The 72,089-nt window shown below is 35.4% G+C and overlaps 5 protein-coding genes and 1 pseudogene across 6 annotated transcripts; all 6 read left to right on the top strand.

Moving 5' to 3' along the window:
• The first annotated feature begins 11,311 nt into the window (after positions 1 to 11,311).
• Positions 11,312 to 13,561, top strand: LOC113768009 (scarecrow-like protein 30). The gene has a single exon (XM_027312224.1). It carries the CDS (start codon positions 11,312 to 11,314, stop codon positions 13,559 to 13,561), a length of 2,250 nt encoding a protein of 749 aa, XP_027168025.1.
• Positions 13,562 to 17,887: 4,326 nt separating this feature from the next.
• Positions 17,888 to 22,481, top strand: LOC113778557 (scarecrow-like protein 14). Of its 2 annotated transcripts, none has more exons than XM_027324033.1 (4): positions 17,888 to 18,142; positions 18,703 to 21,416; positions 21,553 to 21,838; positions 21,934 to 22,481. In XM_027324033.1, the coding sequence occupies exon 2, from the start codon at positions 18,724 to 18,726 to the stop codon at positions 20,941 to 20,943; it is 2,220 nt and encodes a 739-aa protein (XP_027179834.1). In that variant the 5' UTR covers positions 17,888 to 18,142; positions 18,703 to 18,723; the 3' UTR covers positions 20,944 to 21,416; positions 21,553 to 21,838; positions 21,934 to 22,481. The 2 variants fall into 2 exon arrangements, with proteins under 2 accessions (XP_027179834.1, XP_027179912.1); XM_027324111.1 differs by having other exon boundaries at positions 18,820 to 21,416.
• Positions 22,482 to 28,440: 5,959 nt separating this feature from the next.
• Positions 28,441 to 32,148, top strand: LOC113751955 (scarecrow-like protein 14). Its single transcript, XM_027296102.1, has 2 exons — positions 28,441 to 28,644; positions 29,045 to 32,148. The coding sequence occupies exons 1-2, from the start codon at positions 28,632 to 28,634 to the stop codon at positions 31,300 to 31,302; spliced, it is 2,271 nt and encodes a 756-aa protein (XP_027151903.1). The 5' UTR covers positions 28,441 to 28,631; the 3' UTR covers positions 31,303 to 32,148.
• A 19,028-nt stretch (positions 32,149 to 51,176) lies between these two features.
• Positions 51,177 to 56,057, top strand: LOC113768018 (annotated as a pseudogene).
• Positions 56,058 to 58,025: 1,968 nt separating this feature from the next.
• On the top strand, positions 58,026 to 60,778 carry LOC113755078 (scarecrow-like protein 30). Its single transcript, XM_027299176.1, has 2 exons — positions 58,026 to 58,577; positions 58,925 to 60,778. The coding sequence occupies exons 1-2, from the start codon at positions 58,328 to 58,330 to the stop codon at positions 60,385 to 60,387; spliced, it is 1,713 nt and encodes a 570-aa protein (XP_027154977.1). The 5' UTR covers positions 58,026 to 58,327; the 3' UTR covers positions 60,388 to 60,778.
• An 8,733-nt stretch (positions 60,779 to 69,511) lies between these two features.
• On the top strand, positions 69,512 to 71,376 carry LOC113768026. Its single transcript, XM_027312249.1, has 2 exons — positions 69,512 to 70,655; positions 70,751 to 71,376. Exons 1-2 carry the CDS (start codon positions 69,512 to 69,514, stop codon positions 71,374 to 71,376), a joined length of 1,770 nt encoding a protein of 589 aa, XP_027168050.1.
• The last annotated feature ends 713 nt before the right edge of the window (positions 71,377 to 72,089 follow it).

A 72,089-nucleotide genomic window follows, 5' to 3' on the forward strand; every position in this document is an offset into this window, starting at 1 on the left:
ACATGAACCATAATAATTTAGACAGTTCTACACCCAAAAGATTAGTAAGCCTTACACAACCTAATCTTTAAATTCATCACTAATTATGACTTAATCAATGATATCTAACCATACTGTATAGTGATAATAATAGAAATGAATAGCCTCGATTAAAGGATAGGTTGAAATAGAGTATAAATAATCAAAATTCTGGTATCAGCATGTCCTCATTGTCATGAGCCAAATGATTTGACAACAACTTGAGAAATGAAATGCCAATCTTGCCAAACAAGAATAAACCCCATCCCAAGACGAATTAAAATTATACTTCTAAGTTGATAAGTATAACAACTCCATTCACTTTAAATATATAGCACATCTATTATATTAAAAATTGAAATAATAACTAAAATCCACATAGTTCGCATTTCACTAAGCATAATTGATCGCGATGGATGAATGAATGCTACTACTTTAGGACTAGAAGTAGAAAGACTAATGTCTACCACTGAACACCAGCTTCAAGAAGCTGATAATAAGATATCTTTCATATTTCAATACACCATACCTGTGGATGCTCCAATCTACTTATACTTTCTTACACCACTTAAACAACACATGAATCTGTTGTATCACATAACTCAAGTTGTTTAGGGAAAGACACTCTTCTGCCATGTGAAGAAATCATACCCACAAGTTAAAGTAATCAGAAAAGCAAGTCATGCTATAGTGACAAGTTATCCTGCTAAAGAGGTCGCAAATGTCCATAATACTTGAAATATATTTCCTACATATTGAAGACTACAGAAGTAAACAAAAAGTGAACAAACCAAGTTGAATGACAATCAATTTTAGCATTTCAAATAAACAGCCTCTTTTGTCAAACAGTTTAAGATTGTGATGCTTAATTTGTCAAGTACTTCAATACCAATTATGGCTACAAGCTGTTCAACTAGCCATGCAATCAACTTCAGAAATAATTGAATGATCCAGCTATAGAATATGTGTACTGCCTAAACACTACATATCACTTGACAATTTGACTTGTAATGAATTATTTAATTATGCTTATATACAGCTTTTAAATATGTATTCAACCGTATGCACTCATTTGATGGTTTATATTTTCAAACAAGTATGCATCAATATATAAACCTATATATTGTGGGCAATGGTTGTGCCTTACACGGTTAGCACCATCTAGTTCTATTTATAAATTTCAATTCTTCTCATTTCTATATTCCTTGTTCTCCAACTTTTTTTTGACACCATTTGTTTAACTATATTCCTTGTTCTTCAACTTTCGTTTGATAGCTTTTTTTAGCGACCAAAGTCTGTGGTTAGTTTTCTAATACAAAAATATTATAGAATGGTTTTTAAATCATGGAAACTTTTGCTCAACTTATATCTCTTTGTCCTTCTTTTCCCTTTTTTCCCCACTTCTTTCATATTCTATTATTGTTTCTTAATTTTATTTATTTTTATACATGATAGTTTGTTTCTTTATCTATATACTTTCCCCCGAAACAATTTTAGTTGATCTTTTATGTATTTTTCTAGTAAGTGTTCGGTGAAAACTTGCAAATACTTCTAAATTATACCTAATTTACTAGGTGATCAATAGAAAATCTCTTCTTAACTAGAACCAATGACAGCCATTAACCTAACATTTTTTATGATATTTCCAATTTGATTAGAATTAGGATTTTAGTTGGACCTAAGAAATAGTGAAGAGAGAGAAAGAGATGAGACGTGGCTATTTAAATTTTGAATGAAAAAGATAATAAAAAAGAAGGGTGCCTTTGGTTCACGAATTGGATGAGAGGGGATTACTTATCTTTGGACTACTTATCTTGAATTAAGTCATTCTCAAATGAGTACTCTTCTTATCAATTGTTTTGTTAGTTTTGCATTAGATGGGATGTCCTATACATATATAAAAACACTTTACAGCTAACTTTTGGGAAAATTTCATCTGACAATTAGAGGGGTAAATATGGAAGAGGAAAAGTGTAATAGAAATGTTTAACCGCAAATTACAGCATGGTCATGGGTGTTTTAGAACATTGTTCCCATAATGCCCTTTTAAATGTGGGTGTGGTAGATAGGGATAGAAATGTGGGCCACCCGCCCGCGAGGGGCTAATGGGGCGGGGGGGGGAATTTTTTCCCCCCATTTAGAAATGGGGCGAGGGGGGGAGTATACCCCCCACCCCATCCCCCGCCCTCCACCTATTAAAATATAGATATGTATATAATTATATATTTAATATTTAATTTAATTAGTTACAAACTTATGATAATGATATTATTAGTTATATGTATTATATAATGTATATTAGTTTATGTAATATAATTGATATTATCAATTATACTAATAATTATATATGTCTACTAATAGAAATTATTAATTAGTTATATTAAATTTACTAATATATTTATATTATATTCCTAATTACGCTTAATACAATAACACTTTTTTTTCAAAAAAAAAAACACAAGCACAATAATGAATTAGTGATTGTATTTGTGCCAAAAGTGAAAACTTGACTAATTTAGTTGTATTTATTTCATCATGTTGGATTGTATTCAAATAACTTTTGTTTGATTATTTTTATGAGTTTTAATTGTGAAATTACAATGAATAATATCTTGGTGATATGTTGATATTTTAGTACTTAATTATTTGCTAAAATTTAACTATAATAAAATTATATAACAATTTTTTATTAGCCCCGCGGAGGGTGGGGTAGGGCGGGGCACAGGGCGGGGGTGGGGGGAATTAGGACCCCTCCCCTGCTCCCCGCCCCACTGTCGTCCTTAGTGGTAGACTGTTGGAGACTTGTCGGAAGAGAGTGTAATTAATACAAATAGAAAAATGCCATTGAGATAGAGCAAAAATGCTATTAACGGCTTAAATGCTGCTTATGTATAGGAAGTGATCAATTTACACTCTAAACTATCCATTATCCAAACAGAAAGGTTGTTTATCCGATTGCAAACTAAAGGAAACCTTGATTAAAATCAGTAATTGAGGCATGTTTGAGATGGTATTAATGTGTGGGAGCTATTAAGTATTATTATCTCATGGAACTTACTCTATTGCCCATAAAGTTTTTTTTTTTACTATGATAATACTAATAGAGTTACTGGAAATTATTTTTCTAATAGGAAAATTATATTGTATCTAGACGTCTTTGAGTATTGATATTGAAAAAGTTCGATTTGATATTGCAAAAGATCCTGGTAGGAAGACAATTGATGGCTTAGGCTTGGGTGGATTACAAGCACTCTAGGATTACCCTCACCATTTCTAAGTCAGCAAATACAATTGAAGGACAGAAAGTGTTGATCAACTGGTATCCGGAATCATTAGCAAAATAAAGGATGATGATTTTTTTGTTGTTATGAAGGTTGTAAACAAGATAAATAGGGAATTGGTCTCTTTAGATTTATTGATAATACAAATGTACCTATTTATTACTACTCGTGATGAGTGGATTATCTCTTTTTATTTTCTTTTACTTTTTTGCACTTTTTTCTCAATTAAATGTTCAAAATTGTTAAGCATTACTTCAATAGCTCTTTCACGAGTGGATTACCTCCTTGTATACTCTTTTGTTTTGCTTTCTTCAACTTTCTTCTTAGAAATTTGTTAATTGCAACCTTAATAACTCTTTCACCATTGAGGTACTAACCACACAGGTACTAATTCCCACGCATTACACGAGAGCTCCCCCTAGTATTATGAAATAACGTCCTCCTATGTTTGGTTAGAGATAAGATGAGATGAGATTACGTAATCATAGACCAAAATACCCTTTTATCAAACCAACAATTTGGAGTGTTAATGGGGTTTGACAAACGCAAACTCGCTTTGTTAAAAGTAGAAAGTTTGGATTTTGGGTTCGGGCTAACACTATCAGTCCATACTCGGATCATAAATATATTGGGTTTTCAAGCTAAGTTCAGATTTGGACCAAACTCACAATTCTCAATTGATATATATAATCTTTTATGAACTAGGACCAAGCAAATATGGTTTTTCTTTTTGTAGAGGCAAATTGGTCTAAAATTTTTAGTAAGGGCAAATTAGTTAAAATATTATTAATAGTAGGGTAAACAACAAAAAAGCCCCCTGTGATTAAGCAATCATACATAAAAGCCCCCCGTGGTTTCATATCATATCAGTCGATACCCCGTAGTTTGAATTAACCTGAAAAGTGGACGGAAATCGTCAAAACAGACGGAGCTGAGTGAATAAACGAAAATACCCTTTTGATATAAGCGAAAATTGCAGACAAAGACTTCAAAAACTAATCAAGTTTAGATAAAGTCTGTCTTATCCCAAAACCCATCCCAACCCATACCCCCAAGGGCCCTGTCTGGACTTACCCCAAATAACTAAGAAGTTCAGTTGATGCAGATGGCTGAACAGCAGAGTCAAACAAAAGAAACAGAAAGCAGCACGAACTCTATTTCCACAAAAATGTTTTAGAACAAACAGAAATATGCAATTTTAGATTGCAGAATACCAGAGACAAGGTACTAAAACCTTCATGCAAAATCAAAGAAATTATTTAAGTAGTGCCCACATTTTGCAAACTGGGAAAGAAAAACATAAGATGTATAATATCTTCCCTTTCACTACATAAAATTGTATTTCCAATATAGTGCATGTCAGTGGCAACTACATACCCAAGAAAGAGCAAATAATCATATGGAAGAGGTCAAGTTCACCTTACCCTATTTAATTGCAAGCAAGATCCATGCAATCTAATTGTTAGAGTAGAAATAAAGAAACCTTTAATGATTCTCATGCTACTCCAAAAAATTCACGTGTAGCTGCCAAACAAATAAATCACAAGTTACATAAGTTGCACCAGGAATCAAATCCTCAGTCCTGATAGGAGGCATGTCACTCTTCCTAACGGGTCTTGTTCGCTTAGATCGAGCTGTAGTGGAGCTTCCATCTGATTTAGCAGAGGAATCTTCGTTTGTTTCAATAGCATCTAATGGACTTTCAGAGACTTCACCAGTATCTTTATCAGCTCCAGGTAAATCAGTCTCTTCTACTGCTACATCAGTCTTGGTTGCCAATACTATATGGCCCCTCAATTTAGGTTGTAAAGCACATCCCATCCTAAAATGTGGAAATAACCTGAAAGATGTGGACATAGGTAATGTATATCTTTGTGAAAGCAAACCTTGTTTCCTTGATTTCCGTAAGAAACTGCATCTGGTATGAAACGTGTCCTTCCTGATAAGTAAGGCATTTCCCGGACGAACTAAATTATTGCTCGGTGAACTTGGAAGCACACTAAATTATTACCTGATTCTCAACAATCTTTAGCTTTGCCTTCCTTCGACAATTACATGCCTTCTACTGGTATTGAAGACCTCTGCCTCCATTTCCCCCGCTTGTTGGTCGAGAGCTTGAGGAAGACATCTTGGGGTACTTTCTGCACTTTTCCTTCAGAATTTGCAGACCGAATATATACAGATACAGTTCACATTTTTACCTTAAGGCTTTGTTTCCTGCAATTCCTTTGCTAGCCTGCAAGCTCTGCTTGATTGATTACTTGCACAGGCTTCGAATGCTGCCTTCAATCTTCAATTTTGGCCGAACATGAAGACTCGGAAGACTTGGAAGCTGGTCTCTTATTATTAAAGAGTGAAGGGTAAAGTAGGCATATCAGGTGAAAGTTTGTGGTGGAAATCTGTTTTTCGCATATGCACGCGCCTTTGCAGTTCGTTTAAGACACATGCCGAATATTTGACGATTTCCGCCCACTTTTCACGTTAATTCAAATCACGGGGTATCGACTGGTATGATATGAAATCATAGGGGGCTTTTATGTATGATTGCTTAACCACAGGGGGTTTTTTTGTTGTTTACCCTTAATAGTATGGGTAAATTAGTCCAAAATTTAGTTATTTCATTAACATGACCAAATTAGTTCAAAACATAAATTTTTTATTACTAGGAACATATTTATCCAAAATTTTAATTATCTCATTAATTTTTTTTGTGTAAATGGGAGGTTTCGAATTGAGGACCTTTCACTTATATTTCCTCCCCTTGTACCACCTAATCCATCCCTCTCCCAAGTTATTTCATTAAGGGTTAAAAACAGAAAAACCCCATGTGGTACACCTAATACACAAAAGTTTTTCGTGGTTTCAAAACATACAAAACGATACCTCATAGTTTGAACTAAATTGTAAACTAACAGAATTCGTTAAACTTAACGGAATCTGGTAAACTTACCGAAAAATTTAACGGAATCTGGTAAACTTAACGGAATCCGATAAGTTTAAAAGTTTACCAGCCAAGACCGTCATTTTTGTTAAGTTTAATGAATTCTGTTAGTTTACAATTTAGTTCAAAACATGAGGTATCGTTTTGTATGTTTTGAAACTACGGGAGGCTTTTCTGTGTATTAGGTGTACCACTGGGGTTTTTTTTTGTTTTTAACCCTTTCATTAATATGGACAAATGAATAAAAAAATAGTTTTGTTAATAGTATAGGCAAATCAGTCCAACATTAAGTTATTTTATTAATGTGAGTAAATTAGTCCAAGATTTAATTTTTTATAAGTAGAGCAAATTTGTACAAAACTTATTATGTCATTAATAGGGACAAATTAGTCCAAAATTTAGATTATATTATAGCAAAGAAGTACGGTTATATAAATTTTAGAATAAAGTATTATGCTATTGGTAAGGATAAATAAGTCCAAATTGGTATTGTCCTACCTCTTCTTCATCCTAGAATAAGTTATACCATCTCCTCACATGAGCTTGTTTTATCCCCCATATGAGGGATTAATTCGGTTAAGTGGGATGTATTATCCCATACAAAAAAAAGCAACCAAATATCGGATGATACAGGATTAGTGATTTAATCCTGTATTATCCCATGAACCAAGTGGACTTGAAGAGTGAGCAGGGATTTATTTTTATTTCATGGGACATAGGCACCAAACGGCTAGTAAAATTTGCATTTCAACATTTCAGATAAAAAGAAATTGACTTTTTTTTTTTGTTTAGGAAAACATTTTAACAATACTTGTTGTCAAAGCTTAGTCGATAGAATCAATAAACAAATAAGACATTATCGAAAATAAAACTCCTTTGGAAATTGGAATTACATACTACCATATTCCTTTTTCTTCTCCTGTGTTTAAGTTTGATTTTATGTACAACAAAGAAAGGAAAAAGGAAAGTATTATTATCACTTTATCCCCTTAAACTATATCACTACTATCAATTTACCTCATAACGTTATCTTTTAATCATTTCACCCTTATAAGTAATTCAATTCATCATGTTAACAAATTTTGGACAAAAATGCCCTTTATTTTATAGTATTACTACATTATTATTATCACTTTATTCCTTTAAATTATAGTAAGATAGTGGTTTACCCCATTGTTAACCTAACTAGTATGTTCAAAAAAATTTAAATGTATTTACCCTTTTATATATAATTATTATTAAAAAGTTGGAATTCTTCTTTTTATTCACTTTAAGAGTTCCAAAAACATAAAAATAAAAGGGTTTTCTCAAATTTCTTTTTGCACACTTATTAATACTAGGAAAAGAAAAGAGATAGAAAAGAAAGAGACAAAAATTAGATTTTACAAAGAAAGAAAATAAGAAAGAATCCAACATTATCATATTTACTTTAACGTCATCGGGATTAGGATTGGAATTGGGTGATAGACGAAAAAGTGAAGTAATTTTAAATTAATAAAAATATTGAATTATTTCTTATTTGTATTTAAAAAAAAAAAAGAATTGACCTCTCTCTCTTTCCCTCCTTACCTTCTATTCTTTTTTTAATATTCATAAGATTGCCAAGAGAAAAGAGATTAATACTTTGACTTTTTTCTTGATATTGAAAAAGGAGAACAGCCACTTTAAATTTTTTATTATTTTTATTATTTTTATTATACAAAGAGGAGGGTACTTTCTTTTGACATTTTTTTAACTTACTAAATTCGTTTAATGGTGGAATAAATCACCTAAAACATAACTCTAGCGGTAAATTGATAATAAGGTTATAGTTTATGGGAGGTAAAGTGATAATAATTTTAAGAGATAAACATATCTTTTCACTTGAATTAACAAACTTTATTATGTTTGACTGTTAGTTTTATGGGTAAAGTGACTAAAAAATAATGTTAAGGGAGAAATTGATAGTGATACCAAACGCCAAGAAGGTAAAGTGACAATAACCCAAAAGGAAAAGCTCTGAAAGTTTACAAGTTGAATTATCATATACTTCATAGTTTAAGGCAAGAAGTGTAAATTTAAAAAAGTATTATGCATATATTAGATGTTGAAAAACAGGAAAAGTAATAAATAAATAATTACTAGATAGATATTATTTATATAAACAAACACAACGTTGTTTGAATTGCGAGTTTTCAAAGAAAATTTCCTTTAAAATTTTTTCATTTAACTTTTTACTTCATATATGTTATATCACTACAGTATATATATATATATATATATATATATAGATACAAAAAATTTAAAAACTTACAATCCAAAATGCTGCGTATGGCTTCTTTCTTTTTTCCTTATTACAGTGTCGGGTGCAAATGGTTTGATTCCTGTTCGTCACTCTCACTTAGGGCTGCAAACGAGTCGAGCCGAGTCAAGTTTTGAGCTAATTGAGCCGAGTCTCGACTGAATTTTACCAAGCTCGAGCTCGACGAGCCGGCAATTTTCAAGCTCGAGCTCGACTCGAATCAAGTCGAGCCAAGCTCGAGCTCAAAAAAAAATAAAAAATAATTATTTTATTTTTTAAAAAATAAATAAAATAATATTTTTTTCTTAATAAATAATAAAATATTAAGGATATATACGTAATTTTACTATGAAAATAAAAAATAAAAATAATATACGTAATTTTATTATTAAATAAAAATAAAAAAAAAATAAAAATATATATATATATATATATACTCAAGCTTGCGAGCCGGCTCGCGAGCTAACGAGCTTAATATTCTGAACTCGAGTTCGAACTCGAATTTGACTCGAGCCGCTCACGAGTCGCTCGCGAGCGACTCGATTCGTTTGCAACCCTACTCTCACTATTAGACTCTATAGCCCAAAGTAGCTTTAGAGAAAATTCTATAGGTATCATAATTTGCCATTGCAGTCTTAGTCGCAGTCACAAATACAATTGATTCACATAGGTCGGAATATCGATCGTGCATCAAGTGATATGATATCTTCACATATAAAGATTTTAAAAATTTTACAAGACTATTAAAATAGAAAATACACTGATAAGTAAAATGAACAGATTAAATTTGTTAACTATCTACATATATCCACCTAAATATGGATAATAACTAATTTTATGAAAACAGTAATACTGTTTTAGACGAACTTGGACCAAAACATGGAACTTCATTTGGGCCAAAATTACATTCTCATAGGCTATATCCATACAGCCTGCTTATTCAGGGACTTTCTTGTTATCTACCGAAAAAGGACTTTCTTTTTGGATTCAAATGGGCTAACTCTTTTGTTTCTTAAACAAATTTAGCCCATAACTCGGTTCCCTCCACCACCAAATTCATCGTTCTCCTTCCCCGACCAGTCTTCCATTCCCTTTTCCTTTTCCTCCTTAGCCATTCCCCTCTCCTCTGTGTGTAATTTGAACAGAAACACTTCTGAAAACTCAATTATTTAATGATTGAAGCTTCCTCTTTCGTCTCTAATTTGAATAGAAACACTTCTGAAAACTCAATCATTCAATGATTAGAGCTTCCTCTTTTGTCTCACAAATTACATCCTCAATCCACGCAAGTGTTGTATTATTAAGTGGGCAGATGTGAGCTGGATTGCTTGATTAATATCTTTCCAAGTTGTGTGTTTCCATTTTCTAAATCTGCGTCATCTTGTCTGCTTCCGGATTGTGCCATGGTACTTTGTCGCGAAGTTTTTTTTTTTTTTTTTTTTAAAGTTTCAAATTCGGATAACCGAGTTGACTCAGTGAGACTCGCCCGAGATCACTGATTTCCGTTGCAACAGAGCAAATCGAGGCATATCGGCTGAGTTCTCGGTGTCATGATTTTTTATCTGTGAATTGAATCAATGCATCAGGTGTCGTTTTCGTACCGGCATAAACTGTTCCGGCTACAGTCCCTCGGACGAGTTGCAAACCGTACTCCGTCGATGCTAATTTGTTTATTATGTTTAGGAAACTCTTTAAGAATAATGGACTGTTTGGCAAATGAGTGTTTTTGGTATTTATTTAAAACTTTACTGTAACTTAATTGATGATTAAAGTTGGAGGAAAAAATTTTAAAGTATGTAAATTTTTGAATATTTTAAAATATATAATTTAAAAATTTTTAAAAATTAATATAGTTAAAATTATAGCAGATAAATTTGACTAAAAATTTGTTTGCCAAACAGGTCATATAGTTTGATTGTAATATGTATATATTTTTTTTCAATCTTACTCTTATAATTTTAAAATTTGAGTTTGATTAATAACATGTATATGATTAAAGAAAAAAAGGAAAGAGTAGAAGGTGCTTTGATTTTGTTAATATAAAAATATTTTGAAATATTGTAAAATAAAAAGTATGATATTTTAATGGGACGAGAGAGTATTATGGATTAAAATTACTCAAACGGAGGGGCTACTCAACCATAATATTATTGTAGCAAACCATCGCTTTCTTTCTTTTTATTTTATTGGTTAGCCGTTCTAAGTCAGTTTGAATATTATCTGGGACAAAATCTGGTACCAAAAATTGGTCCGGAGTTGTATCCGTTTCTTCATGCCAGTTCAGTGAACCATTTACTAATTTATATTCACTTTTTGACCAGACTGAATAGTGTGACTTTTTGTTTTATCTAATGACCTGGTTGATTTGAGAAATGTGCCCCTATGTAGTAGCTAACAAATATGATAATACTAGGCTCTATATTTAAAACAGGGGATAATGATTGACCTCTTGATCCCACTTGTACAGGAGACAAATATATGCAATTCCCAGAGATGATAGTTGCTTCCTCAAGGAAAGCAGAGGAATCACATTCACTAGCATGAAGAAGAGAACATGATTTTGCCTGTAAGTTTCGCGTACAGACTCTTTTTGCATACCAGCTCCAGTGACTTTTTTTTTCCCTTCATAAAATTATTGCAAGTTGGGATTATGATTGATGATAACTTTGATTATTTTGTGGAGTTTAGTCTATAGATATGAAAAGTTTATCATTTCAGGTCGTGTTATTCGAGGTCAATGACTCCATTGTTGAACTTTGACAATAGGTTGTATGAAAAGCAAAGATAGTTATGGATCACCAGTTCCTGAATTTGAATGGCTCTGGATCTGATGGGACTGTAGTATCCTCTTTGGAGCAATCTGAGTTAAATTTCCAATTACAGAAAGTGTGGGATCCTGTAAAGCGCTTTGGTTTCAATGATGGTATTGTTTTTGGAAGTCTTGATCCGGAACCTCTGGATCCTAGCAGTTTTGCTCCCTTTTTTAACGTGAGCACTGAGGTTGACTTTCCTGATGAACATGAGTGCTATCCTGTGCTCAAACACATTAACCAGATGCTCATGGAGGAGAATCTGGAAGAGCAACAAAGCATGTCCACTGATCCATTAGCTCTCCAAGCTGCCGAGAAATCCTTGTACGAAATTCTTGGCAAGAACTATCCTCATTCGCCTCGTGCAACATTTGTAACAGCCCTTGAAAATAATGCACATACCCCAGATTGCTTCAGCGAAAGTTCAAGTAACCATGTCGCAAACTGCAGCGATAGTGGTAGCAATTCTGCTGCCTCATGGCCAATTCCTGAGCTCAGTGAGTTATCTGGGAAACAAGGTCATCATCTGGTTAACTCTTGCAAGTCATCCTTCCACACCAATTCAGTCCAGTGCCTTCATATGCTGAAGAATTCGACTATCTGTGGAAATGGGCAGGTGGCATCTCTCACAGATGAAAATCTTATTCCGAGTTTCTACAGTAATCATGAAACCATGATGCTATTTAAGAGAGGGCTAGAGGAAGGTAAAAAATTCCTTCCTTCAGGGAATCAATTAGTTGTTGATTTAGACAAGCATACGCTATCATTAAAACTGGAGCTTCTGGCCGAAAAAAAGAAAGATGAGGTGGAAAAATTGGCTGAAATATCAGGAGGAAGGAAGCATCAAAATCAGGACGATGATGATTCACTCAGGGGAAGAAGCAACAAGCAATCCGCAACCAGTGAGGAAGAGGTGGAATTATCAGAACTACTTGACAGAGTACTGCTTCATGCTGATTCCAAAGGCCTAGAAGCGTATTCTGATGTTGATGTCGAACAACCAAATGGATCATTCAAGACCTTGTCTAGGAGTAAATTTCTTCATAGATCTCGTGTCGGAATGAGTCCAGAGAAAAGGCTGGGCGCTGAGGGTGAAGCTCTTGATCTCTTTGGATTGTTAATTAGTTGTGCACAGTTTGTTGCTGCTGATGATCATAGGACTGCAACTGAGAAACTGAAGCAAATTAGGCAGCATGCTTCTTGTCTTGGCGACCCACACCAGAGGCTAGCTTTTATACTTGTCAATGCTCTCGAGGCAAGGTTGGCAGGCACTGGAAGAGACCTGCATGTTGCCTTAACTTCCAAGCGAATTTCAACTGCTGACCAGTTGAAAGCCTACAGGGTGTATCTTTGTTCTCCATTACGGCCGACATTTTCTTTCTTTGCAAATGAAATGATTCTGGAAGCAGCATCAAGAGCCACAATACTTCATATAGTTGATTTTGGCATCACATTTGGCTTCCAGTGGCCTACTCTCATTCAACAGTTATCTAACAGAGATGGCGGGCCTCCCAAGCTCCGCATTACAGGAATAGACTTCCCCCAACCAGGTTTTAGGCCAGCAGAAAGCATGCAGCAGACAGGTCACCGCTTGGCAAAATACTGTGAAAGGTTTAATGTACCGTTCGAGTACCAAGCAATAGCAACAAGAAATTGGGACAAAATCACAATTGAGGAGTTGAAACTTACAAGAAATGAAGTACTTGCAGTGGCCTGTCAGTTTGGCTTAAAGAACATATCTGATGACATGGTGGAGGGTGAATGTCCAAGGGATGCAGTTTTAAGCTTAATCAGGGCGATGAATCCAGATATTCTTGTAACAGATGTTCTTAGTGCACAACTCTCTGGTCCTTTCTTTCTCACTCGATTCCGGGATGCCCTTTCCTTTTTCCTCACCATGTTTGACGCTATTGATAACAATCTACCACGAAAAGATGCACAGCGGATGAAATTTGAACAAGAATTTCTAGGAACTCAATTGTTGAACATCGTTGCATGTGAGGGCTTAGCGCGGGTTGAGAGGTGCGAGACTTACAGAAAGTGGCATGCTCGTTATAACAGGGCTGGCTTCAGGCAACTTCCCTTGAATCAGGATCTGTTGAAGGAACTAAGAGGCAAAGTTAAAAAAGCCTACCACAAAGATTTCATGTTGGATGAAGACGGTTGTTGGATGCTTCAGGGATGGAAAGGGAAGATTATCAGTGCTTGCTCTTGCTGGATTCCTGCATAGAGTATCTGTTCCATGAACTTCCAGGTGCTTCTCTGGATATATGATAAAAACTTGAGTGGTAAAGGCTCTTAAGGTGTTTAGTGGTACAGGCCTGAGACTACCCTGTGATAATGAAATTTAGTTTTTTATTGTGACTTTTTCTTGATGAACTTGTCAATTGTAAATGTAAATGCCATGGAGCCACTGCTTAGTACTTTTAGAGGGCCTATTGTGGACAGGATGTACAAGTGCATCATCTCACAATCACAAGCATGTTGTAAAAATTAAGAATATTTTGGCAAGAAAAATATTGTAAAGAAGAATAAGGAAAGAAATCTCCTTGCAAAGACAAAATTTCTATGGAAAAGAAATAGTATTTAGTATTTTCTTTTTCAAATAAGAAATATTTTGTTTTTTGTTCATCTTTACCCATTCACCTACACAATATTTCCTTAAGGGTTTTGTCTTGACTCTTTTTTTTTTTGGTAGTTTTTTTTCTTGGTTTTTATGAAATGTAAATCCAGTTATTTTCTTGTTAAAGTACTTCTATTATTTTTTCAAACGGCTCAAAAACACAAGGATTGTTTGTGCTACTAACTTTTTCTAAGAATTTCTTTCTATTTTTAGAAAGAATAGAACACTGATGTTTCACTTCTTATGTGGATGTACATGTAGGCTGTTTTTACAGACTCGGACCGGACCGGCCAGTGGAACCGAGAACCGGCCAGGCATCCGGTCCGAGCTAGATAAGAAACTCGGATATTAAAAACTCGGTCAAACCCGGTCATAAACCGGTGAACCGGAAAATTTGACCGGTGAACCGGAAAATTAGATCAACCCCTGTTTTTTTTTTGTTGCCTTTTTTGGCCTTTTTTTTCAGTCAAAAATTTGACTGACCGACACTCAGACGAAATGAACAAAACTCTTGGTCGCTCCTCTGCTTCTCTTTCCGAAGTTTTCTTTCTTTCTTCTTCAGCCCAATAACCCTAAATCTAAAAGCCTCCACCGTTGTCGCTTGAGATTCACCTGCGGAGTGAAAGGCCTGTTGAGGAAGAGAGACCACCTTCAGTGGCAGCCAGTGAATTAGTTCAGTTGAGGCAAAGACACACAGTTTCTGGTTTGCGATTTTGATGTGGGTAGTCCTTGTTCATCAGCCCAATTAACCTGTTTCCATCTATTTCTAACGCTGTCAGCGCTTCTAAATTCATGTAATAGTAGCATACATCGAATAATTTTTCTAGCTTTGATCATGTCAATTGTCGTGAACACTTTATCCTAATCATGAAAGTCTTCGTTTTTTGCTGAAAAGGGGACTACCTGCAGAAAATTTACCTTTACCTAGCTTTTTTTTAGAGTATGGATGGGGTGAATCCGGACACTTTAAATCCGAATGCCTTTGGTGTATCAATGTCTTGTTCTATTGACTTTCACACTTTCCGGATGTTTGCTAAGTTTCCATGGGCTTCTATAGAACTTGTGCTGCCATTTTGGATTGGTTTTACTTCTGGGTCTGCCTTTTTACAGTATTGTATCTTTCCCTATTTTAGCTTTGTTGACTTAGTTATAATGGCGTGCTAAGGGTGAGGACTTGAACACTGGGCTATTGAGAATGGAAAAAGTTTATACGTAATCAGTAGGATATCATTGTTCTCAGCATAATCTAAGGCTGTCATATTCGTTTGGTTGGAAAATTCAATACAATGTAGTTGTAAAGCATTTACTTAGCAATGGTCAGAGTCTTTAATCCACAAAAAGGACACCTCTAAGGAAATTGTCATTAGCTCTCACAAAAAAAAAGCACTCTTGATCTGGCTTATCATCAAGATGATTGATACCATGAAGACTCAGAATTATCATGGATGCATCTGATTGAGAGATGCTACTGTAAAGGCAGTTAATTTTCTTCATTACTTCTTTTCCTGCTTGCCAAAAATCTCCGATCCCATGGTAGTCTCCTAGGTTTGATGTACTTGATTTCTTGGGCTCCATTGCTTTGACTTCTCTAAGGTACACTTCACATACAGTGTAGGGGGCAAAGAGTAGCTGGCCCTTGTATGTTTCAAATACTATATTGCTGATGAGATCTGAAAACCAATAAAATATGTAGAATAATTGCTGTATATTTTCATTTATGTAAAATATGTAAAATACTTTACAATTTATTTTCATGTGTAATAATTGCTGTAGATTTTCATTTATAGGATATTTTTTAAATTATCTAATATTTTCAACGTTCTTTGGATTGCTATTTGTTAAGGATTAAACATGTATGGGATTTCTATTTTATAAATTTTGTGAGTTTGAATGAATTTGGTGAATTGTTTGATGAATTGGATATAAATTTAGATGATAATTGGGTTCTTTGGTTATATTTTATAAATTTGATTTGCAGGTATATATATATATATATATATATATATATATATATATATGACGTATATATGACGTCATCCGGGTCGACTCCCTATCGACCCCGGTCGAACCCATTGACCCCTGACCTCTGACCTCGACCGAGTCGAGTCCCGGTCCGAGTCTGAAAACATAGCATGTAGGACATGCCACACGAAAATAATCTTTTTTTTTTTCAAGTTTTGAGAATGCAATTATTAATTCTAAATTTTGAACTTAGGAAAATTTCTATCTCGATAAATTTCCTTATGCACATATGGAATGTGCCTGTAAAAGAAGATTTACACTCCTATAATATTTTATTTATTCACGTATATTCCCTCAAAAATGTTTAGTCTCTGCAACTCCATCTTGTTCCTTGAATTCCAGCTACGACTTTGACAATTTCAATTAAAATTTTGCAAGTTATGGTATATTGTTTTTGCAAAATAAATGGAAATCACTCGGAACTCTTTTTGGAGATAAAAGATTGGGAATTGAGGAACATTCTTTGGTGAAAATTAAAGCTTCGCAAGCAATGTCATTGGCTTAGAAAAATGGAGAAGGGAAAAAAATATGGACTTGACTTCTTGTAGAAGGACTTGGAGATTCTTTGTCAATGGCTTCGAGAGTTAGAAATGGATATCAAACTAATGATATGCTAATGATTCTGACCTTGATTTCCATTTGTATTCTAGAATGTCAACCTAAAACATCCTCGGAAAAATAATACCCTCATGAACACAATTCACTTCTAGCACATAAAAAATAATTAAATGGACGAAAAATTGGGTTATGAACGTTTGTATGTTATGGACTCTATAGGGTGTAGAAAAGCCGAAGTACATTGCATTTATATCGTTGATTAGTCCATTCGAGTTTTGTTTTGTTGTATTAAATTATGGGTATAATGAACTTTGACTCTGCAGCAATGTTATTGTGTTGGATTTAGAAACTTGCTATAAAAAATTGTGGAGTTGTTAGAGTAGAGCATTTTAGCCTACATAGGATTTTGAATTAGTCGGTTTGGTGTCAATTTGGGATAGTAAATTATTTGTGACAATTTTGTGAAAAAATACTATAATATTTTTTTTATGTGATGTATATGAGATAAAAAAAAGTAATTAAAAAATATATTGATGATACAAGCAAATCAGTGTATGTAAATAAGATGAAAATAATATTATTATGTAATTCAAACATAACATTTTTTTCGAGTGTATTTTGTCTTTTGTGAGACAAGCTTTCAGTTCAAACTTTATGAAAACTTATCTAAGTCAAGTTAGTGTGAAAGCATTAAATTAGTCATTGGCAAATGTCAAATCTTAGTCGAATTTTCATGGTAAATTTTTTTTTTTTTTTTGAGAAATCTTGAAAATTATATAAAATGTATAGACATAATATGATTGGGCATTTTGAAATAACTTTCCGCCTTCACGGTTCACCTCGACAGCCAATTTTGTAGGCAATGTACTGATTATGGAATGTTGTGGAAGTCTTCATGCCGTACCTTACTTTTATTGGAAACTCATTGAATGACAGCATAAAATAAAGTCCACCACTGGGCCACCAAAAGATGTGCCCTTTTAAGTGGAAAGTTCAAATTACATCTACTTTAAAATAAATTTAAAGAAGTTGTTAAAACATATTTTAATATAATCATATTTATTTATCTGTTGATTCTTTATATAATTTCTATAGTTTTAATTTTATCGGATTTGTTTATCCGCCGATCCCTTATACAGTCTCTTTAATCTTAATTTAGTTAGATCTATTTATCTGTTAATCCATTACACGTCTTCTTTAATATATCATTTCTTGTAGAATAGCATAAATCACATATTATCGTTAGATAAAAAACATAAAATAATTGTGTACCATAGACATAAACTAAGGGCGGCTTTTGCCCTCACAAGGCAGTGTCGGAACGAAACCGTCAGTCATACCAACGGCGTTAGTCTTCTGAGGATGTTCTATGAAACTTCCTCGAATTGGGTTATCTTTCAGAATTTTAAGAGTATATTTATGCACTTGCTCGTGACGATGATAGTTTAAACCGATCGATTTTGTTAGAAAGTCGACTTTATGATAATAACTCCGTTTAGAACTGAAATTCTCTGAAGTTAGAAAATAATTGTTTGCCGTCCAAATGAAATGAAACCAGTGGAGTCAAAGACTAGTCTGAATTCTGAAGGAGAAAACATGACTTCACCTGTAAGGCTTATGTGCTTTGCTTGATTTCCTTCCAAAGCTTACATTTTATTTATTGTTTTAACTGTCGCATAAATAGCTTCTTTTTTTGTTGCAATTTTTCTGAATTTTTTTGGGTAGTTTTTACTGTTCTTAAAATAATAAAAGATTCTTCTGGGATTCTTCACAGGAACTATTGTTTCAAAAAATTGCCTCTCATACAGCAGTGGTTTTTTTTTTTTTTTTTTTGTAATTTAGGGGAAAAATTGAATAAAAAATTCCCAATAAACACATACATCTTGTATCTTTTGGAATGGTTGAAACTTGGAACTTATGTGTGTGACAAGAATCAAAAGAAAGTGTCCACTTAGGAGGTTGCTAGTATCTTTTGGAATGGTTGAAACTTGGAACTTATGTGTGTGACAAGAATCAAAAGAAAGTGTCCACTTAGGAGGTTGCTAGTTTGGGATTATGATGTAAACCAGCTTGATTGTTTCGTTGGTTTAGGGAATATGTGGGAAAAGTTGATTGTTACAGGTCTTGTTTTACGAGGGTAATGACTCGATTCTTGAACTCTGATCTAGGTTATAAAAGCTTAGATAATTATGGACCACCAGTTTCCTGATGTGAATGGCTCTGGAATTGACGAAGGGAATGTTTTTTCAAGATTGAAGCAGTCTAATTTTAATTTGCAATTCCAGGAATCGTTGGATCCCGTAAATGGCTTTGGATTCGATGGTGATACTGTTTATGCAAGTCTTCGTTCGGAGGATCCTAGTACTTATTCTCCTTTTTATAACATGAGCTCGGAATTTGACTTTCCTGATGAGCATCAGTTCTACCCTGTGCTCAAATACATTAACCAGATGCTCATGGAGGAGAATGTGGATGAGCAGCCAAGTATGTCCCATGATCCATTAGCTATCCAAGCTGCAGAAAAATCTTTCTACGAAATTCTTGGCGAGAACTACTCTCCTTCACCTCTTGAAACATCTGTTGCAGCCCTTGAAAGAAATGCACAAACCCCAGAGGGCTTTAGTGAAAGTTCCACTAAGGATTCTAGGAACAGCAGCAGAAGTAGCATTTCTGCTGCCCCCTCGCCAGTTCTTGATCCTAATGAGTGGCCTGCAAAACAGCATTGTCCTCTGGGTAACTCTTTGGAGTCATCTTTCCAGACAAATTCAATCGAGTCTCCTCCTCAGCTGAAGAATTTGACTATCTGTGGAGATGGGCAGGTCGGATCTCTAACTGATAAGAATCTTGTTTCCAGTTTCTACAGTGATAGTAGAACCATGTTGCAATTCGAGAAAGGGTTGGAGGAAGGCAACAAATTTCTTCCAACTGGGAATCAATTGGTTATTGATTTAGACAAGTACACATTCCCATCAGAAATGAAGAATGCGGAGCTTGTGGCCAAGGGAAATAAAGATAAGGAGGAGAAATTGAATAATGGATTGCGAGGAAGGAAGCATCAATACCTGGATGATAGTGATTCATACATTAGAAGAAGCAACAAGCAGTCTACACTCTATGAGGAAGACGTTGAATTGTCAGAAACAATTGAAAGAGCACTGCTTTATGGTGATGTCAAACCGTCCCATGGATTCTCTGAGACCTTGCACAATGATCAATTGCTTCACAGATCTCATGTTGGAAAGAGTCAAACTGAAAGGCAGGTTACTGATGGTGGACCTTTTGATCTCATTGCAATGTTAATTAGTTGTGCACAGTTTGTTGCCAGTGATGATCATAGCACTGCAAATGAACAACTTAAGCTGCTTAGGCAGCATGCTTCCAGTAGTGGCGACCCACATCAGAGGCTGGCCTTCATATTTGTCAATGCTCTTGAGGCACGGCTGGCAGGCAATGGACATGACCTGCATGCTGCCTTGACTTCCAAGCCAATTGCAACTTCTGAGGAGTTGAAAGCCTTAAGGGTTTTTTTTTGTGCTCCATTCAGGCAGATTTATGCTTTCTTTGCAAACAAAATGATTCTGGAAGCAGCATCAAATGCTACAACACTTCACATTGTTGATTTTGGAATCACATTTGGCTTCCAGTGGCCTAATCTCATCCAACGGCTATCTAACAAAGATGGTGGGCCTCCCAAGTTACGCATTACAGGAATAAACTTTCCCCAACCTGGACTTAGGCCAGCAGCAAAAATAGAGCAGACAGGTCACCGCTTGGCAAAATACTGCAAAAGGTTTAATGTGCCGTTTGAGTACCAAGCAATAGCAACAAGAAACTGGGAGAAAATCACAATTGAGGAGCTGAAACTTAAAAGGAATGAAGTGCTTGCAGTGGCCTTTCAGTTTGATTCAAAGAACATTTTGGATGAGTTAGTGGGGAATGAATGTCCGAGGGATGCAATTTTAAGCTTGATCAGGACTATGAATCCCGATATTCTTGTAACTGAAGTTCTTAGTGCACAACTTTCTGGTCCTTTCTTTCTCTCCCGTTTCCGAGAAGCCCTTTTCTTCTTTTCCACTATTTTTGATGTTCTTGATAACAATTTACCGAGAAAAGATGGGCAGAGGATGAAATTTGAACAAGAATTTCTAGGAACTGAAATTTTCAATATTGTTGCATGTGAGGGCTTGGCTAGGGTTGAGAGGTGTGAGACATACAAACAGTGGCAAGCTCGTTATAAGAGGGCTGGCTTCAGGCAACTTCCCTTAAATCAAGATCTTATGAAGGAACTAAGAAGCAAAGTTAAAGAAGGCTACCACAAAGATTTCATGTTTGATGAGGATGGTTGTTGGTTGCTTCAGGGATGGAAAGGGAAGGTCATATGCGCTTGCTCTCCCTGGGTGCCTGCATAGACCTCTCTCTCTCTACCCCCCATTAACTTGCAGGTGCATCTCTGGTGGATGTGTGAGAACATGAGACCAATAGTTCAAGCTCTGCAAGTTTTTTTTTTTTTTTGGTACTGGCCTGAAACTACATTGTGATCATGAAATTTACTATGCACATATATCCTTTTGTTGGTGAAATTGTTAATATGTTGATGCAATTTTCCATAGAGCTGGCTTGTGTATGTTGGATGGTTAATATGGTTTATTTTTGTGACTTTTACGAGGCTACTGTGTTTTGTTCTTTCAAGTATCTGTCTCTGGAATTTATCGAGGTTACGGGGTCCAACAGTTGTTCTTGCTGTATATTGATTTTATACTTGATAGAGATTATGCAAGAGTCTGCAGAAGATGCTAAAAGAGATTTTTGAGTGGACCAAGACAAAAAAGTGGGCTGGCTTCAGGCAACTCAATGACAAACATAAACACAGGAGACTAAATAGGTATAGTTGTTGAATTCCCTTGTGCTTTAGTATTCTGTCATCGAAAATGTAGCATTTTGCTCCATTCACACTACAGAATCCAGAAATTTTTCTTGTATTATTAACTGAAGTACTATTTAACGCAACTGCTAATCAGATTCACTTGGGAATTGGGGAACATCACCTGTAGACGCGGATATAATGATCTGATTGCAAGTTCAGATTAACATTAATTCAGCGAGGTCCCGAATAGGTCAATGTTTACCATGGCAAATCAGAAAAGATGTCAAGGAAGAAATATCAAGCGAAAAATCCTTGTTCCGACATGAATTTTACCAGAAGTTCATGGCAACTTATCCTTGAACAGAATCTGGCAATTCTCGGAGCATTTCTTGAAGGATAATATCCTATTGCAAACTTATTGTTGGGGCTCTGAAGGTTTTGTAAGTCCACCAAGAGTCATTTTCTTTAAGCATTTCACATTCTGCAAAAGCTACTCTATCACCTTGAATTCATATTCCTCATTGTTGATTTTTAGGATTAAAATCTGCTTGAGATGTTCAGTGGAGTGTAATGGGATAGCGTCAGGCATTAGATCCACAAATTCCTTATCGTCACAGAAGTCCTTCCTAAATACCTGCCCATCTGACCAAAATTAAGGGCAGAAACACATAAATGACTGAATCAGGATCTTATAAAGGAACTAAGAAGCAAAGCTAAAGAAGACTACCACAAGAGTTTCATGTTTGATGAAGATGGTTTTTGGATGCTTCAGCGATGGAAAGGGAAGATTATCTGTGCTCCCTCTTGCTGGATACCTGCATAGAACTCTCTTGTTGCAGGTGCTTCAATGGTGGATATAAAAATAGATCATGCTCTTGAAGTTTTTTGGTGGTATTGGCCGGAAACTACATTGTGATCATGAAATTTACGCTAAACATGTAATTTTTTGTCAATGAACTTGCTAATTTGTCGATGTAAATTGCTATAGAGCTGAGTTGTGCAGATTTAATGTTGGATGGGCATTATTGTTTACTTTATTCTTTCAAGCATCTGTCCTCTAGAACCTTTTGAAATTACAGGGTCTGAAGAGTCGTTCGTGCTGTATATTGGTGTTATACAGATTATACAAGATTTTGCAAAAGATGTAAAAATAGACACTTTGCATATGAAATAGATCCAAGAGAATTATGTGGCAGTAGCAGACATGAACATTTGAATGTAATTTTTTTTTTTGAAGCAAGACATTTGAATGTACAAAGACAAATAAGTTCCCAAATCACATCAAAAACTGGATATGAGAAATAATAAATAGCTTACTAAAGCACAAAGCTTTCAGCTTAACAGAAATTGGGGGGGGGGGGGGGGGGGGATGTTGTTTAATATGCTTGAAATCGTCTGTCCTCTATTTTGTCTCTGTACCGTCTCTGTTTAACTACCACGTGTATTGATTAATAACTTTTAACATTTCATTGTGGATGAATCACAAAGCTTCCAGTTCAACAGAAATTGTGGGTGTTTTAATACGCTTGAAATCGTCTGTTCTGAATTTTTTCTCTGTATCGTCTCTGTTTAACTATTACGTGTATTGATTAATAACTCTTAGCATTCCATTATGGACGACTCTTCTCTGTTTAATTATCATGTGTATTGATTAATAACTCATGACTCATTCACAATGAAATGCTAAGAGTTATTAATCAATACATGTAATAGTTAAACAAATCATCCACAATGGAATACTAAGAGTTATTAATCAATACACGTGATAATTAAACAGAGACGGTACAGAGATAAAATTCGAGACAGATGATTTTAAACGTATTATTCAAGGATGGGGCAAGAGAAGGAATGACAATTGACAAGCTTTAGAATTATCCAAAATCAATTTATATTGGAAGCATCTTGAATTGGTTTCTTGGTATCACAAAGGCTCCAGACATGCAAGGAGAAAAGTGGGAAATGATTTTATGGTCAAACGGTACCTAAAGTCCTCTTGAACTTGAATAATAAATGCTGCACCCTCACCCTCAAAAAAAAAAAAAAAAAAAAGTGCTGCCGAAATCATTTCCTTTTGACCAATTTTTTTTTGTCAAATTACAAACCTAATCCCAGAACAGTCCTCAAAAGCCGGCAACTCTTGAGGGTGTAGTAATAAAATCTAAAAAGTTCATCTCTTGTCCTCTAGCTGTTAAGCGCCTCACTGTACCATTGCCGATGTGGTTTTCTTTTTTACTTTTTGCCGAGGTGGTATTCAAGTTGGCCAAAAGGAGATATTTTGAAGTTGGCTTCTTAGCGTCCCATACTTTTTAGCAAAAGAGAATTTCAATATGCAATTTTGGATATAGCTCTTTCAGAATCCTCTGGGTTTCATGGAATTGAAATTATATGCACACTTGATTTGGCTTAGGGAAGAATATCTAAGGCTTGAGCCCCATAAAACTGGAAAAAGAAAATAAAAAGGCGAAAAATCAAGGAGGTATTCCTACCAATTAAAAAACAATTAAGGAAGTATTCTTGCTTTATATTTAAATCCGCCTTAATTGTTTTGGGCAGGAGCGGTTGTGGTTTTGTCCGACTTTTTTGCGATTATTGTATTTGCTACATTATTAGAGCACAATCACATTGTAATGTTGAATTCGTGAAAATCTTGGTGCATATAAATAAAATATTTTGATTTTACATGGTACAAGAATATAATTTGATTAATACCAACTATTATTCTAGGGTTAGCTATCGTGTGCTACCTTATAATTTTGTCTATTATCACATGATATTTTTAACATTTCAAAATATCCACAATAGCTCCATGTAGTTTAATGTAAATTGGAAATTTGAGGAAAAGAAACCACCGTAGCATTATTAGTAGGAATGTTAATGTTGCTCTTATTTAAGTACTAAATATAATAGGATCTAACCACTTTGCATAAAACTATAAGGAGATTATGCGGATATATGTGAAAGAACAAGAGGATTAAATGGAAATTATAATCTTATTATAGCATTTTGGAGCACTAGGCCAATCACGATAACTAGACTTGCTTTCGCCCATTTCTCTACTTCACATAAAATCATAGGAGTTTATAAGGATATTTTAAAATGTTAGGAATGTCATGTCATAATGTACAAAATCAAAAGAAGTAAATTATAATTTAAAACTAATAAGTACAATAATTAGATCAAATTGGACGTAATATAGAAGTGAGATTGAATGGAAGGTAGTGGAGATAAGAAAAAAGAAATTGTGGGAAATTGATTAATGTCCTTTGTTTGGTAGTTTAAAATGGAAAGCAAAGAAAAGAAAAGAAAGAGAGAGAAATGAAAATGTTTGTTACTTTTTTTTTTTTTATGTGGGAGGTTTCGAATTCCGAATCTCTCACTTGCACTCCCTACCCCTGTACCATTCAAACCATTCTGTCCAGTAGAAGTGGTGAGAGATGGAAGGAGAGTGAATTGTATCACAAAAGTTTATAAGTATCTGCACATCAAACAAACTTGAAAATTTTAAGTTTGAAGTCAAATATATAAAATACACGTATTATTAAGCTTTTCTTTTTCATTTAAGGAGAGAAGTTTATAAGGATTACACATCAAACAAACTCCAAAATTTTAAGTTTAAAGTCAAATGTATAAAATACATGTATTATTAAGTTTTTCTTTTTGATTTAAGAAAAGACTTCAAACCTTACAAAAAAAAGAAATAGAAAGGCTTGAACTCGAATTACACTTTCGCCTAGAGAATGTCTCTCCCACTATTCTCCAACATTTTCGAAGAGTATTAGGTTACACAAAAAAGGGTTAATTCCACTTTGTCCCCTCAAACTATACACGAAATTCCACTTAAATCCCTGAACTTTAAAATGGAACATTTAAGTCCCTAAACTACAAAATTTAACCCACTTAAATAAAATCCGTGACAGAATCCAAAAAATTGACGGTAGCTTAAGGACGTGGGGGGCACGCTCCATCAGCGTCTACGTGTAATTGTAATAAACCAAAAAAGTAGGGACATAAAGGTAATTTTACTCCCTTTCTCCCTTCTCCCTCATCTTTCCTTTTGTTTTTTCTTTTTTTTCTTTTTCCTATTCTTCTTCTTCCCTCATCCGCCACCACTGACGGCTCCAATCCTATTGCTACTATTATCAAGATATCTCCAAAAGACAAAACTTTAACAACCTTCAAAAGCTTCTATTCTTATATGTCTATGCTTACGGCATGATACTGATGCTATTAGGCTTTTGGTTCCAGTTCTACTTGTACAAAAGCCATGGCTGCAGCTTTAGAATGTTGGACTAGGTGAGCTAGTCTGCTAGTGCAGATAAGGACATGGTGGAGCAAGTTTTGATGAGAACCCAGGACAGATCCGAATCTCCTCCAGAAAACTCCAATCCTGCAACCTCCAGTGGAGGTGTTTTTAGAGACTCTTCCACAATTCTTCTTGCTTAACAATTCTGCTATAGGTTCACCAGAAACCTTTTCTTCATCCCCTTGAAAAGCTGCTGCCAAGAGATCATCATCTTCGTTACCCATCACCAACCCAATATTGCTTGTACCTTATTAGACTAGCCCTCCTCATCACAAATCCAGATTATGGCAGCTTAAGAAGTGGCTCATACCAGTATTTGATGGCTGCCTTTCCATCCGAAAAGTTTCTGACTCTAAATCCCTTAATTATCTTGACATTAACTAGCTCACCGCCACCAGCACCAATAAGTCCACCTTGCTTCTTGGAGTCTTTGACCACAACATTTTCGTGGGATTCTGGTAAGAAATGAAGTAGGGTTCTTGTAAATAGCAGGATGACGCTAGCAAATGCTAAGTCTATCTTCCACTTCACCACCAGTCCCTTAGAAGTACTACTGCAGATCTCGCAGAAATCACAGCCGCCCCAAGAACAATTCGAATTCAACAAAAAGGAATTTCATGGAAGTGAATTTGACAAGAAATTTAGTGGTCAGATTAGACACGTTTTTTGTGAGACTTCGACGATTTTTGGAATACGGTTGCAGATTTGGAATATGAAGTGGGATTTGACTGAAACAGTTTTGAATTGGTAAATAAAAGATGAAAAATGCTTGGAGGCCATTGAACAAAAGCATAGGACTGGAGATGTCAGTGGCGGCAGATAAGGGAAGAAGAAGAATAGGAAAAAGAAAAAATGAAAAAAAAAGTGTGAAAATACCTTTATATCCCTACTTTTTTGGTTTATAACAATTACACATACACACTAATGGAGCGTGCCCCCCACATCCTTAAGCTACCGTCAATTTTTTGGATTCCGTCACGGATTTTATTTAAGTGGGTTAGATTTTGTAGTTTAGGGACTTAAATGTCCCATTTTAAAGTTCAGGGATTTAAGTGGGATTTCGTGTGTAGTTTGAAGGGATAAAGTGGAATTAACCCCACAAAAAAAGAATGGTCAAATACCAAAGACCCCCTATAATTTAGGTATTGTTTAACTTAGCTTCATATAGTTTAGAAACATGTGATTTAATTTGGTTTGTAAATTTTGAACTATCAACAAAAATCATTTAAGCTAACGTTGGCAAGCAAAAGTCACAATTTCCCCCGTATAGATACATTGAGTAAATACCAAAATATCTTCTATATTTTATCAAATATTTGTTACCCCACAAGTTAGCCTCTCATAATTCATAAGTTTTTGAAATCGTGACAAAAATCATCCAGTGTCTAACTAGGCTCCCAAGAAACAAGTGCCTTGTGCGGTTTTTCCTTTTTTTTTTTTTTTCTTTTGTGTAAAAAGGTTTTTAATAAAAAAAGTATAATTTTGCCTATTATACCCCTTGATCTACACCGACACACCTAAATTGTAGTACATCATGGGTCCAAAACTTGAAGAAGACAAAGCAGTAGTTTTGGAGAGAAATCAGTGTGTTTGAATTGGAAAAAGACGCAAAAAATTTAAATCCTGAAATTGAATGTATTACTTAGTTTATACAATCTAAATTATCTACTTTGTTATAGTGAAAGGAAAAATTACAAAACCTATTTCTAGCGCCCTCGAAAATACCTTCGTCAGTCTATTGAGGGGTGGTGGAATTAGAGATTTGAGATATCAATACAAATATTGTGATTGTTGAATAAAAGCCATGGTGAAGATTATTGATTCATAAAATGTCATTGGTTTTTCAAAAAACTTACAAATCACGAAGTACTAAATTGTAAGTATATAAACCATAGGGAGAGTTGAATAATCCCTAAAAGATAGGGTTTTTTTTTGGTATTTAACCTCTTTGTTTATATAGGGTAATTGTGATGTTTTTCTTGTTAATGTTAGTTTTAACAATTTTTTTTTTCAAAATTTAAAAAACTTACAAACTACGAGAGTTTAAATTATAGTTTTTAAACCATAAATAAGGAAATAAGTTCAACGGGAAGCCAGAGACGGGTGTTTGGTATTCAACCCAAAAAAAAAAGTGTTACAGTATTTTCATTCTTTTTTTTTTTTTTTATCTTCGTTCCTTTTCTAATCTAAATTTTCTCTTCTTTTCTTTTGTATCCTAAACTCTCACAGTAAGTGTACTTACCCCAAGTACCACACTAACGTAATATCAATGTACTAATTACGTGTGGACATTAAACTTTATTTATATTTATTAATTTTTCTAACAAAAGTTAGCATATTTGAGAAATTACATTTTACTGTTTAGAAAATATGACTCTAAAATCTTAGATATAGCTTAACATTTAACGCTTTAACACAATACTAATGTAAAAATGTCTTTAATGTTGTCATTATACACAAGATGTTAAAATTAATTAACGGTTTTGAGATAAAAGTGAGAATAGAATATTATTAGGCGGTAAAATGTAAAACTGACAATACCTTGGGGGGTAGTTTATGTAATTAATCTTTTTCTTTTTCCTTTTGGGACCAAAGTTGGAAAGTTCAGCCCAATTACCCTTTAAAGTTCACGAGAGATTACAAAAAGGTAACTGCTGGGGACTGTCCAATGGTCGGCGGGAGGCTATTAAAGTTGCCGTTATGTTCGGGTTGGGAAGGGGTGGAAAGGTTGAAAAAAAAAAAAAAGGATGGCGCTAGCGCCTCAGACGTAACTATCTACGGAGAAAGAAGAGCACTAGCCAAGTAAACGCAGAAATGTGAAAACTATAAAAAGTAAATTTCTGAAAGACAAGTAAACGCAGAACAAATGAGTGTTGTTGGTAGAAAACTGGAAAGGTAGAATACTAGAAGACTTGTATGCAGGGGAAGGCATGACTATTAATCGTAAGTTTGATGTGCTTTTCACGAATTTACTTTCTATTGTGCATAATTCATTCATCTGATGCTTCTGCTTTCCAGTACATTTGCTGGTTGTCTTCTTCATTTGATTAATATTATTGCAGCAGTTTTATGCTTTCTTTAAATTTTGGTTAAAGTTATTACTGGGAAACTTGTTTGGCTTACTGGGTTTCTGCCCTTTAGGTTACAGGACAAGTTGATTAATTCTGCTTTTCTTATTCATTTGTTGCTGCAGTTGTGTGCGTTCTTGCATTTGGTTAATTTATTACTGGCAAAGGTGCCAATTTCTTGATTGTTTTCCTGGGTTTAGGCCCTTTTGGGTATAGAAGAAGTTGATTAATTCTGGTATTCCTGTTAGTGTTTTCATTCTTCAATTTTGGCGTAGGTGTTATGGATCATCAGTTCCCCAATTTGGTGAATTCTGTGAATGACTCTGAGTTTGGTAATGGGATTAATTTAGCAAGTTCAGAGCAATCTAATTTGGATATCGAATTTGAGAAGTTCTGGAATTCTGTGAACGGCTTTGAATTCAATAGTAGCGTTGTTTTTCCAAGTCTTGAGCAGCAACCTTTGAGTTCTTGTACTTTTGCTCCTCTGTATAACGTGAGCTCAGAGGTTGATTTTCCTGGTGATTATGAATCCTATCCTATGCTCAAGTATATCAACCAGATGCTCATGGAGGACTTTTCGGAAGAGCAGCCAAACATATCCCCTGATCCTCTAGCTCTAAAAGCTGCCGAGAAATCATTATACCATGTTCTTGGCAAGAGCTACCCTCCTTCGCCTCATGAACCAGTGGCAGCCTTAGATCAGATTGCAGAAAGCTCACAGGAATCCACTGATAGTTGTAGTCAGCATTATACAGATGGCTGTGACACTGATACCAGTACTATTGACAGCCGACCAATTCTTGATCCTGTTGAGTCATCTGGGAAAGGACATCAACCTTGGGATAAGTATTTCAAGTCATCCTTTCAGACCAGCTCACTCAACTCTGTTCATTCTCTGAGCAGTTCGAGCAATAGTGGCGATGGGCTAGTAGGTTTTTTAACAAATGAGAATATGATTTCCAGCTCTGTGAGTGATAGTGATACCATTTTGCAGTTCAAGAAGGGGCTAGAGGAAGGTAACAAATTCCTTCCAGCTGGGAAACTAATGAATATTGATTTAGATAAGTACACGTTACCCTCAAAGTTGGAGAATGCGGGTCTCGTGACCACGGGAAAGAAGGATGAGGAGTATTTGCGCACTGGAATGAGAGGAAGGAAGCACCAACACCAGGATGATGGTGATGCACATCTAGGAAGAAAGTACAAACAGTCTTCTGTTTCTATGGAAGAGGTTGAGTTGTCAGAGGCATTTGATAGAATATTGCTTTTTGGTGATTCCAGAGGGCAAGATTTATGTTGTAATGTTGATGTTGAGCAGCCAACTCAATTATCTGAGGCCTTGGATCATGAATCTGATGTTAGTAAAAGTACAGAAGAAAGGCTGGGTACTGATAATGAAGCTCTTGACCTAAGTGCATTATTGCTTAACTGTGCACATTCTGTTGTAGCTGATGATCGTAGGACTGCAAATGATCAACTAAAGCTAATTAAACAACATGCTTGTTCCACTGGTGACCCACAGCAGCGGTTGGCCATTTTATTTGCCAATGCTCTTGAGGCACGCTTGGCAGGCAATGGACCTGAGCTTTGTGCCACGGTAAAGTCCAAGAGGAGGTCAGCCGCTGAGGAGTTAAAAGCCTTCAGGGTTTATCTTTGTGCTCCTTTCAGGCAGATTGCTTCTTGCTTTGCAAACAAAATGATCCTTAAAGCAGCATCAAGGGCTAAAACACTTCACATTGTTGATTTTGGCATTGGCTACGGCTTTCAGTGGCCCAGCCTCATACAACAGCTTTCTAATAGAGATGGTGGGCCTCCCAAGCTACGCATTACTGGAATAGAATATCCCAAACCTGGATTTCGGCCAGCAGAAAGAATAGAAGAGACGGGCCGTCGCTTGGCAAAATACTGTGAAAGGTTTAATGTACCTTTTGTGTACCAAGCAATTCCAATAAAGAATTGGGAGAAAATTAGACTTGAAGAGCTAAAGCTTACAAGAGATGAGGTAATTGTGGTGAACTGCCAGCTTCGTTTCAAAAACATGCTTGATCAGGTAGTGGATGGTGATTGTCCAAGGGATGCAGTTTTAAGATTAATCAGAGAGATTAATCCTGCTATTTTTGTGAGTGACGTTCTTAGTGGACAACTTTGTGCTCCCTTTTTCCTCACTCGGTGCAGAGAAGCACTCTTTTTTTTCTCTGCAGTGTTTGATTTTCTTCACCATAATCTGCCACCCGATGATAAGCAGAGGTTGAAATTTGAACAAGAATTTATGGGAACGGAAGTGATGAATATCATTGCATGTGAGGGCTCGGAGAGGGTTGAGAGGGCTGAGACATACAAGCAGTGGCAAATCCGTTATAAGAGGGCTGGTTTCAAAATGCTGCCTCTGAATCAGGATCTTAAGAAAGAACTAAGAAGCAAAGTTAAAGAAGGGTACCACAAAGATTTTTTATTTGATGAAGAAGGTGGTTGGATACTCCAGGGGTGGAAAGGCAAGATTATCACAGCTTGCTCTTGTTGGGTCCCTGCCTAGACCCTTTTTTTTAAGTTTTTTTTTTTTATTTTTTACATTAGAATCCTGGTGCTGCCATGGATGGTGTGCGGGATATGCAAATTGATATGCTGTAGTTGTTGCTGCCTGTTATAGGCTTGGTTTGGACGGGCTAGAGTAGTGAAATTGCAGTATTGATGTCCTTTTCCGGCGTTGCTGAAAATTGGATTTGTCAAGATGTGATGTTAATCAGTCATGGGCTATCTGATCGTAAAATTATCTTATAGATACCACTATATATTCTAGTCTAAACTCATGCATCAGTTATCTTAGGCTTCTAGGATGACAATGAAAGACCATTGAGATTTCCAAAAGAACTCAGGAATCTTCAGAACTTGTAATATGGAGTCGATGCCATTGACAGGTTTCTTGTGTACTTCTGGTTCAGGATGGAAAAGATGCTAGTGTTTCCAATGGCAATTGAAAATCTGAAATCCATTTATCCAAGACCTTGTGCAGAGACTGTAGTGCTGGTCAGAGAGTAGGATCTGCATCTTGGATGCATCCTATTTTTACCAATGTATGGAGCTCAAATGTTCTAATAAATACTTTCTGAGATGAGAAGTATTCCCTGGATGCTGATCTTACCAGGTCTGGTTCACCTTCCAACTTTCAATATGTATTCACCTCTTTCTTTTTTTGCATTTTTTTTAATTCTTAATTTCCGGAGCAAACTGCAGTTTCCATTTTCCAAGTCATTTGTTGTAGGAGTACATTACTATCTATCATTATATACACTCGTTCAGATAAACATATTGATTTATGATATAGGAGTATGAGATGTATGAAAGTTATGAACATCAATGGATAGACTACTGTCTCTTGTCATTGAGGAAGGTAAAAGTACTAAGCATTTCTGATGTATTCTCTACATTGACATTTTAAAGGTCTACCAATTCTATTATAAAAAAAAAATAAAAATAAAGGTCTACCAATTCTTTGTGTGTTTCTCACCTTTTGTTTAAGAAGATAGCAGTGCACTTCAGACTCTGGTTAACATTGTCCTCATCCTCAAGCAATTATTAGTTGACCAAAAAAAAAAAAAATCCTCTTTTGTTTATATAGATTTGTCTATTTTTAATGACATACTTCACCGTTTTCAACATAAATGCTTCCAAAAGCAACACTATCTATGATGCATCGCCACTGTCCCGCTATCAATTGTTATCTTTTTTAAAATGGGACGTGCAATTACATCACTTTTTGATAGTGCATGCAAAGCGCATTTTTCATTTCGTATAAATTCCTGTAAAATGCACCTTTCTCCCTGTGGTTTAGCAATTAGGCACCTGACCCTCTTGTGCTTTCCAAACGTACTTAATTCCGGTAGCAAAGCCACATGAAAGTTCATAAATTTTCAAAATTATTCATTATTTGGCCCCCCAACCCTCCCTAAAATTTTTAGAATTCTCTTTTCTATCATGCATTGCTCCCCTGAATAATTGAAAGTTCATAATTATTACCCTTCACAAGAGTGTTAGACCTGACAAAAGTCAAATATGGATATGTTAATTTAAAGGTAATTTTCACTGCAAATTTTAAGCACAATTTGGATTTGAAAGCATATTTAACATAGGAAAAAATGAATGTTTAAGATAAACATATTTATTGGTTTTAAATTCTACTGTTACTACAGTTCTTGTGACATAGGAGTTTAACCCCCTACCTGTAGAGTACTTGTTCCGCCATTGCTTAATTCTATCTTGTGCTTGGGTAAAAGTTTATGACGAACGGAAAAATGTGTTTTGAGGTTATGCACCCAATGTGAGGGATTTTCTTTTGAGGGAAAATGACCTGTTTTGTCCTTCACATTTTGCGAAATTTTTTTTCGTTCTTCACTTTAAAACAAAACAAATTAGTTTCTCATGTTCCAATAACCAAGAAGATTAGTCCAAAAACGACTTGATATAGATTTCGGGACTAAAATTAGAAATCACCTTAGTTTCTTTCAAATCTAGCTATATCTAATATGCACATGACATTAAATCAAAATAAAAAAGAAAAAATTAAAATTTATAACATCGAAAACAAACTCTTCTCTCTAAAAAAAAATTAAAATTTTTTGAGTTATAAAATTTCGTTAATCAGGGATAAAATTGGAACATCACTTCATTTTTAATTCCTTATTTTTAACTTAATTTTTAGTTTTAAAACAAACCCCACTTCGAGTACTGCTTTCTCATACATGCTCTTTAATCTTTCCTTCAATCCCAATCTTTATGGTGTCTTTCTTATTTTTTCCTTGCCTTTGCCTCTTGGAACCTGTGTGCCTGTCACTAAATTTTTAATTCCTTATTTTGTAACTTCAAAAATTTTAATTTTGTTATATAGAATGGTTTCTTTTTGATGTTATAATTTTTAATTTTTTCCTTTTTATGTTGACTTAATATCATGTGTATATCAAGTGTAGTTAGATTTGGAAGAAACTAAAGCGATATTTCAATTTTACCCTTAAAATTTATATCAAGTTATCATTATAGGACTAGTTTGCTTCATTTTTAGAATGTGAAGGACTAATTTGTTTTATTTTAAAAGTAAGGGACAAATTTTTTCCTCAAAATATGGGGGATGAAACAGTTTATTTTTCCTTTTTAAATTGATTTGACCTTTGTTATTTTTTCTACCAAAAATATCCTCAAGTGGGTTAAAGTAGCGTTAGTGTTGTATGTCCTAAACCCAATCGAATTTGCAGTTGTATTTACAATTCTATGTCTGTGCAACTTTAATCATGGCATCTTTATCGTTTTTTATTACATATATTGTTCTAAACAATGCAAATGATAAAGTCTTTAGAACAGTTAACCATGTAGAGGAAATTATAAAGAGGTATGATGACAAGATTCTTACTACACGTGTTATTATTCTTAAATATCTCTGGTCATAGAATTAGTAATAAAGGTCATTGCTAATTTGGATAGATTAGAATGTACTACTAGAGGTGTGCAAAATCGAAAAATTCCGATTTACTGATCGAATTCAAATTGAATTCGGAATTTTCGAAATCGGTAAATCGGAAATCGGAATCGAATTCAGGTTTTCCGAATTCATATATTTCGAATTTGGTCCGAATTCGGTAATAGAGTTTTTCAAATCGGAATTCTAATTCCGATTTCGATTTCAAATTCGTTTTTAATATATATATGTATATTTTATACATGTAATATAAAATTTATATAATATAATATAATATAATATTATATTATATTATATTATAAATTATAAATTATAAAATAAATTATAAAATATATAATAATATATAAATTTTTCCAAATTCGGTGAAATCGGAATTTACCGAATTCCGAATTGAATTCGGAATTGGTGAATTCGAAATCGAATTCGATCGAATTATCAGATTCCAAAATTCCGAATTCAAACTTCCGAATTACCGATTTCGAATTCGATGCACATCCCTACGTACTACTGCTTCCTTATGAAGGGAGTAGTTGATTTCATCGACTATAATATACAGACACCTACACTAATATAAGTGATTCTTAGATTTGAAATCATCATTATATCTTGAATGTCAATGAACAGAGTCAATTTGACTCTGTTCATTGACATTCTTAACTAAGTGACTTATATGGTAGAGATTATGTATATTCTGAAGCATGGAAGGGTTGTGAGTGATCAATAAAGAATTTATCCTCCTAATAGTAGGAGCGCATATCCCTTGTGCCTTTTTGTTGAAAAATACTTTGAAATGTAGAGTGGAAGTGAAATTTGAAGAATTTCAAATTTCAACTTCGCAGAGAGTTATATTTCAGGAACAAGAAAAATTATTATTATTTATGGAAGTGGACACAAATTCTTTACTTCTATACTGGTTTGGATATAGTAAAGTAAAGAAATAGTAATTACATGGCAACCATTCATAAGATAGATGAAGCCAAACCACTTGATTTTTCTAATTATTTGGGCGATCACGGTGCATTATTAGATGCCAATCTTGATTTATAGAAATGAATTTGATTAATTGGTTGAATTTAAAGGAGTTTAATTTTCTAATATTTATCAAGGATTATAATTTATATTTATTATCAACGTGTCATGAGAATCTAATAGATCACACACATAAAGAATGACATACTCAAAGGATTAAAAAGATATTGAATAGAGACTCAATAAGATAAGGAGCGGAGGGAGTTGTTGGGGGAAAGGAAAAGGAGGGTAGAGAAGGGAAGGAGGGAGGGGAAGGAAGGAAGGAAGAAAGAAAAGAAAGAGGGAGAGAGAGGAGGAGAAAGAAGGAAGGAGGGGGAGGAAGAGGGTGATTGCGATGAAGGAGGAAGGACGAGTAGGTGGCGGTGGTGGTAAAAAATAATAAATGTTTAAAAATATCCCATAAAATTTTAAATTTTAAAAATATCTCAAAATACATCATGAAAAACACTTTATCTATATGGATCATCGATAGTTAGAAGTTTTTCAAATACAATGCTACATTGTAACTATTCAAAAACACTTCTAAAAATACTTAATCGATATAGATCCATCATTTGAGGCTAAACATTTGGGTGGCTTGGTAGTTTCCATCTACAACCTTTTCAAAGTGATGAAAATTGCACCTTTGAGTTATTCTTCTAAAACCCACTTTGTTTATCCATAAGATCTACAAAGAGATTCATCGCGTAGAAACAAAATTTAAAATTTTTTTTGCTACCTTTTCGAGTTGTTTCCTTCAAATAGAAACAGGAAAAAGTTTAGTCGTCAAAATCAAAACTTTATAATTTCCTTTTATTCTTCCTTAACAATAAATATAGTGATAAATTCCAATCTATAAATGCATAAATTGGTGAGGTTGAACAAGAAAACTGAAAAAGGGAAAGGGATTTAGTGAATTTGATATCTTAGTATAAGATAGAGAAGTGAATTTGGCAACTGACAAGTTTTTGAACTAGCGGCTGAGGTTGAAACTCCTAGAATTAGATGTTTTAGTTTCAATTTCTCCCTTGTCCCTCCCCACTTCTTAAATCTTACCCATTCTCTGTTAAAAATGGTTTTGACAACGGGTGTTTGTTTGACTAGTTTAATGTTTTAAATCCACTTTGCAATTTTATCCAAAGCACAAGTGGTTTTTAAGTAGGTTTGAAAAGCATAGGAGAGTATTATGTCTAATTACTAAATCACAAGGTGGTGTGGTGCATTTTATCTTTTATTCTTTTATGGGGGCAAACCATCTATCTACCTTTCAAACTTCAACATTCTTACCGTTTTAGCCATTCAATTATTATTTGTATTTTTTGGCCCCTTACGAAACATACCACAAAACAAGCAACTCCTACGACTATTCCTCTCCAGCCAATGACTATGGATTGAGCGTAGACCACTGCTTTACCATTGTTGAATTTTGATGGAATTATACTCTTGAACTTTATTGTAACATAAATTTCAAATATAGGCTTGCTTTTTTTTTTTTTTTTGTGAATCTTTGCTAGATGAGTCTAGATATGAAGTCAAAGATTCATTTTACCACTATTTTACAAAATCTTCACCAAATATTTTCAACTTTATAACAAAATGTTCCATATAGCAAGGAGAGTTCAAATCGAGAAACAAAGAAATTGGCATGAAATAATCCAAATCTCCATAATATACCTTTGCACTATTTCAACCTTTTCCAGTTACTTCAAGGAAAATAAAAAAGAAAGGATGCCAAATTTTCAATATCTTATAATAATGAACTCCACATGTCGTGGAGATTCCAAATATATCTTACTATAAGATAAACAAAAGGCCAATGTTACTATAACAACTCCTTTTGCTGACACGTGGCACTAAGGATGAATTTTGAGCTTTTTCTTTTGCTTTGTCTATAGACTTGACATTGTCTTGTGAAGTTGGCATTGTTTTAGATGTGCTCAATGACCTAAATTAGATTGCATTTAACATTTCTTTATAATGTTGCATTATTTTGAGCACACTTTTTAACCTGTACATTCTGAACAGATATAATATAATTCAATTATACAATTTATATAATTATTATATGTACATTAACATTTCAACTTATATTTGATAGATTAACTTAAGATTTAATTATTTCTATTCCAGTTTTAAAGAAAAGGCCAATGTTACTATAGCAGCTCCTTTTGCTAACGCGTGGCACTATGGATGAATTTTGAGCTTTTTCTTTAGTTTTGTCTATGGACTTGACATTGTCTTGTGAAGTTGGCATTGCATTAGATGTGCTCAATGACCCAAATTAGACTGCATTTAACATTTCTTTATAAGGTTGCATTATTTTGAGCACACTTTTTAATGTGTACATTCTGAACAGATATAATATAATTCAATTATACAATTTATATAATTATTATATGTAGATTAACATTTCAACTTATATTTGATAGATTAACTTAAGATTTAATTATTTCTATTCCAATTTTCAACCTTATCATTTAAATCATTTAAAATTATATTTGTTAAAATAAGTTATCATTCAAAGTTAATGTAAAGCAAAAGATTATTTAAAATTTATTCTATCCTATCATAAAGAAACTTTTCAATCTCTACATTTTGAACATGTATAATTCAATTATAATTTATATTTATTACTATTTACATTAACATTTCAACTTATATTTGACAAATTAATTCAAGATTTAATTATTTGTATTCGAGTTTTCAACCTTCATAAGTTATCATTCAAAGTTAATGTAAAGCAAAGGATTATTTAAAATTTATTCTATCCTATCATAAAGAAACTTTTCAATCTCTACATTTCGAACAGGTATAATTCAATTAGAATTTATATTTATTTCTATTTACATTAACATTTCAACTTATGTTTGACAAATTAATTCAAGATTTAATTATTTGTATTCAAGTTTTCAACCTTCACATTTATAATTGTACTAGTTTTTTTGGCCCTCGTGCTGTGCACGAGAGTGCCCAAGATCTACTTAAATCAGTTTAAATCAAAAGTTAACCAAAGCATGTAATTTTAGCGAAACAATGGTTATAAACTCATTCAAATGATTATATTCAAAATTTGTTAAGCAAATCCAACTAAAATTATTATTAGGAAGTACATGAGTAGTCATCTTATCAACCACTTGGTCAAGGTTCAAACTTGAATACTAATCAATTCCTGCAGTCAAGTGATTAAGTATCAAATTAACCCTACACGAGGACATGCAACAAAGGCATTCAGATGAATCAACAAATCATCTTAAATCTCCTAAACTAAGTACACACAATATAGCAATGAAGTCTTCCAATGAAAATTTGGGTAAAAAAGCAAACTTCAAGTGATACTTCATCATCATTCCACCAATCATGCTCCACACATCAAAGGATAATTAGCAAGTATATAATCCTGGGATAATCACATAGAAATGCTGTCTATCAGTGCCAATTATGGTTGGTGGACATTGGTGCTGCAGCAATGCAGAATTGCTTAGCTTGACTGTTTTGTAGTGGTTCAAACTTCTGTGTGGTACTTGGCATTCATAGAACTGCCGGGAAAGTACCATACTCCATATGTGGTTATCAATGTACATGTGAAATAGTCAAGAGTAAAATGACCAGGAAGGGAGTAAGCAGGCTTCTAGCCTAGGGAAGCAGAAATGTAGAACAATTTGGTATACTGGTCTTGGCTTATAGATAATAACATTGGTGATGAACAAAGCACCAAATGCTTGATTTGTTGTCTAAATATGTTAAGTGATTCAGCTTTCTTCATTTTTGGTTAGACAAGAAACTGTTTGAATAACTGTCAAGAAAGCCACTTATATTTTTCTTGTTACTTGCTTTTGGATAGATAAATTAGTTGTAATGCCCGTGGAATACAAGCATCTAGTCACATGTTTCTTTTTGCTCCAGGATTGTGGAAAGTAGTTTTTATACTATAACTGAAGTAGACTTTAGGCAAAAGGAGCAATCAGGCATTTAACTATAACAGCTACATTTACTATTACCTTCGCACCAGTTATGAACAAAAGCTTATCCTCCACTTCAGGCAAACAAATCCAGCTGCTTTTCTAAAGGCAGGTCAAGAAATTTAACACTAATAGTTTATAATCAACCTCGCACACAGAATCTAATTATAGACCAACAAATTTAACAGCCAGAGACAACTGACAAGCAGCAAGAAAACAACAGTACAGCAGACAAAATAAAATCAAGGCAAAGGTAGAGCAAGGAGTTCACCTTGCAAAAGTACCAAAACTAAGCTTTTATCAATATTTCTTACAATCGTAACCGAGCAAAAATCAGTAACCTCAATTATTTATGTTAAATACAGCCCTTAATTATAAAGGGAGAAACATGAAGAGCAGAACAAGCAAATCATGTCTTGTGACAAGAAAGTAACAGTGCAGCAAAGAAAATATGATCAAGGCGGAAATGGAGCGAAGGACTCAGCCTGCAAAACCACCAAAAGGCAGAAATAAAGCGAAGAGTTCACCCTGCAAAATTAGGGAACTGAAGCTTTCAATTGAAAAAAGAAGTTGCTTTTGAGATGGTTTGCATAGAGTATTAGCGAGGCAAAAGAGTGAAGAATTCACATTGCAAAACCGCCAAACCCAAGCCTTCAATTGAAGAAAGAAACAAATCCAATGTGCTGCTTTTGAGATGGCTTGCTCACAAGATTACCTAGGCAAGAGAGCATTGTGCGGCTCCCACAGACCGCTTCGCACACCGCCCACTTACCAATAGAGCTGAAGCAACGACAATTACAAACAAGAGGGACGGTCTTAGTTGGAGAAATCAAACACACACCTGAAGCACAAATACAAAAGTCACCAAAAATTGCCCATAATTACTGGATAACCGGTCCATGGGCACTGTAGCAATTCCAACTCTCGCTTTTAGTATAGTAAAGATTTGTCAAAATAAGTTATCATTTAAAGTTAATGTAAAGCAAAGATTATTTAAAATTTATCCTATCCTATTATTAAGAATAAGATTATTATTTCTGCTTAGTGCAATGTACATTATTCTTCCTATTATAAAGAAACTTTTCAATCTCTACATTTTGAACAAATATAATGCAATTGGAATTTATAGTTATTACTATTTACATTAACATTTCAACTTATATTTGACAAATTAACTTAAGATTTAATTATTTCTATTGAAGTTTTCAACGTTATCATTTAAAATTAAAATTTTCAAATTAAGTTATCATTTAAAGTTAATGTAAAGCAAAAGATTATTTAAAATTTATCCTATCAATAAGATTATTATTTCTGCTCAGTGCAGTCTACATTTTTCTATATTTTCATTTGTTTTATTGTCATCTAAAGTTATACAATTGGACTAACATTGCCACTTAATATATAATATATTTTTATTATCAATTCTATTTTAATTCATTTATACGTTTGGTTCTTAAAGTTGTCAATTCCAGTTAAAAGTTGAATACTTCCAGTTAAGAGTTGAATATACTTCCAACTTATTTCTATTCAAGAAGCTCTCAAAGTTATGGATTCCAGTTAAGAGTATTCCAGAAAGCAACTTAGAGATTGTTTGGTTGTCCAGTTTTTACTCTGGTTTGTTTGTAACAAAGTCAAAAAAAACAAGCATTCTTCAACCACTGCATTCTTCACCTAATCAGATTAGACAATTGCTTTCTTTGTAAGAGTTAGGTTGTACTTCATAGAAATGTCAATTTTTTGATAAGTTATCAGTTGTATTTCATCTTTTCATAACCATTAGATTCAAATACAAAGTACTAGATTAGTTGAGATTGAATAGTGCAGTCCACGCTACTATATACATTAATAGCTGCTGTTCTGCTTTATTTCTCTTCCATTCGCACATAGCAGAAACAAATCTTCCTTCACTTTCTTGCTCTCTGATCGTTTGGTAATACCATTTTTCTTAGCTTTTCCTTCATCATATATATGCATTTATATCTTATTGTAGTAACATATAGTTTCTTTTACATGTTTTCTGTTTTTACGTTGCAGCATTGCTTTCAGTATTGAAGATTTTGGCTTGCACCATTACTTTACTTCAAGTTAGTCATGTTACTCATAACTAGCCTACCTAATGTTTGATAAAATGCTTGTTAAGGTTTCTTGATGCTTCATATTTACAAATTTCATAAGTATTGGTAGTTGCTTATTATTGAATTATATACACTGTGTGCTTATGATTGTGAACTCTGGTAATGAATTTTCAAACTGCTTAGTCTAAGCTATTTGTTCATCTGCAAGATGTTTGCTTATTTCTTTAATGCATAACGAAGATAATTGAATGTCTGTTTCATCATGAGTTAAATTTTGACAGTCACAAGAAAGGAAAAAATTAATTAGACAAGCTAACATAATTGTTGACTCAGCTGATAAAGGATGTAATAACAAATTTTATGCCAATCAATATTAGGAAATTGTAACATGCAAGTCGAAGACCAAAATTTCAAAAGTTCAGTGTCTAGATCATCCGCTGTTGTTCCTATTCTACATGGCAAAGAGGCTACTACACACAGCTATGCCATGATGTCTAATTTACAACACATTCCTTTTATAAGCTTGCCACATTTAGGTAACCATTTAGAGAAGAAAAACTATAGAAGGCAGGCTTACCTTAGATGGAAATGAAAAAGATTGCGCTTATATCATTTTCAAATGAAGAAGCAATCTTCTACTGAACCAGTCAACATTCCTCTATCGAATATTGATAGAGAACATCTGCAAGATGCCTGTGAAGCTCAAAACAATGAGAATCTTAAGCTTGCTAAAAATAGGCAACAAGCATGTATTAGATGGAAGTCTAAAAAGTGTCGCAATGAAACTGTCCAGCCTACTCAGGCTGTTTGTACTAGAAGCATAACCACATGCGACAGTATAATCCAGCCATCAAGAAATTCTGAAAACATTACTACACCTATGAACCATAATAAAGGTAAGTCCTTTTATGACTCATCAAACTTTTAGTGTATCATCTACTTGGTATTATATTTACTAAAATTATGATCTTGTGATCTCATGTGTCAAATCAATCATTGCAAGATGAAGCAATGCAACCGTCATATCAACGGCAAAGCCATGTGCCAAAGAAAAGAAAACGTTCAGGTTATAGTCAACATTTTTTACTTTATCTTGATTAAAAAAAACACCTTACTATAAAAGTTTCTAATATAGTCAGTTATTATATTTTGTTTTACTTTAAGAAGCACTCCTAAGAAAGGAAGATAGTTGTTAGACTATATAGTTGACACTCTTGATATTCTGCCAAAACAAAAAGACTGTTCGCATTGTGGAGCTAAAAAGGTTTACTCAGAAACGGCAAACTTTTGCTGTGCTAACGGTGATATAGTCCTCACGCAGAATAAGATTCCAGATATTTTGAGAGAACTCTTAACTTCATCTTCTGAGGAAGCGAAAACATTTAGGCAATTGATTAGAACTTACAATAATCACTTTGGATTCACGTCTTTCGGCGTTAAATGTGATAAGAATCTTTCTAAATGCAACAAAGGAGTGTATACATTTAAAGTACAAGGACAAGTGTATCATTTTCTGAACAACTTGACACCTGAGAGCAATCCAGGCAGTAACATGCAATTGTACATTCATGACGTTGAAAATGAGCTTTCTAACCGTAAAGCTGCCTATCCAAGACTATCAAAAAATGTAATAAAAAAAATCATGCCTGTTCTTGCGAACAATCCATATGCAAAATTTTTTAGGAGCTTAAGCAATGTTCCTAATTTAGCCAGCTATGAGATGATTCTGCGTACTCTGCCTGGTGTTGACCAAAGAGTATACAATAAGCCAACTGAATCGTAGGTGGTTGCTTTATGGGTAGAAGGCGAAGAAAATGGTGAAAACAGTCGGCGTAATATTCAAGTATATACTCATGGTGGACAGCCACGAAACATTGAGTATTACTATGCATGTTACGATCCATTACAATACCCATAAATGTTTCCCTTTGGAGAACTGGGATGGCACCAAGGCATTCCAAAGAAAGGAAAAAAAAACAAAGAAAAAGAAAGATAAGACAAAGAGGAAACTATCAGATGTGGTCTCTCCAGCAAATGCTTTTACTGTTGATCAATTACTTCACAATGAAGAAGCTGGTGAGTACACTAGAAAGTTATAAATATCATACCACATTATAACTTACATACATAGCTATTTTGCCGTTTTACTTGTTTTAGGCATGTTAGTAGCCGTTTGTGATATTATGTAATGCAATCTTTTATTTCAGACGGTGGTGAGTTAGGCGGAGCCGGTGGGGCCTACTACTAGCTACTCTACGTGACATAAATTGAACACCTTTTGATATCTTTGTTTTGAAGTAAGTATTCGGGCCGTTTTGTATATATAACTTGCTTATGTGTTTTGAGATGAATGAAAGGGTACCTAGGCGAGGGTGTACTTTATCGCACTCGACCTAAACCCTAATTTACATGCATATTTATACATGACATGTCTAAATGAATTATTTTGGGTTTCAACCCCTTGAGCTTGTAGCTCGGGGTGACGTTTGTGAGTTTTGGGTTTGAACCCCTTGAGCTTGTAGCTCGGGGTGACGTTTGTAAGTTGGGATCGATCTTCCGACCTAGATGGACTATTCGAGCCAGCCGAGGCTTGGTCGAAACCAGTCCAACTTAGTCTGAGGTCAGCAAGTTTGTGAATCTGGTTCACCGAGAATGTGAACCAAGTTTGTGAACCGAGCTTGTGAACCAAACTCAATTTCGTTCGCTCAAACAAGTTTGTGAGGTGACTGGCCAGTGAGGGTGATAAGGTGTTAGGTGGGAGTACAAGTGGAGTTCTACGGACCTTATTTGTAGTCGACGGAGTGTCGATAGGAGGTCACGCATGGCAAACGACTTGGCTTTAGAGCCAACCTGTATCCTTCATTTGTATTGTTACTTTTGCACTTGACTTGACATTTTGTGAAATAGTTGTTTATCTAAATGTGTAATTTACGATTTTACCCCTGTTTACTTACTAAGCACATAACTTACCCCGTTTCCTTTGTTTTTCTTAGCAGGGGACGACACGGGGAACTCCTTGGCACATTCACTAGTATAGTTAGGTTTGCTTGTAATAGTTGGACAATTAAGATGGTTGTTTTTGTTTTGGTGGTTTGTATAAGAACTCTCCTTAGGGTCTACTTTCTGTTGGTTGTTATCATAATGTAATATAGTGGTTTGACTAGCTGCTTTTGGGGATGTAAATAGAACTCTTTTGGAGTTGGCTATATTGTGAATAGTACGCTTTTGGTTTATCTAGTTTTTATTATTTTAAAAATTCGAGTTCTGGCGCGAGCTAGGCAGGCGTCCCTCCGATACCCTAGGGTTCGCCCATGGGAGAAGCGGGAGCGTCACAGGTGGTATCAGAGCACTTGGGTTAGAGGACTTGGGCAATTAGGACATACGTGATAGGCATTAGGTATATGTGATTCTTTTAAGATGAATGATATATTTTAAGCTGAAATGCCGGTGAACTAACGAATTAATGTTTGTAGGTATGGATTCGGGTAGTTCTAGTGGTGCGGGACCCAGCGGTGTAGGATCTGGACCGGGACCGAGATCTCTGAGTGCGGGGGGCCCGGTGAACCGGGTATTGCGTAGGCGGGAGATCCGATATCAGAGGAGGTCTGAGGAGCTCTACATTTCGTATTCACCCTTTCGTTGGATGCCGCACCGATCTTGTGAGTGTCGCCATACGTATGGCTATCCCGACGAGGTCGTCCTGGCGGTGGATGACGAGCGACGTTACCTGGGGAAGGCGGCCGATCGCTTGGTTAGACAGCTGAAGGAGACTAGAGAGGTTAGCCACGAGCAGGCTAGGCGTATTAGGGATTTGGAGCAGAGCCTCCGAGTTGAGGTGGAGAGGACGGACGCTCTTCATCGACAGCTTCATGACACACACCAGCACCTCTTCGCTTTGAAGGGGCAGCTGAGGGAGAGGGCTCGAGGTATCATGCTAGACTGTGAGGTTCTATTAGATGTGGCCGCGGAGGCACCACCACGAGCTACCGGCCCAGAGCTGATGGACGAGGTGGATACTCTAGGTTCCGTTGGGGATTGGGCTCCTAGGGGAGGCGTTTAGGGTCGCCTTTGTACTTTCTTTTGACTATCTGGCGGATTACTTTTGTTAGAACCGACATGGCTGGTTTCTTTTGTTATTTGGTTGACTGACTACATTTTGGAGCTGGGTGCTCATGTGTATACTGGGTTTTGTACCTACTGGAGGTCGGGTGTATGTGAATTTTGGGAACACTTTTGTATATAACCTTTTGTGTACATATATGTATATAGTTGAAAACAATCTTTCTGAGTTCATTTTTTTTGTGTGACTCTTGTATATGTGCATTTTCATTTGGTGTCCTTTATTTTGTTCACATTTTGAATACTAAGTATACATTTTATTGGAATTTGTAGACTTTTGCACCTAAATGGACCCCGGTACTCGAGGTAGAAGTAGAGGGCGAGGATGAAGCCCGGAAAGGGGAAATGAACATGAGCCAGATCAAGTGGTTACAGCCATCCAGCGAATGGCTGACCTGTTAGAACGTATGGTTGACCAACAGGGTCAGGGCCATAGGAATACTATAGGAAACCCTGGAAATAATCCAGGCAATCATGAGGGAGAGGACCGTGCTTTAGAACGGTTCCAAAAATTTGCACCTCCCAAGTTTATAGGTGGACCTAATCCTGACCTAGCAGAGGGTTGGATGGATCGTATGATGGATATATTTGCCGCACTTGGGTATTCGGAGGAACGACAGATATCTTTTGCTATTTTTCAGTTTGAGGGGGCTGCTCGAGTCTAGTGGAATGTGATTAGAGCCAAGTGGGAGCGGGAACAGACCCCCTGGACATGGGTTAACTTTACATGAGAATTTAATGAAAAATATTTACCTTCCATTGTACAAGAGAGACGTGAGGATGATTTTATCCGCCTGCGCCAAGGGGCAGCCAGTGTGGCGGAGTATGAAACCCAGTTTACAAAACTCTCTCACTTCCCTCCGAAATTGGTGCTAACGGAGCAAAAGCGAATTCGCCGCTTTATCCAAGGCTTGAATGTGGAGATCCAGGAGGCACTAGCAGCTGCTCAGTTGGACACATTTAGCCAGGCGCTAGAAAAAGTACAGCGGACTGAGACAGCTAGGGGACAGGTAAAAGCCTTTCATGATCGGAAAAGGAGACAACCCGATTCGAGCAATTTTGCGACCGAACAGAGTTCGAGAAGTGAGCCACCTTTTAAGAGGGGTCGAGGAACAGATGGTCCCCGACCCGCAGGAACCCTAAACCAGAGTAATTTTGGGAGAGATCGAGTAGGGCAAGGGCCCCAGAGGGGTGTTCAGCGTGGAGTATTGACTGCAGGAATTAGGCCAACCTGTGGTTTCTGCGGGGCCAATCACACTGACGAAAACTGTTGGAAGAACAGTTCGATCCGAAAATGCTATAAATGTGGTAGTACAGAACATCTGATTGCCCAATGCCCTAAGATGCAAAAAGAGAGACCTAAGCCACCGACTGAAGGGACCACAGCTAAGCCGTCAAATGCAGGGAAAAATCGACTCAAAGGACCAGTTAGAGTATATGCAATGGGTCAACAAGAGGTGATTGACCCTTCGGCGGGTATCGAAGGTACGCTGTTTTTTATCGGTGCACCGCAAGTGTTTAATAGACCCTGACGACACGTATTCTTGTAAACCCTGCAATTATGGTTCACGAATAAAGGCATTAATTTCGAGGACGAAATTATTCTAAGTGGGGGAGGTTGTGAGACCCCGGTCAGTTCTTAAGTTTGATATTAGGTTTCATTATTTGTGCGGTAAAATTTGGGGTTTTAGGGTTAATTAGAAAACCCTGAGTTGGGGTTAGGATTGAAACCCTAGTTTTTGTATTAATCATAAGTTCGAATGGTGATTAAAGCTAGTTATGCTAGTGTGTGTTTTAGTATAGGTAAGTATAGGATTTGATCCATTTTATATAGGTTAAATAAGTTTAAGAAGGTTAGAAATCCTAAATGAGTAAAACCTCTAGTGTTATGATTTATTAGAAGTTTTAAGTTGGGTTTAAACCCTAATTTTGCCCTTAATAAAAAGGTTATTATTTAATTGCTTTTATGTGGGATAAAGTGTGTTTAAATATAGGTGATTAATATAAGAGGGTGATTAGTGAAGTAATTAAGTGTGGTCAAGTGTTTTAGATTAGATTAAGTTGGTAACCTATGGAGTAAATTGAAAGCTTTTCAAATGTTTAAGGGCAAGAGTTGATCAAATGCAAAGTTGAAGATGTGAGGGCTTGAGAGCAAAAATGAAGCTTTTGTGTGATTGGTGGAAGTAGAAATATCTTCCAAGGCTTTGACCATCTTATACATATCATAGGATTTCCATAAAAAACAAAACAAAATAAGAAAGAAGAGAGAGAGAGAGGTGGCCGAGAGCAAGAGCAAAGAGAGAAAGAAAAAATTCTTCAAAGTTCTTCTTCATCTAGATTCCATCTTGATCTTGGGGTTTAAGAGAAACAACTTGGGCCTTGTTTGTGGTAGCTTTCTTCATTTACAAAGCTTTCTTGAAGGTAAAATTATCTCTCTCTTGGAAGTTAAAGTTGGGGAATTAATTTTGAAGCCATGAAAGTGAAGTTTTGTTGTGATTATGAACTTGTATGATTCATGTGGTGTTTATGGTGTTGATTGATGGTTTATTTTAGTGGTTTATTGCTGCCCAAATTTTGGTTAAACTTATGAAAGAATTAGGGTTTCTTGCTTCATAGTTATTCAAGTTGATTTGGATGATTGTTTGGCTTGTATATGGAGCATATGATGTGTTAATTTCACTTGTGTGGTTAATTGTTAATAAAATCAGATTTTGACTATGAAACCCTAGACTCCATTAGGTTAGTTTAGCTTGGCTAGAGTTTAGTTGGTTACGGTTGGTTAGTAGATTGTTGGAATAAGTTCAATGGTGCCAATGAGTGAGGATAGGGATTTTGGTTAGTGTTTGGTAATTTTATGGTCTTAGAGGGAAAGTTTTGGCCCATTAGTAAGCCATGTAGAAGTTAGTATATGTGTGCTTATTTGGTAGGAATTGGGTTAGAAAGCTTGCATAAGAACCATAGAACGGACCGTGCGGTTGCAGCGCGAAAAAAAAAATCGGCAAACTGGAAACCAGGGCAGTTCAGCATCTGAACTTTGGCTCCATTTTTCTTGATGTTATATACGGATTCAGGGTTTGCCCAAAACATGAAAGTTGTATCCCATTAAACCCTTGTTGTGCCTGCAAAATTTCAGCCTAATCCGATCAGTAGATCCTGAGTTATGGCCAAAACCTTCACTTCTGTTCTAAACCCAGGATTTTGCTACGTTTCTGGATTTTGCCTCAGACCGTGTTTAGTTCACTTCGATAACGTGCGAACTGGGTGTTGATACCTTCATAAGAAATGTAGATCTTGGTCTTAGCTTCGAAACAGTATAAAGTGCATCCGAATCCGAGTTCCATAACTTCCGTTATGACCAAAACAAGATCGGTTGTCAGAACTGCCTTCGAATTTGGACCGTTCTGACAGGAACTTTGAACTCCTTTTTTCCTATGCTCCATACTGATTCAGCTTTTGGTCAAAACATAAATGTTATAGCCTTATAAATAAGCTTTCTAACGCCTCTGGAATTTCTTGATTCCGATTTCTGAGTCGTGAGTTATGGTCTTTCAAACAGGACCTGTTTGGTAACCCGAAATGAAATGGCTGGAACTGTTTTGCACATTTTTGTCCTAGTTCCATTGAGATCTGGCTTGAGGTGCCTTTACGAAAGTTGTAGCCCTTCTTCTTAGCTTCGTAACAATTCCCCATGCATTTCGATCCGATAACCGTAGCCTGAAATTTGATCAAAACGGTTTTAGGTGCCAAATCTGCCGTTTCCGTTGCCGGCCGTTTACGTTTTCGTTTGCCGTTTCCGCACTTGCATGTGCCAATTTTTCCGCTTTGCTTGTTTTAGGCATGTTAGTAGCCGTTTGTGATATTATGTGATGCAATCTTTTATTTCAGACGGTGGTGAGTTAGGCGGAGCCGGTGGGGCCTACTACTAGCTACTCTACGTGACATAAATTGAACACCTTTTAATATCTTTGTTTTGAAGTAAGTATTCGGGCCGTTTTGTATATATAACTTGCTTATGTGTTTTGAGGTGAATGAAAGGGTACCTAGGCGAGGGTGTACTTTATCGCACTCGACATAAACCCTAATTTACATGCATATTTATACATGACATGTCGAAATGAATTATTTTGGGTTTGAACCCGTTGAGCTTGTAGCTCGGGGTGACGTTTGTGAGTTGGGGTCGATCTTCCGACCTAGATGGACTATTCGAGCCAGCTGGGACTTGGTCGAAATCAGCCCAACTTAGTCTGAGGTCATCAAGTTTGTGAATCTGGTTCACCGAGAATGTGAACCAAGTTTGTGAACCGAACTTGTGAACCAAACTCAATTTCATTCGCTCGAGCAAGTTTGTGAGGTGACTGGCCAGTGAGGGTGATAAGGTGTTAGGTGGGAGTACAAGTGGAGTTCTACGGATCTTATTTGTGGTCGACGGAGTGTCGACAGGAGGTCACACATGGCAAACGACTTGGCTTTGGAGCCAACCTGTATCCTTCATTTGTATTGTTACTTTTGCACTTGACTTGACATTTTGTGAAATAGTTGTTTATCTAAATGTGAAATTTACGATTTTATCCCTGTTTACTTACTAAGCACATAGTTTACCCCGTTTCTTTTGTTTTCCTTAGCAGGGGACGACACGGGGAACACCTTGGCACATTCACTAGTATAGTTAGGTTTGCTTGTAATAGTTGGACAATTAAGATGGTTGTTTTTGTTTTGGTGATTTGTATAAGGACCCTCCTTAGGGTCTACTTTCTGTTGGTTGTTATCATAATGTAATATAGTGGTTTGACTAGCTGCTTTTGGGGATGTAAATAGAACTCTTTTGGAGTTAGCTATATTGTGAATAGTATGCTTTTGGTTTATCTAGTTTTTATTGTTTTGAAATTTCGAGTCCTGACGCGAGTTAAGCAAGCGTCCCTCCGATACCCTAGGGTTCGCCCTTGGAAGAAGCGGGGGTGTCACATATAGAGTATCAGAAAAGAGGCTTACCTCATGCACATTTTCTTCTTCTCTTAAAATCAGAGCATAAGCTTTATAACCCCGAAGAATATGACAAAATTGTTGGTGCTGATATACTAGCTAAAAAACAAAATAAGCACTTGTATAGAATGGTTGTCAAGCATATGCTTCATGGTCCTTGTGGAGTAGCAAATCCAGAAAATATTTGCATGAGTAAAAATGGAACTTGTAAGAACTCTTATCCAAAAGACTTTTGTGAATCAACCAATCAAACAGATGATGCATATCCAAAATATCGAAGAAGAAATAATGGTGTCAAAGTGCAAGTAAGAAATGCATTACTTGACAATCGCTGGGTTGTACCTTATAACCCTTATCTTCTTGCTAAATTTGATTGCCATATTAATGTTGAGATATGTCAACAATCAAGGCAGTCAAATATATTTATAAATATATCTGTAAAGGTCATGATAGAACTTCTTTCCGAGTTATTGCTGATTGTTGAAATCCATCCATTGATGAAATCCAACAATATCTATCAGCCCGATAGATATCACCTCCAGAGGCTACATGAAGAATTTTTAAGTTTCCTGTCAGTGAAATCAAACCAGCTGTTATTCACCTTTAGCTCCACTTAGAAAATCAGCAGCCACTAAACTTCAAGAAAAACACCGATCTACGTAACATCGTAAGTAATACACATTTAAGACGAATCATGCTTACTGAATTTTTTTACATGGACCGAACAAACAAAGAGGCACAAAATCTCAAGTGCACCTATTCAGAGTTTTCACAATTTTTTGTTTGGAAAGTAGACAAAAGAATGTGGAAAATACGTGAGCAAGGAGACTCTATAGGAAGAATAGTAACTGCTCACCCTGCTGAAGGTGAGAGGTACTATTTAAGACTGCTACTAACAAAAGTTCGGTGTCCAACTTCTTTTTCTGACTTAAGAACATTTAATAGAGTACAAGTAGCAACTTTTCTAGAGGCGGCACTTTTGAGAGGGTATTTGCAACATGATGATAGCCAACAGCTTTGTTTACAAGAAACTTCTCCTTTTCATATGCCATATGAAATGGGGCGCTTATTTGCTACATTATTAGTTTATTCATGTCCAAATGATCCAACGGCTTTATGGCTTAAATTTGAAGATGTCATGTCTGAAGATTATGCTAGATTGAATATATTAACAGCCAGCCAAATTAGACTAAAAGTCCTTGAACAATTAAATGCCTTCTTAGAATCTATGGGAAAAAATATTTCTTCATATAATTTAGTTCCTCCTAGCGTTTCATTTACAGATGTTGAAAATGAAACAAGAGAGTTAAGAGCAGAACGTACTATAGCTATTTCAGCAGATGACTTAAATGCAATTGCGATGTTAAATACCAAGCAAAAAGAAGTATTTAAAATCATTCTGAAAGAGTCTACACAAACAAAAGAGGTGCATTTTTTATTGATGGTCTAGGTGGCACCGGAAAAACATTCTTGTATCGTGCATTGTTAGCAGATGTAAGATCAAAAGGATTTACTGCATTAGCAGCTGCTACATCAGGTATTGCAGCTTCAATTTTACCAGGAGGTCGAACGGCTCATTCTTGATTTAAGATACCAATAGATATTTCACCTGGTGCAACCCGTCGAATTAGCAAACAAAGTTCACTAGCAACTTTGATAATAGACTGCAAATTAATAATTTGGGATGAAGCCCCTATGTCTAAAAGAGCAGCAATTGAGGCATTGGACGATTTGCTGCGAGATTTAATGAGTTCAGATGAAATTTTTGGTGGAAAGGTAGTAGTTTTAGGCAGAGATTTTAGTTGTATGCAATGGAAGTAAATCTGGGACAGTAAATGCATATTTCATTAATTCTTCCTTGTGGCCTCATCCAGAAAAATTGCAATTAACTAACAACATGCGAGCTAGGTTGGATCAATCATTCACTCAGTTTCTTTTGAAAGCAGGAGAAGGTTTAGAAAAATCAGAAATTCAAGATTCTATTAAAATTTCTCCTTCAATTTTAATTAAATATAATAATGAGACTGATGCACTACAGGCATTGATGGATGCTGTATATCCAGACTTGAATCAACTGACTCAAAATGCAGAATCATCTTTAAATAGAGCAATACTAACTACAAAAAAATCACTTTGTTGACGAAATTAATGACTTAATGATTGAAAAATTCCCTGGAAATAGCGTTGAATATATGAGTTTTGATGAAACAATCAATCTGAATTATCAAACTGAGTATATTGATTTGCTTAATACTCTATCTCCCAGTGGTTTACCTCCTCACAGATTGATATTGAAACCAAATTCGCCTATTATTTTATTACGGAATCTTGATCCTACAAAAGGATTATGCAATGGAACTAGACTAATATGCAAAACACTGCACAAAAATGTGATCCATGCACAAATAGCAGTTGGTGAATTTGATGGCAAGCAAGTGTTTATACATAGGATTCCTTTACAGCCATCAAATGATGAACAATATCCACTTTCTTACATATTAAATCTTTTTGCTTCTTAACGTGTTTCTATGTAACTAAAGCAGGATATGAATTTACTCCATCGTATAACACAAGCAATCCAAGGAAAGAGACTCATGTGTTTTGTTAAGAAAGCGACTCCAAGAGAAAAAGCAATCAAAGGAACAGCTTTCACCATTGTCACAAGCTATGAAGCTGAACAAGTCGCAGTTGGCCCGCAGACTTCAATGAACCTTCACAATGATTATGCATAACATTAATTTCCAACAATATAATGCTTATCTATTTATCGATCGTTTGTGTTAATGTACTTCAACTTAGACTCCTTTGACTTACAAACTCCGTATGTTTTAATTCTGTTATCTTGTATTTGTCGATACTTTATGTTAATGTACTTCAATTTAGTCTGTTTTGCCTTGAAAAATAAATTTACTGATAAGCTATAAATCGAATTCTAATATAGATGTCCACCTATGAAACACAAAAAACTTCTGTAAAAATGCTAACCATCATTAATCCAATCTTACTCCCACCATTTTTCAATTTTTCTGCTTATGTTTGCTAATCAAATTATAGATATAATTTTAAAACACATATATATATATATAAGTATAAAATTTGAAATATAAATATAATAAAGACATATATATTTTTTCATACAAATGTTAATGCATTACTTTGATTAATAAAGGGAAAAAATTTGTTGTGATAAAAACCAAATATCAACGTATAAATGAATAAAAATAAAATTGATAACAAAATTGCATGCTATACTTGGTCGTAATTTTAGTTAGCATTAATGACTCATATGTTAACTAAATATTAATGTATTACGACTCAAAAGAAAATTGACAAAAAAATGACTAAGTTCATCTATTCAAATTCAAATACTAATAATGCAATTGCTCTCCATTTCACAAACATTCCATCAAATTTTGCTAACCTTAAACACTTCAAGGTGTATATATATATATATATATATATATGATTGTTGGGCCTAATTTGTATTGAGTGAAAAATTCTAAAATGGGGCTATTTCCTTCACTGTTCTAACTAAAATGCTTGTAATTTTCGTTCGTGCCTTGAACATGATGCTCTTTCAATTACCCGTAATGTCTCAAATTGTTGGAAGAGCTATAACTATGCGTTTTTAAGAGTTCAGAGGACAAAAAGATAGGGATAATTTCAGAAACCTCCCCTGAGGTTTCTGACAGTGTCACTCCCCTCCCCTGTGGTTTCTGAAATTCCACAAACCTCCCTTGTCAGATGGTGAGGTCCCATTTCTTACATCATTGGTGCCAAAAAGACTTAAAGACCCTTACAATTTTGCTAATATTTCTTGATTATCTGAAAGCTATTAGTTAAGTTAGTTATAAACACAATTAATGTAATTAACCATAAATTAGAGTCCTAACAACCAAAATAGAAAAGGGAGTGTAGTGAAATGGAGCCAAACTTAGGCGCCATGATCTTGATCTGATTGACATAACAGCTTGAAAAAAATCTGTGCATATAGAAGCAAGAAACTTACTGGACTCCCGCCATTGTTGAGATAGAGCAACTGAGCTTAATGGTTGGCAAACAAACTTGTTGATTCTAAGCTTTGCTGAAGAGTCTCTTAGCTCGACCAGTAAGTGTTTAAGATTTCGGAGACTGTTTCAACATTCCTTGGCAGCTTATGATGATTTGTGCGTTGTTTGTATAAGCTTGATATATGTTTGCTTATGATTTTCTGGTTTGTCATGTGACTTGGTTTGCTAAGCCTCTACCAGATTATGCTTGCTTGATTCTATATTTCTCGTCTTACTTGGGTTGTTTGATATAGTTAGATGCCAAACCTCAGTACTTTGAGAGCTCATTCTTTCTCTGTGTAACTTCAGCAACCAATGTTGCAAGATGGTTTATATTGTAACTAATATTTTCTGTAACTTCAATAACTAATTTGTAACTTCAGTAGGCTATGATTGTCTATTGTAGGATGGTTAACACTGATGTTCATGATATTGTGCTCCAATTTATGGGAAGAAAAGTAAGAGTGGCTAAGGTAGATCCCTAAAATACATTAGACATCCTTTATTAGAGAATGCAGCAGCAAGTTTGCTTATTGCAGAAGATGGGCTATAAATCAAATACAAACGATGAAAATAGGTCATAGCATCATAATGGATCATCCTGCCTGAAATCTGACACTTTTACCATTGAGTTATGCTTTAGTTGAAAGTAAAGAATATACAGAGGAGCCTGCAACAAAAGTAAAGTTCCGAACGTCATTAAGCATTCTAGGCTGCTCCACCTCAATGTCATTAACTGGAACTGGTCAGTTTCTCAAACATCCTTTTAGTGCAAATTAAGGAGCTTGCTGCTTGAACTTTGAAATGATTCCATTCAATTTGGGATTGTAGCTGCTGATTGAAAAAATTATCTTCTGCAAATATTAAATTTATTGCAATAATGTCAGGATACAGGGAGAAAGTTTTTGCAATCATTGGTGTCAAGGTGTATGCTGCTGGGCTATATGTGAATTAGTCAATTTCACTAGGATAAAACTGTTTGCATTTATCAAATCTGATTGAACAAGGAAAGAGAGGAGAGGGAAAAGTAAATTAAGAAGCTAATATTGATTGGAAACTGCAGCTCCTTTGGAAAAATCTCTGCAAATTGTTCTAGTGAGAGATGTGGATGGTAAAACGTTTTGGGATGCCTTAGATGAAGCCATCTCTCCAAGAATTAAATCGCCTACTCCAGTTGATACCTCTGCTCTTTCTACATTTAGTACTCTGTTTCAAGGAAGGCCTCTTAATAAGGGTACCATTATCTTCTTGACTTGGCCGGACCCTACCAAAATGCTTGTAAGTTGCATGTAGTAAAATTCAATTTTCCTGCATTTCTTTATATGCTGATGGCTTTTTGCTAAAGATGTGTTTCCTCTTTTCTTCTTAGTCTTAAGCTTCTACTGTGCTATTTTCTTTCTTGTAAACATATCAGCTTGACTCTCTTAAAAAATCTGTAGGTTTCTGTATCGAGTGATGGGTTGCCTTCTGGTGTTGATGCAACTACTGAGTCAACAAATGTGATATTAGCTCTTTTTGATGTATTTCTGGGAAGTGATTCAGTTTCTCCTACTCTTAAGGCTTCAGTGACCAGTGGATTGACAGCATTGCTGAATGGCTGAAGTAAAGAAAACAAGAGAGATTTTCTGCTCAGTTGTTTTAATTCCTGACACTCAATGTTCATCATAGCTTTCGACATGAATGAACTGCTCTAAATCTTGTTTTGTACACTATGAACACTTTGGAAAGAGCATTGCTCCACTAATCTAATAACCAGAAGTAAGAACCCTCTACTAAAACCTCCCCTGACGTTGTGTGCTTGTCTGTTGATTGGTCTCACTTACACCCCCAAGTTTCATTCTTCTTAAATTCCCTCCCAATTCTTCACATCAGATTAGCTCTCTAACCCAAGATAATGAGGGCATTTGTGGTATACACTTGTTTCTCTCTCCAGATACTAATTTTTTATTCTTTGTATTTTTAAATTGGGTCTATTTTGGCATTGCCTATCAAGTTTTAGGGGAGATTTGTGGAATTTCAGAAACCACAGGGGAGGGGAGTGAAACTGTCAGAAACCTCAGGGGAGGTTTCTGAAATTATCCCAAAAAGATATATCTGTTACTTAAAAGGTTAAAAGTGTAAAAGCGTGAAAGTGTGAAGGTGATTTAGGTCTTTTGTCCTTCTTTTATTCATATCTTCATCAAATTTTTGTTCTTCTTTGACTTGGAATCTGCATTGTGGAATAAACTACGGAACTAGGCAACGAAGGCAGGAGGAAACGTGCATTTGCCAACCGCGACTTCTATTTTGTGTAGGAGGACTTTGGAGCATCAAAAAACAATCATGCAAAATTTCTTTCAGCGGAAAAAAAGCGCAGGATCTTGTTACATTTGCAAGTATATAGTTTTTTCTTTTATCTCTAGCTTTCCGATTTTTTAAACATTCATCGTCATTTGTAATTATGACCCATTTTTGTTCTAAATATTGATAATCAAGGAAGATTTATTGTCCAAAATCATATAATTTAATGAATTAAATACATATCTTTTGAATGGACGGAAAATCGTTAGCTCTTATTAAATTACAACAACCTTATTTTAACTTTTTTAATGGTTATTGCATTTTCCTTCTGTGTGTTAAACTTACGGAAGATAATTTTCAAAACAAATATTTGATAACATGCATAGAATGTTGAAAAAGCTGAATTAAGCCAAATACGCCAATTACCCCCAACAAAGGAAAATGGAAAAAAAAAAGAGAAAAAAAAAATACTATGAGAAGGGCTAGGCATTTTTGTATTGGGGTTCTTTGCAATCACATCTATGCTTGCATAGAACAATTTATTGTATGAGATGAAAGAATTTAAATTTGGATGGTTAGGATTACATTTTGGGCCCAATTTTCTTAAAGTTATAAAAATTGTTCGGTTTTTGCCTATTGTTGTATTAGTGTCTAAATATGTTGTGCTAGTATTTATATTTATTGCGCTAATGTCTACATCAATGGCAGCAAAGCCACACATTATGTTGAGAGTGGGCAATTGTACCCCATCAACTTTGCAAAATTTAAAAAATAGCCTTAGAATTATTACAAATATTTATGTTTTTTTTTTTATCATAATTGTATCCTCTCCCCCCCCCCCCCTAATTTTTCTAAAAATACATATTTTTGTTTATATTACCCCTTATATTTTGAGAAATCTTCATTCTCCACGCTTTATTTCTTTGAACAATCAATTTTTAGAACACCTCTCGTACAATACAAATGTTTTAAAGCTATTAAAAGACAAAATCAACTTCTACTTGAATAAGAAATAACTTCAATCATTTCATAACACAAAAAATTGATAATTAAAACATAATCTTTAATTAAATTTTTCTTCACATAATAGTTATATCATTTTAGATCGATAACATTGTCACCACTGCCTGTAGGTTCGGATTCCGCCATTGCTCTAAAGACTGTACATTGTAATGTGTAGTTAAAACTAGTTTGATTCGAATTTTTAAGTGTAAACTAATCTTGAGAAGTCACGCCAACAAGTGGCCGCCTTTTCTGACCTCTATGTTTTTATCAAAAGAATCTGGATAGTTTGTAGGGGAACCAGAAGGGAAACTCGGCGATGGCAGCACCCAGGCGGCGATGCTCCATCCATCACTCTATATCTATATTTAGCTGAGACTTCAGACCCCCCATTTTTGCATCTTTCTTGTGCTGCAACATTTTACTGTTTCAAGCCTTCCAGATAAATTAACTCAAATGTTTGATCATTTCCGAACAGCAGCGAACTGAAAAGCTTCTCTTATTTAATATTTAGCCCTTTCAAGGATCATCTTTTTGACTTTCCAGAAGCTGTTAAAACAAGAATTGTCTATTCTAGTTTACATTTATACATCTGACAATTCTTGCGAGGTTGTAAGAAGTCATGGCGGGATTCGAGTGTGATTTCCCTTCAATTACATCGTCTGGCCCTCTAAATCTGTCAAATTACCCTGTTGATGCACTTCCAGGTGAGCATGACGGGGATTCTTCACTGCCGGGGGACACCTTTGGTGCTGTACTCCAGTACCTGAATCAAATGCTGATGGGGGAAGACTTGGAGCAGAGGCCTTGCATGTATCAAGAGCTTTCGGCTTTACAAGCTGCTGAGAAATCCTTCTATGATGCCCTCACTGGTAAGGAACTTTAAATGAACCAACCCTTTCTTCTAGTGATTGAGCTTTCTGGCGATATTTATTCTAGTATTTCTGGAATTGGAAACAACCTGATTGCATAAAAATCTCTACTTTTTCAAACACAAGGCTCACTTAATTACCAATTTGTTCACATTTCTTTGCTCTATTGTGGTTCTTTATTTGTATTTACTCAAAAAATTAGTTGTGGTTTAGTCACTCTTTAACAAGCAGGTATTTATTCTTGTTCTAGATTGCTGTAGCATTAATAAGAACGATATTGTGTAGCTGTTCGAGTAGAGAAAAGAGCAAAATCAACAAACAAATGACTGTCTCCCTTGTTGTTTTAGGAGTGGAGATTATTAAGGTGGCTGACGAAAAGGAGAAAGAGAGGGACAACTTTACAAATGGATCAGCGAGAAAAAGAAATCATTATAGACAAGATGATGAGCATGTAGAGGCAGGGAGGGCTACAAAGCAATTTGCCAGTTATGCTGAAGAGCCAACTGAGATTTTCGATGAGGTGCTGCTTTCCTCGAGCTCGAACGCTGGTTCTTGGGATTTGTCTTACTGTGATGCAAAACCAGGAAGATGGAATAACCAGCAGATTGGCCTAACCCAAGAGCCCAAACGAGGGAGGCCTCGTGCTAGTGAGAAGAAACTGACTATAAGGGAAGTGGTTGATATGAGAAGCCTCCTTACTCAATGTGCACAATCCATATCAGACTTTGATAATCGAACTGCCAACCAATTGCTGAATCAGATTAGGCAACACTCTTCTCCTCATGGTGATGGTAATGAAAGGCTGGCTCATTACTTTGCTGATGCCCTTGAGGCACGCGTTTCTGGTATGGGAACAACTATGTATACAGCCTTTTCTACGAGAGTGTCAGCAGCAGATACATTGAAAGCCTATCAGGCATATATCTTGGCATCCCCCTTCCGGAAAATGTCAAACATTCTTACTGGGAAGTCAATTTTAAAACTGACTACAGAAGCAAGCCAAATTCACATAATTGATTTTGGTATTCTGTATGGATTTCACTGGCCCTGCTTTATCCAGGCTTTATCGAAGAGGCCCGGAGGGCCCCCAAAGCTTAGCATTACAGGTATAGATCTTCCCCAACCGGGCCTTCGGCCAGCAGAAAGAGTTGAGGAAACTGGACGTAGGCTTGCCCATTATTGCAAGAAATTCAATGTTCCGTTTGAATATCATGCTATTGCAAGGAAATGGGAAACCATTAGCCTGGAAGAACTGAAGATTGACAGAAGTGAAACAGTCATAGCAACTTGTTTGTACAGGCTGAGGAATGTTCCTGATGAGACATCAGTTACAAGCAGTGCAAGAGACACCGTTCTCCACTTGATCAAGAAAATAAATCCTGATCTTTTCGTACATGGAATCCTTAATGGAACATATAATGCTCCCTTTTTTGTCACGCGGTTTAGAGAGGCACTACATCATTTCTCCTCTCTGTTTGATATGTTTGATAAGACCTTACCACGCCAAGATCAAGATAGGTTGGTGTTTGAGAAAGAAGTCCTTGGGAGGCAGTCTATCAATGTCATAGCATGTGAAGGTACTGCGAGGATTGAGAGGCCAGAGACATACAAGCAATGGCAAGCGAGAAATGAAAGAGCTGGATTCAGGCAGATTCCATTGAACAAGGACATTGTCAAAGAAGTTAGGGCCAAGGTGAAACTGCAGTATCACAAGGATTTTCTGGTGGATGAGGATGGCAAGTGGATACTGCAGGGCTGGAAGGGGCGAGTTATCTATGCACTCTCATATTGGAAGCCAGCTCACGAGTAATGAGGAATCCTTCCTGTTTATCACATAAGCATGAATGCTGGTTAAAATGTTTGGCAATTGATAAATAAATACCTCCTTAGCAATCTACATGTAATCTATAAAATTATGCAAGGAATTGGTATGTCTAAGTTTTACTGTTCAAATTTATTCAGTGCCACAGAAAATTGGTATTAACCTGTGAATAAATCAAGGTGAAATCCAGGACTAATAGTCTGTGTGAATATCACATTAGAAATTCTTATACTCTTGTGTCAATATCACATCATGAACAATGTATTTTCTCCATATAGCCATTGTTGCAATATCCATCATCATATGAAAGATGTTTGGAAGAAAGGCAGCCATCTGAATTCAACTGGCTTACAGCTAATGTTTTCAACTTGCACCTGTAATTACCACGGTGTTTCCTTTACATTGTGGAGTTTTAAATTACAAATTTATTTTAATGGGGACTAGATTATGGTTTTCCAATTTTAGTCTGATAAAGTTTATTAAGTCCATGCAGGTTTAGGGCTGGATGGCAGTATCGCTGTGTGCCATTTCAGGATGAAGCCTTGTTAATTGCGTCCATTTTTTTTTTCAATAAGCTGACCTTTCCTCTTGCAATTTTGTTGAAGCTGTGAATGATTACTTCCTGCTGTTTGCCTCCAGCCTGTAGATGTTTTCTTGAAATTCAGACTAGCACACCAGAACGCCTAAGCATTGAGAGCAAGTACTTTGCTGCTGCTCAAATAAACATTTCTTGCTAATGTTTTTAAAGAACCGGAACAAATATAAGCACTTCTGAAGATTGATTTGACTTACTTTTTCTTGCTAGTATTTCCATTGCTCTCTCTCTCTCTCTCTTTGCCCCTTACATTCCTGTTTCACAAACCGTCTTCAAGGTATTAAGTTAACAGAGAGGATTCTGTAATCAGGCTGGGAACTCGCTGCCTTCTCGGGAAAGACACTTGAGTGATGATCGGAGGACTTGGAATGATATCATATCATATGGACAAGGGGCACGGACGGTTGCAGGTGCAACTGTCTCGGACGGTTTTAGCCATTTTCAACTGCGTGTAACTTTCTTTGTACATCGCGTAACTTTTTTTGCAAATCGCGTAATTTTAGAGCAAATTTTTGTGAAACTCACACATGGCGTGAAAATCGAGTTATAACTTGTAATTTCAGCCGCACAAATTTTTGAGGCCAGATCATGGCCATTAACCGTTCAGGGACGGTCTTACTGATGACCGTCCCTGCCCCATTTCCCATTTGATATATACTAGCTAGGTATTTCCTAGTCTTCTAGATTCATGAAGTGCTAGTGTTGTTAGTGGTTTTCTGTGGCTTTAGTCATCTAAACGTAGGGCCATTCTGTCTAATCATGACACTGCCAGGACACTCAGTTCATATGAAACAAAAACAGAAACTACTAACAGATGAGCTTTTGTTGATGCATCTGTTAATAGTTTGCTGCAAACTGATTTGTCAATTGATCATAATCGTCGTTTCATGAATTGCAGACAGGCGGATTGGTGTCTCTGTTGTTCTACAGTGTTCTCATTAGAAAACATAAACACATGCGCCAAAGTCAATTTGGAACTGTCGGGCTCAGATTTGCTGTTGTTTTGTATGAATTCATCCATTAAAGAACAAAAGGACAAATTTCACAGCTCAGAAACCTTGACGGCTGGGATTTCAAGTCAAAGACTCTTCCGTCAGAGGAGCAGATATGAGTTTGTTCATTGAATTCTCTTCATACAGAGATTTTCTTCACTGACGTGAGAATTGTTCATTATTGTAAATTTGACTTTTTACCTTCAACATTTTGAGTTTGTCATTGCTTGCCTCTCTAGTCAGAGCAGCAGACATGAGTTTGTTCATTGAATTCTCTTCAAATTTTAGATTTTCTTCTGTGACGTGAGAATTGTTCATGTTTGTAAATCTGACTTTTTAACTTCAAGATTTTGAGTTTATCATTGCTTGCTTTTTTAATTCAAGAAACTTAAATCTTAGTACTCTTTTCTTAGAAGGCTAAACGTACTTCAATCATCCAGTCCTTGTATAGGACAATCCTTAGAACAAGCTTCAACTTTGACAGTAACAAATTCAGGAAGATTGATGCCTTACTGTAACCAAAACATAAAATCCAGTAAGCTCAATTGTCACATGTGCATCAGTCGCCATAATACGTACTAATATAATAAATGTACATGCCAGCACAACAAATATAGACGTAGAGGAAATTATCGGGATAGTCACTAAACTTTTTCAATAGTCAAGATTTGGCCACTCAATTATTAGTAGCATGTTTTTACCCATTAAACTATCAAAAGTGTAAATTTTGAGCCAATTTGTCTGATTTCACCGTTAACTCTGCTAGATATAAGGGTCTACATAATTTATGAGATATACTATTAATGGTTAAATTTGGTAGTGTTAACGGTAAAATCAGATGGAATGATCCAAAATTTACACTTTTAATAGTTTAGTAAGTAAAAACATACTATTAATAGTTGAATAGCTAAAACTCAACTAGTTGAAAAGTTTAATAGCTATTGGGATAATTTGCTCTAGATAGTAATGTACGAAAAATACAACAAATTTTGTCGCAAAATCAATGTTTCAAATTAGATACACCTAGACATGAGCTGCGTGATATCTATTGCTTTGACAATTACAAAATTACTCAATGCAGTCTGGAGCAGCAAAAGATCTTGGGTTGTATCTTGTGGAATTCATGTAATTTACTCATATAAATATGTTTTTGAATGCGATTGGGTTGCTATCCTTAACTAAAATAAGTATGCTAGAAGATAAAACATTTTTTTTTGTATATCCATATTTGCCTATTTTAAGTTCAAAAATAAATTTTGTTTTCCCTCTTCTAGAAAATCAGTTTACATGTGTTTTTCAGAGAAACTCATTTTTTCTATTCGGCAAATCCCATAAAGGGATGGATACTAGCCCAGATTTTATTAATTATTGAAATGAAATATTATATGGACTGGTGGAACGGTTTGTAGACCAAATCTCTAAAAATAACTAATGAACATAATGGCACGAAGGAAATAAGGAGTACTACTCCCCTCATCATTTTCTTTTTAATCGTAGAAGTAGAAAGAACAAAAAAAAAAAAAAAAAAAAACTTTTTGCCATCCTCAAAAACATTTAATTTTTTTTCAAAAATCCAGAAAAGCTGATAGTTTGTTCGTGCATCAAGCTATTTACTATTAAGGAATTAATGTTAGACTAAAATCCATGAGCTATCAAAACATTTTCAAGGATTTGAATATTTTTTCCAACCATCTTGAATCCTTCTTAAATGGAGGTGAAAGATGATTTGGGATTCGGGTTCTGACCTCCAGATGCACAAGTAATCTTGATAGTTACGATTGAACCACATTAACTTGGTCTAATCTGGCCTGTTTATTTCAAGCTTTTTGAAGTTTGTAATGAGTACATTTTACTTTAGACCTTTCAACTATAAATGAGCTCCCATTGCCATCCTTAAACTTTAACTTTAAACATTTTATCTCCTAAAATATGAAATCTATCCACTTTAGTTCTTAAACTTCAATTTTGGACACTTTAATCCCTAAAGTATGAAATCTATTTCACTTTAATCCTTAAACTTTTAGTCACTTGCCTATTGCTTAGTTAGTTTTGACAATTTTGTGGGATAGATTTTTTGCTTTATAGGATAAAATGTCCAAAATGAAAGTACTAAAGTAGGATGGATTTCATATCTTAGGGGGAAAAGTGTCCAATATTAAAATTTAAGGACTGAAATGAGAGTGTGTTTATAGTTTAAGTGTCTAAAATAGAATTTAGCCTTTTGTAATTAACAAATCAAAGAGAATAGAGGCCTGTCCAGTTAATTTTGTCCAATTCTGTCCAATTATTGTAATTCGTAAAACTTTTGCATAAATTCATACAACTATGATACATTCCGGGATTAGTCGTATGAGTTCACCAAATACTGTAAGATTTACACAATTAGATAGACTGGATAAAAAAGTACAACGGAAGAGGTTCCACATCCTGAATAAGAGGTAAAAAGGACTACCCTACCAGGCGGGCCTCTTCGAAATTGGAAACCAGGTGGCTGTAAGCCTATTCACTTTCTAGAAAGAAAGACAGGGTATTCTGTACACGGTAATCTAAGGAAAAAAAAAACTATGGTTTGTTAAGCATATCTGTTGGTTTCAGTGTCTCCAATTTCTTTGGGATCCGTAGCCATTTCCTGTACTCGCCACCTTTTGACTTCTTTCAATGGTGTATTACTGCAAGAAATTCAATGTTCCATTTGAGGCCATAGCAAAGAAATGGGAAACCATCCTATGGAGGATCTGAAGATTGACAGAAGCGAAACAATTATAGTTAATTGCTTGTGTAGGCTAAGACATGTTCCCGACGAGACAACAGAAGACAGCAGTGCGACGGACGATGTTCTGACGTTGATCATGAAAATAAATCCTATTTTTTTGTCCATGGAGTCATTAGTGGGACATAGAAAGCCCCATTTTTCATCACCCGCTTCCAAAAAGCGCTGCATCTTTTCTCTTCTTTGTTTGACATGTTTAAGAAAACTTTAGCACATATGATCAGGACAGAATGATGTTTAAGAAAGAAGTTCTTCGAAGGGATCCCATGAATGTCGTAGCATGTGAAGTAGGAGTGGCAATTTCTTACACAATATAAACCTAATACGAAATTAATGGGGTTTAGATTGAATCTTGTAGATTCGAATCGAAATTGGGTCAGATCCGTTAGACTCGAAAAAATCAGGTTGAGTCAAGGTCAATCACGGGATAATTTGGTTAATCCATTTATGAATTAAAAATAATTTAATAAATATAAAATATTTTATCTAACTTATTAACTATTTTCTATTTTTCTTGAACAAATCCTGAAATATCCTTATACCATTAACCTCAATTCGATCGTTTTCACTTTTCATTTTTCACAACTTTACTCTTTGTCTTCCGCACTTCACCTCTCACTGCTCACTAGCAGAGCCGGTCGGCAAGGCAGAACGTCGAAACCCCTGAGCAAGGCTGACTATTCTAATCCTTCTCCGAGCTTAACTTTTGCCTTCTGATTTCTAAACTTGTGTTGTGTGGCTTCTCTTTGAAGTCTAAACGACTGGCGATGGGCCCTTCTACTCTCTCTTAAGTGTCAAACATTGATGGACTCCAGAAGAATTCGGATTTCAGATCGATTATCGAAGAAGCTTAAATATTTATGTGCTTTTCATCTTTCTTTTTTTTTTTTCTTTTCAGTGATGTAGGAGTCGATGAAGTCATAGCAGGCATATTTATATTGTAATGGCTTAAGCTAAACATTGTTGATTTCCTTCACCTCATGCATTGTTTTGAAAATCACATAAAATTGGACTGAAAATTTGTCTTGTTTTGATCTTTTGCTAGAGATTTTGAAGAGGTTTTTTGGAATCATAAATAACAAAAGACTCCGGACTATGTCCCATAATTCATGATTGTTTATAAACATACAATGTGATTCAATATTTACCTTCTTAATTTGTTGGGCTATACACAGCCTTGTTTGATTAAGATTTGTAAAGATGGATCTGCTACTGAAGTCAATAGTTACTTAGAGAATCAAATGATGCCATTATCTCATTGTTTAGTGGTTGTCTAACAACCCAAAGTGAGTAGTCTGATTATTGTGGTTGCAAGCATTACTCATAGGCTATTAAGCTGTCAAATTATTTGTGAATGCACCATCTTTCAAAATTTTTGTTTGTATTAAGAGAAAATTTAACTTGAATTGACAATGACATGTATGTCTATTTATTGGTTAACAGATGAATGAAAGTAATCCAAATGCAAATCCAATTGAGGTTGATGATGATAGTGGTAGTGACAATAGCATTGAAGAGACAATGGAAATGAATCAATCTCAATGTCCTGACCCTGCTTTCAAAGGGAACAAAAAAGAGGAAGCTAACTTCTGAAGTTTGGGATTACTTTACCATCTTGGCTCCAAAACCGACTGAGGAATTGAAGTGCAAATGCAAAAAATGTAAGCACATCTATTCTGCAGAGAGTAAAAATGGGACAAGTAACCTTCTTCGACAAATAAAAAAATGTCAGAAAATGACAACTAAAGATATTGGTCAATATCTTCTTTCTCCTGATCAAGGAGCTTTGGCCACAAGCAATTCCAGTTTAGTCAGGAGAAATTTAAAGATTTAATGATGCATGCAATCATCAGATACGAGTTGCCATTTTCATTTGTTAAATATGAGGGAATTAGAAATGTTTGTTCATATTTGGAACCACAAGTTAAACATGTTACTAGGAACATTGCAAAGGCAGATATAAAAAAATTTCATGCTAAAGAAATTGATAGGCTTGGGGCTAAATTATAGTTATGTCCTAGTTGAATTTCTTTGATTTCTAATGCATGAAGCTCCAGTTATTGATGGGTACTTGAGTTTGATAGCACACTTTGTTGATAATAATTGGGTGCTGCAAACCAAAAAAATCTGATTTTTTCTTACGAGCTTTCTCCTCATAGTGGAGTTGCTCTAGTAGAAAAAATTTATAGTTTGGTTAGTGATTGAGGCATTGAAAAGAAATTGTTCACCATCACTTTGGATAATGCTTTTGCAAATGATTCTTGTGTACAAATACTTAAGAATCAGTTTAGGTTGAAAGGTGCTTTGATGCATGATGGCATTTTATTTCATGTGAGGTGTTGTGTTCATAGTCTAAATCTGATTGTGCAAGATGGTTTGAAAGAAATTGATGTCCCAGTAGATAGGATAATGGAATGTGTAAAATATGTGAATAGCTCTCAAGTGAGAAAAGTAAAGTCTCCTAAATGTGTAGTACAAACATCCCTTGATTCTAAAAAAGACTCAGTTCAGAATGTCCAACTACATTGGAGTTCCACTCATAAGATATTCTCAAGTGGTCTTTATTATTATCTTGCCTTTTGTCACTTGCAATTAAGCGATTCCAATTTTCGATGTTGTCCATCTTTAGAACAGTGGGAAAGAGTTGAAAAGATTTGCAGTTTTTTAGAAATTTTTTATGATGCAACCATTGCCTTCTCAAGATCTGAGTACCCAACTGCTAACTTATACTTTCCTCAAGTTTTTCTGATTCAATTAAAGTTGTTTGAGGACTGTAGCAGTTCTGATGGTTTTATGAAGAAAATTGCTGAATAGATGGTTGTGAAATTCAACAAATATTGGTCTGAGTTCAATATTGTGAGATTTGATCCTAGATACAAATTTCAGCTTCCTGAGTTTAGCTATCAAAAGTTATATGGTCAAGGATACACTTTTTAGTCTTTTCAATGAATATGTTAGAGCTTGTAAGACATTTCAGCCATCATCTTCCCATCATTGGGGTAGCAATGAGATGAATGAGATATTCTTTGATGTAGCAGAAGCACAAGAAAAAAATTAGTGAATGTTTTCAAGGTGTGATGATAATATTTTTTAGTATTATTGATTTATTAGTTTATATACTCCCATCTAGTTTTAAAAATGTTATGTTCTCATTTTCATGTCTGTTATATCTCTCTTTCAATGTCATGATCATAGGAAGTTGATGAATTTGATAGTTTTGAATTTACCATTGGTGCACAAAAAACTCAATTGGAATGTATCTAGATGAGACACACTACAACAAAAATGACCTTTCCTGACATGCCTATAAGGACACTTGTTGGTTTGTGTCATTATAGTGAACATATCATGACACTTATTAATAAACTCAATAATATGTACTATAATTTTTTTATTTTATCATGATATACAAATAATAATGTGCATTTAGGTAACCTATGATGACACTCTGGAAAATGTGAGATGAACAAAAAAAAAAATAAAAAAAACACAGAAAACGACATCATTTTATTTTGGCTCCAAAACACTTGCTGAAGTACTGTGAAGTTTCATTTTGCCGGCAAAAGGACTTGGTGAAAATTTTCTTCTTCTCATCTCTCTCACCTCTCAGCATACAAGCTATCTCGGCCAGTCCAGAATGTTAGTAGCAATCGAAGCTATCTCCGCAAACAACCATCTTCATCTTTTCTAACCTCAACTTTAAATCCCTCGGCTAAGACATCTGGAAGGGCAGGCAGGGAGTAAAAGCTGAAGAACGGAGCTCTACATTGGGAAAGCGGGAAGATACTTCAGGTGCGCATATCTTGTTCCAAAATTGAAGTGGTAAACACAATGAAACTGTTGCCCATAACTTGTTCGATAAAATGTCAATTCCCCCCTATTTTTCATTTTTTTCTGTGAATCTCTTTTAATGTTAATCTATGAAACTTAGTTGTAATTGAAGCTCTGTTTAGGCTATGAATAGAAATCGACTTGGAAGCTCTTTGATGAAGATCAAAATAGCAATGGGGTGACTGGAATGACCTTTTTGCAAGACAAGTGCAAAAGTTTAAGAAATAGGTTGATGAAAATTAATATTTAAGGACTTAATTAATGGACTTTTTGTTGAACTGCACATTGGTCATGTGCTGGTTATGCATCCGTGACAGATAGGTTCAGATTGTTGTTGAGCAAGATTATTGAATAGACAAACAAATATTATGTCGTTATTGAGATGGGTGAGATCGAATGGTGTACCATTTGATTATGTAGGTGTGATTGACTCGAACTTCCACCCCTCCCAGTTCAGGATGACATAGCACCCTTACGGGTTTTTTTTTTCTCAATTTAGTCCTGTTTCTAGATCAATTAGCTGAATAGTCATAGCAACTTAAAAGAATCCTTGGACCAAAAAAAGATTATGAGTATAAAATAAAAAGCTAGATAGATTCTCTTCTTTCTTTCACATTTCACTGTCTCTCTGTGGTGAATGCTTTTTCTTCATAAATATCTGCTGGCGGTCTAACCGTGTCATAAACCTATGCCTTTTCTAAGTACTAATGTGTAGTTGTTGTTTTCATGCTCTTGGAAGCTTGTTGGAGGACATTTATTTATATTAAAAGTATGGATAAAAGTTGGATGGATTTTCCAAGAACAAGTGAAAAGTATGAGGCAGGACTTCAAATGTTTCTAAACTTTGCATTTTCTAGATCAAGTTGTGACGGACTGATTTTGTGTCCTTGCAAAGATTGCAGCATGGGTGTTTGTGTGACTAAAATGGAAGCATATGATCATTTGAAAGTGGTAGGCTTTATCAAGGGTTATAATAATTGGATAGCACATGGAGAACTTTCAAACTACTATGAAGCCACATCTAATTCTGAAAATACATCAATTGGGGTTTCAAATGGGACTAATGACATGCAAGACTTGGTCCATGATGTATTTGGGATACCACATGGAACAAATGAATTGAATAGAGAAGGGGACTTTCCTGTTTCAGAGGCTGAAAAATTTTACAAATTGATTGATGATTCTCAACAGGATTTGTACAGTGGTTGCAAAAATTTCTCGAAGTTGTCTTTCATTATTCGTTTGCTTCACCTAAAATGCCTTGGTAAGATGAGTAACAAGATTTTTAATATGCTTGTTGAGTTGTTGAGAGAAGCATTTTCGGAGGCCATGACTAATTTGCCTTCTTCTTACTATGAGGCTGAGAAATTGATGAATACATTGGGGCTGGGTTATGAAAAGATCGATGCATGTCCTAATGATTGTTCTCTTTATTGGGGTAGTGCTGAAAAAAGAACTTCATGCGAAACATGTAACGAGCTTAGGTGGGTTGCTTCAGAAAATGATCCAACTAGTGAAAAAAGAAAAATCCCTCAAAAAGTATTGTGGCATTTTCCTTTAAAATCTAGATTACAAAGACTATTTATGTCTTCTAAAATTGCATCTCAAATGAGATGGCATGAGGAAAAACGTACAAAAGATGGTTGTATGAGACATCCAGCTGATTCTCCAGCTTGGCAAACTTTTGACCATCTACATCCAGAATTTGCTAAGGATTGTCGAAATGTTAGATTGGGGTTGGCATCTGACGGGTTTAATCCATTCAACAACATGAGTTCTACACACAGTACTTGGCCTGTAGTTTTAATACCATATAACTTACCTCCGTGGATGTGTATGAAGCAACCGTACTTCATGTTGTCCTTGTTAATACCCGGACCATCCTCTCCTGGGAATAATATTGATGTTTATCTACAGCCTCTAGTTAAAGAATTGACCGAATTGTGGGATTTTGGCATTCAAACTTATGATGCATCCCAAAAAGAAAATTTTCAATTGCATGCAGCTCTGTTGTGGACCATTAGTGATTTCCCTGGATATGCAATGTTATCTGGCTGGAGCACTAAAGGTGAATATGCTTGTCCTGTTTGTCACAAGTTCACTCATGCACGACGGTTGACTCATAGTTTCAAATATTGCTATATGGTCATCGGAGATTCTTAGATAGTAAGCATAAATTTAGAAAGCAAGCCCAATTCTTTGATGGCACCGAAGAACATGGAAAGCGACCACCATTGCAAACCGGGGATATGATTGTGAGTGAATTGGGAGACTTGCAAATTAAATTTGGAAAACTTGTGAAAGGTAATCCGAAGCTGCCTTTCAATTGGAAAAAGAGGAGTATTTTCTTTGACTTGCCATATTGGAAAGATAATGTCTTAAGACACAATCTTGACTTCATGCACATTGAGAAGAATGTTTGTGAAAATATTTGGGGGACATTGCTGGATATTGAGGATAAAGCAAAGGACCATTATAATTCCCGCCGTGATTTGAGAGAAATGGGAATAAGAAAAGAGCTGCATCCCATTGAGACAGAACCTGGAAAGGTTTACTTACCTCCATCTTCCTTTGCAATGGATAAAAAACAGAAAACTATGTTTTGCAATGTGCTAAAAAAAGTGAAAGTTCCAGATGGTTATGCAGCTAACATCTCAAGATGCGTTCGAGTAAAGCCACCAAGAATTTCGGGGCTTAAAAGTCATGATAATCATATTCTAATGCAGCAATTGATGCCTATAGCTTTGAGAAAGACTTTGCCAAAATCAGTGCGCTATCCTTTGATTTGATTGAGTAGATACTTCAGGCAGCTTTGTTCTAAAGTTATTTGTCCTCAAGATGTGGTTCGTTTGGAAAGTGAAATTGCCGTTATACTCTGCGATCTTGAGAAATGCTTTCCACCAACATTCTTCGATGTCATGGTGCATTTAACTATTCATTTGGCAACTGAAGTGAAATTAGGTGGCCTGGTGTATTATCGTTGGATGTATCCTGTAGAGAGGTACTGCTTGTAATTCTAATTATGCCTTAAATGTTTATTACTTTTTTTCTTTCTTTGATTTGTGGAACTAAACAGAGAGTTTGGAATGATGATACTTTAGGTACCTAGGAACATTAAAATCTTATGTTCGAAATAAAAGTAGGCCTGAAGGTTCGATTGCTCAAGGCTACTTGGCAGAAGAATGCATAAACTTTTGCTTGTTGTATCTTGCGGACTATGTTGAGACAAAATTCAATCGTCCAAGCAGAAATGAAGAAGTACATAAGGAAATTGAAGAGGGTTTAGATATATTCTCTAAATCAGGACATCCTTTGGGGAGGGGCAAGGCAACAGTTTTTGATGCTCATATCTTGAGTAAAGCACATCAGTATATTTTATTTAACTGTGATGCTGTCACACCTTACATAGAGTAAGTTCAACTACAACTTGATGCATTAAAATTTTATTGTAGAATTCAATGTATGATTACAATTTTGACTCATGTACTTCTAGGCAGCATCG

Source organism: Coffea eugenioides, chromosome 1 (assembly GCF_003713205.1).
Source record: "Coffea eugenioides isolate CCC68of chromosome 1, Ceug_1.0, whole genome shotgun sequence".
Taxonomy (NCBI): Eukaryota; Viridiplantae; Streptophyta; class Magnoliopsida; order Gentianales; family Rubiaceae; genus Coffea; species Coffea eugenioides.

Coding starts and splice junctions, on each gene's coding strand:
- LOC113768009 (XM_027312224.1), top strand. CDS start 11,312: ATGGATCACCAGTTCCTGAATTTGAATGGCTCTGGATCTGATGGGACT.
- LOC113778557 (XM_027324033.1), top strand. CDS start 18,724: ATGGACCACCAGTTTCCTGATGTGAATGGCTCTGGAATTGACGAAGGG.
- LOC113755078 (XM_027299176.1), top strand. CDS start 58,328: ATGGCGGGATTCGAGTGTGATTTCCCTTCAATTACATCGTCTGGCCCT. Junction 58,578..58,924: donor CTTCTATGATGCCCTCACTG/GTAAGGAACTTT, acceptor TTGTTGTTTTAG/GAGTGGAGATTATTAAGGTG.
- LOC113768026 (XM_027312249.1), top strand. CDS start 69,512: ATGGAAGCATATGATCATTTGAAAGTGGTAGGCTTTATCAAGGGTTAT. Junction 70,656..70,750: donor ATCTGGCTGGAGCACTAAAG/GTGAATATGCTT, acceptor GGAGATTCTTAG/ATAGTAAGCATAAATTTAGA.